The sequence below is a fragment of the Lacerta agilis genome, chromosome 12 (assembly GCF_009819535.1).
Source record: "Lacerta agilis isolate rLacAgi1 chromosome 12, rLacAgi1.pri, whole genome shotgun sequence".
Taxonomy (NCBI): Eukaryota; Metazoa; Chordata; class Lepidosauria; order Squamata; family Lacertidae; genus Lacerta; species Lacerta agilis.
The window spans coordinates 29,088,957-29,161,045 of NC_046323.1; the positions used below are offsets into that span (position 1 = coordinate 29,088,957).

General features: G+C 42.8%; 1 protein-coding gene across 2 annotated transcripts; it reads right to left on the bottom strand.

Annotated features, from left to right (window-relative positions):
• Window positions 1-848: 848 nt before the first annotated feature.
• On the bottom strand, window positions 849-23,235 carry TAC1 (tachykinin precursor 1). 2 transcript variants are annotated; one of them, XM_033165960.1, is made up of 6 exons: window positions 23,115-23,235; window positions 22,619-22,890; window positions 12,749-12,845; window positions 10,979-11,002; window positions 7,098-7,151; window positions 849-1,028 (listed from the first exon to the last, which is right to left on the bottom strand). In XM_033165960.1, the coding sequence occupies exons 2-6, from the start codon at window positions 22,739-22,741 to the stop codon at window positions 979-981; spliced, it is 348 nt and encodes a 115-aa protein (XP_033021851.1). In that variant the 5' UTR covers window positions 22,742-22,890; window positions 23,115-23,235; the 3' UTR covers window positions 849-978. The 2 variants fall into 2 exon arrangements, with proteins under 2 accessions (XP_033021851.1, XP_033021852.1); XM_033165961.1 differs by lacking the exon at window positions 7,098-7,151 and having other exon boundaries at window positions 23,115-23,226.
• Window positions 23,236-72,089: the final 48,854 nt, after the last annotated feature.

Below are 72,089 nucleotides of genomic sequence, written 5' to 3' on the forward strand. Positions count from 1 at the left end.
GGGATCCTACCTGTGTAGGATAGTGCTATTAGCTACTTGGATCAGGGATGTGGAACCTGCGGCCCTCCAGATATTTTTGGACTCCAACTCCTATGCCAGCAAGCAAAGTCAATGGTCAGGGATCATGGGAACTGGAGTCCAACAACCCCTGTAGGGTTCTAAGTTCCCCCACCCCAGACTTGGATTAGAGTCAAGAGAAGGTAGAAAACACACCTAATACCTAATTTGTCCATCTCCATCCTGCCTGCACACCCACTCTGCTTTGTGTGTTTGTGTTTTTACATCCATTGCCTTTCTGTTTGAAATAATTACATCATTGCCTGCAAGTTGCAAAATCTCCAGGGTAGATTTTTCTTTTATTTAAAGTGTTAGCTGCTGTAAAATCCAGGTAACGAAACGAAGACTTCTAGATTCACATTTAAAGCTCTCTCTTTTTAAAATATATGTGTGTGCATGAAACAAAAAAAACATGCTGCAATGATACAAATATATTTTAGCTACAGAAATTACAGTACATCCCCCCCCCCAACTTTGGCTATGAATACAAATTGAGGCACTAGACACCAGAACAAGTTGGCGTTGGTAGTGAAGCTGATACAATTGCTATAAATTAACAAAAGTTTATTATTATTATTTCTTTACTACTTTTTTTAAACATTTGGTGAACATCTCTTTCACAGAACATATTAAATAATGTGCTTTGTTGTGAAACACCATGGATTTCTTTATTCCGTACGGAGTTGCCATAGTCGAATCCATCTTTCGCATACCAGTTTACTTTATGTATCAATGCCACAATAGGAAGGGGTGGGGGGAAATAAACTGTGTTGTTGTTTTTTTTTAAATTAAATTTACAATGTTTAAAAAAAGAAAGAAAGACCAGTCTTAAATAAATAATTCCTTACAATGGTTCTTCTATATTACACTAACTTGGCCATTTAAACAAACAAATCTCAACATATAACGGACAGGGAAGTTTCATTTACGTCTCCTTTCGTACATCTGTGCTGCATTCCATTCAGAAGATCCTGGGAGGGAAACAAAACGACAACAAAGCATGGCATGTTAATTTGAATGCCGTTCGGCTATCGGACATTGTATGAATCATGGTAAATTGGTCTAGAAGCATAAGCTTATTCCACTATAGCCTGCATTTAGACTTCCAGGCCCAGTTCGGGTACCACATGTCAAGGAAGCCATTGACATCAAAGAAGGATGGAGAAGGACTGTGGGTCCATAGCAGAACATCTGATTTGCATGCAGAAGGTCCCCGGTTCAGTCCCTAGCATCTTCCAGGTAGGACTGGCAAAGCCACTGCTGCTCAGTGTGGACATTACTGATGGATCCATAGCCTGACTCTGTATGAGGCTGCTTCCTATGTCAAACTGGAGTATATCCAGAGTAGGGTGACCAGGATAGCCTTATGAGAAATGGTTGAAAGAGCTGCATATGTTTACCCTGGAGAAGAGAACAAAGGAACATAAGGAGAATCTGTTTGACAAGAGAAAGGGTGGGCTCTCCTTTGATGGAGGTATTGAAGCACAGGCTAGGCGGTCATTGGTCAGGAACACTGTAGTCGCAAGATCCTGCCTTGTCAATTCTGAGTATGGAGTTAAGTCTATAGGACCTTCTACCTCTGTGGTTCTTTGAGTGTATGGAACTTTGGGGAGGCCAACTCCTGTCGAAATCAGGATTGTCTTAGTAGCTTAGCACCCAGAGAGGCAAGTGCTGGGTGGGACCCATCCTTTGTAGATAGTGCCCAAAAGTACCAAAAAGTAAAATTAGAGAAAGCTTTTGCATTGCCTTTCTGCCTTTCCTTTCATCCCTTCCCTCCACAGTAGTGCTGATAGCATTTGCTACAATAACTTTTGGACTGGCACAGATCTTTACGGATGAGGGTTGCTCATGCTCAGCTGCTAAATAAAACACCCAGTAGGTAGCCTCGTCTCATTTACCTGTTGCTGGGCTAAGCCACTTCAGATTACAGGTGTGGGAGGATCAAATGAATGTTCCCACAAGTTAAATGTTCCTGCACATTCCCTAGCTTGTCAGGACAGAAAGCAGGAGTCTGTCACGTGTTTATTTTCTGTGCAGATTCTTGTTAACTTTTAATATGGTAGAGCATCCAAATTTATGACATCCTCCCGGGCCCTAAATCTCACTGGCAGTTGATTGAGACCAGGAAAAAGCTGTGCACATGGCTGTTGCGACCAGGTGTTTTGCAGCCAAGAGTGCCCTTCCTTCCAGTATAGTTTTGGTTTCTATGTGTGAAATGTACTGTGCTTTGCATTTCCCACATGTCTGATCTCTCCTCTGTAGGTCTCAAGTTGCGTTTGTGCATCCCAACTGAAGTGTGTGCCTTTGCCAGTGCATTAATTTCCCTACAAATCAGTCATGGTTACTATACCAACTGTGGCCCCCAGATGCTGTCGGCCTCCAACTCCCATGATCCCTAACTATTGGCCATGCTGACTAAGGCTGATGGAAATTGGAATCCAACAGCATCTCGAAGGTCCTACAGGGTCCTCACCCCCGTCTTCTGCTCCTAGTGGTTTTAGAGCACAAGCTGGGAAAGAAGAGGAGCTCGGAATGGTGAAGAAAGAAAGTGGAAGTCCTCCGAAGAGCTGTTGGTGCAGGATGTTGAGGAGGAAAGATAAGAGAGACTAGGGAAAGTAGCAGAAAGAAAGCAGTTAACTTGGGATGGGCAAATCTCTCAATTTCTCACCCCCCCCATCTTAACTTCAGTTCTCCAGATTTCCATATCTGTTTGTGATTTTTTAAGTAGTCCTCATAAAAATGTGAATTTCTCCCTTTCGTGAATTAGGTAGGTTTGTCTTTAAATGCAAATTTCTTCCCCATCCTTAGACACATAATAACTAACATCACTGACTCATTTATTTAAGAAATGCCCTGTGGCACAGTAACCAGCATTGGTTTGCGGCTGGGATGCCACGGGGTGTTTAATTGTTCATCTGTGGCTACAGTTGCTCATTTACTGGTTGACTTAGATGTCAAATGAGATGCCACTCAATTCTGATAGCAAAGAACGCTGAAACATTGCAATAAATACCCTACGGTCAGGGCCAGCCCAAGGTATTTTGGCACCTGAGGTGAACCACAAAATGGCACCTCTGCTGCTAGTTGAGATGAGAGGGAGGAGGGAAAACCAGCACTGGAATGAAAGGGGAAAGTGGAGAGAAGCATTGGGATGAGAGCAGGAGGTGGTGATGGTGGGGAAGGAGAGGGCAGCAGAGGTGGCAGCAGGTGGATCTGCTGCCCCACCCAGGTCTGTTGCCCAAGGCGGCTGCCTCACCCTGCTTCAGAGGCGAGGTGGTCTTGCCTATGGTGTTGGAAGGGCAGCTAAGACCCCTTCACGACGGCTTTTCATATCATCAGCTGCTGTGAAAATTCACATAAACCAATAAGGAGAATGAGGAAAAAACAGCAAGCAACAGGCTAAATGTGGAAGGTAACTGCTCTGCTCTCTCCGCCCCTTCTCTTTGTCTTTCACTGTTATGGAGTGGATTTTTAGAATGTCAGTCGAACCAAGGAAGCAGCGAAAGGTCCACAGTGGCACACTTTCCCTTAAACATGAATTTTCCAGCCTTCAACAATTGCTGCAAGATAAGAACCAGGGCTCCATCGGGGCCTGTACAGTCAAGGTTTAGTTGAATCGCCCATGTGCTCTTGCAGTTGGAGATAAAGTGGTTTTTCAAGTGGGACTGTTCTAATCCACACTTGTGGCGGATTAGAAATACAGAACTGGAAGTAGTTGTAGTAAAAGATGACTCTAGTTTAAACTCGCTCTTCATTATGTTAAGAGGTTGGAATTAGAGGGGGCGTAGCAAATGAAGTGCTTTCTATACTTTATGTGACCGCTCCGATTTGCAGAACTGGCACTGCTACAGGTGCTGCATAATACTCATTCCACATATGTAAGAAATTGATCTTTCAAGTGTGGCAGGTTGAGTCTTCATTTGCTTGTGACATCAGCTGATGATCTCCATGCAGTTGGGTCAGCTGGCAATATTCAGGGCAGGCCTGAAGCCTGGAGTGTGCCTCTGACTCACAAAGCCTAGGCGGTCTGGCTGGCTGAAAGACTTGGAGAACTGGTGGCATAAGAGGCAGTGTGACAGTGTGTACATTCCCCTGGTGCCTCAGAGGGGCTAGACTGAGGAGGCGAGAGAGGCTGAAAAATTATCTTAGCTGCCTGTGAAAAGGGAAGGGCACCACATATTAGTAGCAAAAATCACTTCCAGAACTTTGACCGTCCCAAAGACTTGTGAACAACCCCTTCCTGTACAAGAAATGTTCCTAACTCGGTATCAGCCTGGCTGCTTGATGGATTCTACCAGTCATCTACTCTAAAAAGAAGTCCCGAAATCCTAAATGCATAAGGAAGCAGCAGAATGTCACCAAGTTCGCTGAACAATAGGCCAAGACCTCAGTCCAGATTAATGCCTGCTCAGAGGTTCATGGGATCATAGCTTACTGACAGAGTAGTTGACTTGCATGCCTGGTTCAATCCTGTGCATCTCCATTTATAAAGGATCACATAGCAGGCAATAGGAATGACGTCTGTCTGAAAACCTGGATACTTACAGTCAGGGAAGACATTGCTGCATGAAATGGACCCACAGTAACTCAGTTTAAAGTAGCTCCACACAAGCATTCAGAGTTTCTATCTGCCCTTCCCCTTAGTTAGAACAGCATACCCTCCATTTTTTCTCTGATGAAAACGGGGACATCCCATTCCATAATAATAATTTTACTATATATACCCTGCCTATCTGATTTGGCTGCCCTAACTACTCTGGGCAGCTTCCAGCCTATATATAAAACATAATAAAATACTAAACATTTGAAAAACTTCCCTATACAGGGCTGCCTTCAGGTGGCTCATGGGTCAGATAACTCCCCTCCAACATTTCTTCGATGAAAATAGGGACATCCTACCACACCCTCCAACATTTCTCCAATGAAAATAGGGATGCTAAGGAAAAGTGAGACATCCCGGGATCAAATTAGAAACGGCTTCTCTAAATCAGGGACTGTCCCTGGAAAATAGGGACACTTGGTCTGGAACAGGCCTAGTCCCCATAGACTTGGTTCAGTTCTCCGAGAGGCAGAGCCTTTCAATGAGAGCTTATTTAACAAAGGAAGAGACACCTAAAGAAAATGATATTATGTGATGGCTAATGTTTGTACAGTGCTGTCATTCCCTATAACAGCAGACTCAGGTGGCTTAGTGTCAACAGGACTGGACGCTGGAGAAGTGAAAGCGAGGTATCAACATACTTGTGTGAACCCCAAGGAAGGCAGATGTACAAAACCTTTTTTTTAAAAAAGAGCAAAACAAAATGAGGCTACCTGTTCCTCACACAAAAAACCTAATAAGGATTGAGGATGCTCAGCAGTTTATACAAACCATATACCGGTATTCCCAGTTGGGAAACAGAGAGGCAATGGCTTGCTTGACTCTCTTACAGCTCAAAATATCTCAAAAGCTGTCCGTCTGCCTGAAACCCTGGTGCCACCTCTAATGTCTATACAATATCTTTCAGAAATGAAACTTTGAAAGCCTCTCTTAATTTCAGGTTACTGTTACATAATTTCCAGTAGGTGACTAATCCCAGAGCTCTGGTGTTGCACAGTGAATTTGGAGCTAGGTCACAATCTTGCTCGGACACTTTGAAGCAGCCTCACTGAATTTAAAAGGACCGCTTTGATGTGAATAAATTACAGGGTATGTCAGTACTACTTTAGCGTCAACATTTGATTAGTGAACTAAAGTGTGGGAAATGTCTCTTTAGAAAGAAACCACTTCCCATTTTTTGGTTTGTTTTTCTGCAGCACACCAAAATGCAATCAGAGGGTTTTTTGGGGGACATAAAATTCTGGTATATATCTCTAGGCAATGAAAGACATTGTCCTTCTTTCATTTCTGCAATCCGATCTATATATTTCATTGTCTTCAGCCACTCAGGCTCTGTGGGTGACACCGGAATAGAAGAGAAGAACAATGAATACTGAGATGATTGAAATCGGAACTTAATCTTCCAGGCTAGAATATTTCAGTTTCCAAGTGTGGTGATGTATATCTATTGTTCATGTTCACTTTAGGCAACTAGCTGTAAACTATTCTATACATTACAACAATTCTGAAATAATAAGATATTTTTAAAAAACATGGTTATTTGCACTTCTTGTATTTTCCGATCACAATAGGAACAGAATCTCAACTCAAGCTTGAATCTGTCAATTGGTGCTTGCAAGTGCCTTAGTATCTAATGGCTACTCTACCCAGAGATAAACCCTGCACTCAATTGCTCATGATTCATAGCAATTTGTAAAACTAAACAGAGTACCAACATAATATTGCAGTGATGAACTCTGCTGGGTTGGAAATAAAGCAACCGGCAATTGGAATTTCGGAAAAATAGTTTGCAACACAAGCTTAAATAATTGCTAAACACGTTAGGCAGTTTGGTTTCCTACTCCACTTAAGAAAATAGCAGAGGGTGTTCCTTTAAAATCTTTCAATAGTCTAGAACACATTTAAACCAACCACGGTCTCTTTTTTTCCTGTTATTCAGTACATGTAATTACATGTCTCGTGGACCCACTAGCAGACATCACATTTTCAGTGGGTAAATGAAGCCTTGATAAACTAGCAGCAACAGAATGACAGCTTAATGTGAAGATAGGTTTGACTGGAGAGATATGGCATGGTGCCTTTCCCCTCCACGAAGCAGTTTTGCCACCCAAAAATATGCAACTGGTTGTTACTTCAGCCAAGTGCTGCTTGACAAGGCACTGAAACTCAATGGCAGAGCTCAGGCTTGGCATGCACAAAGTCTCAGGTTCCATGTTCGATTTCCTTCAGCCTCTCTAGGCAGGGCTGGGAAAGGCTCATGTCAACAGCCTTGGAGACCTGTTGACCATCAGAGAGTGGACCAGTATGCAAGATGAGCCAATGGCGGGAGGCAACTTCCTATGTGAAGATGGATATGTTATGAACATACTTATTATTATTACTATTTAAATAGTAGGTAAGAGAGGTTGTGCTTGCAGGCTTCACTGTAGTTTATACATACCAGAATCTAAAGATCTTTTGCCCATGAGTCCAACAAATGAATCTGTTTTATGTCCTGAAAAATATATTTGGGGGTGTTTAAGCACATTTGAAATACATCCATCTCTCTCTCTCTCTCTCTCTCTCTCTCTCTCTCTCTCTCTCTCTCCCTCTCTCTGTCTGCAAATGATTAAATATGACACCTCACTAGGTCTTATTGTAAGAAAAGACAGACGTACCCCTCATCTATTATACTTCTGAGTCCTGCTCAAATAATTGCCAATGTTTATTCATTTAATATGGGTTTGGATTAGCAGTTAAACAGTGGTCACTGAGCTACCAACCTCGGTTGAAACCCACAGTTGTTCTTGAGCTGTCTTTAATGATGGAACATGTGCTGGGAAGCATCATGGCTTAATTCTTTCTTTTAAAATACCTTGAGGTTTCTTGGGGCTTAGCTTCAGTTACAGTTCCTTGGTTTTCGTAGCCAAGAGTCCCAGTCCAATGAGCTCAAATAGGGGGGGTGATGACACATTTTAGAGTGCATTTACTAAGTTCTGTTAGAAAATGTTGCCTTGCAAAAATACTTTTTAAAAGACGAGGCTAACATCCTTTGGTGTGTGTAGGGAAAGCGAATTTTAGAGAGTCACACTAATTGGTCGGAGCACTGAGTTTGACTTTGCACCAGGGCTTACTGCAAAACTTACTGCAGGGCCTTGGCCAAATTTTGACCCTCAGTGTAGCTGTTCTTATTGAATTGTTGCAAGGATAAATAATAGAATCTGTTGAGTTGGAATGGACCACAAGGGCCATCTAGTCCAACCTCCTGCAATGCAGGAATCTTTTTGCCTAACATTGGGCTCGAACCCATCACCCTAAGATCAAGAGTCTCATGCTCTACTGACTAAACTATCTTGACCTGCAAGACACTTTTGCAAGAATATTGAGAGTCGTAGTTAAGTAACTTCTGGAGGGCGGCAGGTACATTACACCGGCTGTGCACTGAGAAGTGCTATAGAAAGGACCGGTTACTAGAAATGTGCAATCAAGGTGCATCACAGACAACTTTCTCAGCCCAGAGTAGAAGATGCTGGCAGAATCCTTCACTCCCTGCTCCACACACTCTCCCTGGTGTCCCCTGTATCCTCTCCTGTCCCTTCTGCTTTCCAGCTATGGCTTTGTTTCTTTCAAGTTATCTGTTTTTCCTTTGCGTTTCTTTCATGCCACTGCCCCCTTCTTCCTTTCTAAGCTTTAGAAGAATGATGCTGGATTAGATCTAAGCTCTGGCATCTACTCACCAGAAGTCTCTATTTCTTTTTCCTCCCAAAGGAAACATACATTGCAAAGGCTCACCTGGGCTCCACTGCTTACAGAAGGGAGAGAGCTGCAATAGGCTAACTTGACCAAAGACTTCCCCATTCTTTAATTCCCCCAAACCGAGTCGCAGCTATAAATTCCCCTTTGGAGAGAGTTTTGTCTAGTTAAAACTACTGATCAAGACAAAACAAATGGAAAAGCTTTCAGAAGCCAGACATCTGCGTATATAAAAGATTTGTCTCCCAAGCTGAGACAGCGTTGTTCAGCACTCTATAATTTTGAAAGCAGCCACTAAGTACAGCTAGATGAGTTTTGGCTGGAAGAGTTTTAATTGTCATTCAAACGGGTAATCCTAGTGATTTAATATAGCCACCAGCCCAGATGGCTAGGAGTCTTATTAATCTGTGGCAAAATACAACCCCCCCCAAAAAAAAACCACAACTCTTAGCATTGGTCTTATTGAAATCAAAGCATCTGGATTTGTATGCCTTTGGGCAGTTTTGGGGAAAATATGTCTCTCTGTTGATACGCTTTTCCTCTAACAAAATGCAATCTGCAGTTTTTGTTGCCTTGGCTTATATATAATGTATCACATGGAACATCCTAAATCGAATGACGCGTTCAAGCTAGTGCTGCAATTAGATTTAGGCTGTAATACTATAAACCCTTACTTGGGAGTAAGTCCCATTGACCACAGTGGGGCTTACTTCTGAGTAGACAAATGCAAGGTTGTACTGTTTGACCCGAAATCACTATTGGTGCAGTTTGCATTAATGTGTTAACAATTGTTACAATCATTTATGGTTGCAAGCTGTTGAGAGAACAAGACATCCCCCACTCCAGAAGTAATAATGTACTATTTTGTGTACGTGTCTGCAAACTCTAAAAAAACCCTGAGACCTTGGGCTATGAAGTTCACATCACAATGCAATCCCATGCAAGCCTACTCAGGAGTTAGTCTCACTGCGTTCAATGGGACTTTTACTAGGTAAGTCTGTTTAGGATTGCACCTTAAACCAAATTGATTTAAGAAGAAGAAGAAAGCAACAGTAGGAACCTAGGTCAGGAGACCTGGTTTTACTCTCACCTCTGGGTAGATTTGCACATTTAAAGTTTTGCTACTGCTCCCAGAGTTAAAGCCACAACTTTCTGAGTGCTAGTGAAATAATGTCAGTAATGCTGTATGTCGGGTGGTCAGGTACATAAATGAGCAGGTCTCCTGAACCTTAAATAGTTGTGCGTAGAAGTCTGAACTTCAGCAGGTGTACCTTGTCATGCAAACCACATCTGGGAAAATCCCCTCTTCTACATAACTATTAAAGGTGCTAGAGCCCTGTCCCTTTCCTTTGCATCTGGTCACCCTAGCTCAAGCATAGGCAAACTCGGCCCTCCAGATGTTTTGGGACTACAATTCCCATCATCCCTGAGCACTGGTCCTGTTAGCTAGGGATGATGGGAGTTGTAGTCCCCAAACATCTGGAGGGCCGAGTTTGCCTATGCCTGCCCTAGCTGCACAGCTAAGCTGGGTGGGTGTGTAGCCCCCCAGATGTTGATGGACTCCAAGTCCCATCAGCCCCGGCCAGCATGGCCAGTGGCCAAGGATGCTGGGAATTGTAGTCCAACAGCCTCTGGGGGGGGGCTATGCATGACCTTTGTGCATAACTATAAGTTAGGGTTGCCAGATTTCACAAAGTGAATATCCGAACACTTGGGGGGGGGCAAGGATGCTGAGGGGTTTTTTTTTGTTTTAATTTTGCAAAATCTCCGAATGAAGTTTTTACCTTTTTACCCTTTTTTATTTTTACAGAAATCACAAAAAAATCAACACTTCCATTATGGGCTGCCTCCCCCCAGGTTTATTGGATATTTTAGCCGCTTTTCAAAAATTCCGCATGAAAGCCATTTTTGACAGATGAATCCTGGCTATGTCTGGGAAATTCTGGACTTATGGCAGCTCTACTATAAGCAGCCCTGACTATAAGTGATACTGTTATTACTTTCACAAAGTGGCCATGATCCAATGACACACCGGGGCACATTTGTGCCCCTATCCACAGTAGATAGTCATGGCTAAGACCCATTGAAATCAAAAGTTAGTATGAGTTCATGTTGCCTTCAGGGGAACCAAAGCTGGACTCTCAACCCTCTTACTTGGGAGTAAACACCACTGGGCTCATTTGGACTTACTTCTGTTGCCACAATGGAAATTCAGAGCAACCCTATGTGTGTTTACTTAGAAGTAAGTGCCACTGTGTTGAGAGGTGCTGACTCCCACTTAAGAGTAAGACTGGAGCCACACAGTGATCACCTGATTCCCTCCAGTTGGCAAAAATTATTCGTGAATTATATTGTTTGCAATTACACGAAGTCCCCAGTACAGACAACCACAGAGCAGCTTTTGTTCATGTGAAGCCCCAGAATGTACACCAGCATTTCCCTGTTTCTGGTTTGGAAGCAATAAGAAACAGGTGTAAACTTGCAGTCCTGGATATCAGTTGCATTGAAATCAGCCGGAAACGGCACACTGGGAAATTATTGTAGGGGAGGGAATCAGCATTATTTCCAGAAAAACCAGCATTAACTTACTTTTATGGGAGAGAGGGCTGTATCCTAGAAAACAATAAAAAAAGAAACAATTAGCTGAAGTAGTAGAGATGGCATTTTATTGTGTCGTTTTCATGAAAAGAACAAAAGCATTTAGCACCAGCTCAGTAGCGTTACATTGCAGTTAATGCACTGATTATTTTCCAAATAATTCATGGCCACGAAAAGATTTTCAGTACAGGCACAATACGCCAGGATTTCTTCCTGCACGAGCTTCCTTTAAAAAAAGAACATGCCTGTATACATTCCCCATCTTCCCCACGAAATCCCTCTGTGAGGGATGTTCCGGATGCAAAATATAGCAATAAAATGAAATGGATTTTGTTAACTACTGGTTTTATATGCAGTGTAATTTAGCAGATTCACTGGTATTGTTGCAATTACTCGTCTCTCTCTCTCTCTCTCTTTCTCTCTCTCTCTCTGTGTGTGTGTGTGTGTGCGCGCGCATTGGTAGGTGGGAAGAGATCTTTTTACCTGAGGGCCAACTTTCCTTCTGGGTAACTCCCCAGAGGCTGCATGCAAGTGGTGGAGGGGGACAGAGACATGGGTGGGTGGAAGAACAAATGTATATTGGTTAGTGATAGCTCAACAATGGAAGAACCAGACTGAAATACTCCTGAACATACTGGGAAATAATATCTGGGATACAGCAGTGTCTGAGTGTCTCACCAGAAACAGGAGGGCAATTAAAGTCATAACGAACAGAGACACCTTCCAAGAAACATGGGCCCCTTTCTTTAACCATGTTAATGATCAAAATCAAGACCTTGTTATATACCAGCAGCTCAATATTCTCAGTGGAGAGGTCACGTTAAGTAATATGTTTGAAGATTGAATGTGTAAGTTTCTGTCTAGAGTCAATGGATAGAACATACACCATTAGATGTACTGCTGGAAAAGTGTTTAACGGTTCTTGTATTTGTTTAGAAACCAATAACAATTTGTTTCTTAAAAAATGAAGGAGAAGAAATGCATATTTAACCTTTATACAGTTAGATACTTTGTATGTACCCCTCTCTGTCCATTCAGGCAAGCAAAAGGCATTCTCAGAGCTCAAAGACCTATTTTAGTCATGCAAAAACTCTCAAGAAGGATGGGAAGCAGGGCTGGTGAGGGGTGTGGCCTGGCAAGGGGGTGTGGTCTGGGGGAGGGGGTGTGGCCTGAGAGAGTTGGAGGGCTGCATTCAGCATCTGAGTCTGAGGTTCCTCACCATGACCTGCCCTGATATTATGCACAGTGAGGCTGCAGCCCTAACCCTCAACTTGTGTAGCAACCGTTAGGTTTCGGTGGTTAGGTTAGGTTTAGAGGCAGTTAGGTTTCATTGGACATCCCTGTCTATTTCACCAGCTTCTGCCAGTAGAGGAGGTGAGGTGGTCCTGCTACTGCAGAGACCCCAATGCTATTTGGAGTTTCCTCCCTCCTCCAAGATTAACCCCGTATTTCCAAATGATGAAGAATCACTGGGTGAAATTCTTCAGCCCAGCACTAGAAAATACTTTGATTGCATGCAGCAGGGGGGTTTAATTTCATGGGACTTTTCAGGGCGGGGATGTAAATGTTTTGGTGTTTTGCTAAACGCATTGTGTCCAACCGATAAATGTTAGTTGCGGTGGCTTTTAAATTTTAAACTGATTCCAAAGAAAGGGAAGTTTAAACAATTTTGATAAAACAGCCGACAGTTTTGGCTGAAATCGTCTTGCGTACAAATCAAGTGAGCTGCATGAAAGAGTGAGATCGGAAAAGGGTTCTCACCAGAATCTCGTTTGCCCATTAAGCCGTAGAATTGCTGAGGTCTGGGTCGCCTGGCAATTCTCTGGAGGAAGTTCTCAAAGGGTAAAGGCAACTCCTCCTGAAACAGAAATATTGTATCATTAGTGGAGCACTCAGTGTGCAAGACTGACAACGCAATGTTGGGTGAACAAAAAACACAGAAGCCCCTCGGTCTGGAGGTATTAAGTATCACTCAGCATATGGTGCCTTAGTTTCCTCACTTTTCCCAAAGTCTCCAGGGAGAGATGATCCTGTCGCAAAGGAAAATGTCTTTTCCTCTAAGGTCAGATTATGAACTAAGCAGAATCCAGACAGAACTCCAATCAAAATCCAATCTGGAATCAAGTTACCCCTATGTTCTGTCACAAGGGGGCCACTAGGGGGCAGTGGAAATACAAAGTCAGAAAATACCAAAAAATGAGGGGCAAACTACACCTGATGCTGAAGATCCATGATTAGCATTTTAAAACAGGCATGAAGAGGTAAACATAAGAACAAGGGTGGACAATTTAGATCAGAGGAATGTATGTGTTTGGAAGTGTAAGATGCAATTTCCTCCAATGCTCCAGTGCAGGCACCCCCAAACTTCGGCCCTCCAGATGTTTCGGACTACAATTCCCATCATCCCTGACCACTGGTCCTGTTAGCTAGGGATCATGGGAGTTGTAGGCCAAAACATCTGGAGGGCCGCAGTTTGGGGGTGCCTGTTCCAGTGTTTCAGTTAAATTTAGAATCTCATGAAAATATCCAACTATTAGCATCCTTATCCTTATCATCATCGTCACACGGCTGTTGCATTGTTTTAAATTTGCAGCACATTTTAAATTTGCTTTAGAACATCAGGTGAGTCAGATGCGGTTTGGCCCTATGGGGATGCATTCATTATGGGATGTGCTAGCAGTTCTCTTAAGGAGCTTTTACATGAGTGTGCTTTTTTTTTTTTTTTTAATAAGAATTTATTGACATTTTTACTTATAACAACATACAACCTTAACCACACCTACATTTATACACATACAAAACAAATACAATTACACATCTAATACAAAAATTGCCATGATTTTTCTTCTTAATTAGACATCTCAAAAAAAAAAAATTCTTTTTCCAATCTTGACAGTTGACTTCCCCTGCCTTTTCACCTTCGAGTTTATATCCACAATCTACTTTTTAACCTCTTCATTTAAAAAATTAATCTTAATTATATATATAAAGTAAAACATTCATCTTAATCTTCATCTTAATCTTAATCGTCTTAATCTATAAACTTTAACCACTTAAATTGACTTTATTTATACTACATCCTCATAAATCCTCACAAATCATCCTCATCAAATCTATCTCTTCTATCCTTTAAACTGCTGCTTATAACATAAAAACTTGAAATATCTCCTTTCATGTTCAAACAAATAATAAAACAAACTATTGTTGACAGTGTTCACCCTCCGATTTCAAAATACCATAACAGATTGCTTTAGATTTTACTTAATGCTTCACCCCACACCCCCTCTGTCCATTATTCTTCTCCTGATGGCATCAGCACTGAACTTCCTTGCAGCTTCCCTCTCCAAACGTCCACAGATCCGGGCACAGTCCAAAACTCTCCTTGCCACGAGCTCCGAGGTATCCATCTCTTCCTCTCTCAGCTTCTCCGGTTCTTTGTAACATTCCTTTTCTTCTTGTAAATACCTTAATTCTCTGTCCCTGGCCCCCGAGCTCACACCTCGGGGACTGGATATAACAAATCTTGACATCGCCTTGGGGCTGCCACCCCCAAAGAGCGAATTTCTTCTCCGAAGTAGCTCACTCATTTCTTTCCATCTTTCCATCCACCCTCTCAGCTCTTTGGCAAGACTTTCTTCCAAAGTGTCAAAAGTTTTGTAAGCCTCCTCTGTGGGCAGTTGGTTCCATTTCAGACCCCCACACAAGACTTTGACTTTTCTATAAAGTAATTCCACATTCAGGGCAGTGAGCCTTTGTTCATCTGTTAGTCCAGAGTTCAATACCAGTTCAAGGACGAAACCCAACATACTGGCAGAGGAGGAGGAAATGGGTATCATATTTCTTCCCCTGTCTCTTTGTTCGTCGCCATTTTCCTAAGCTGGAGCGCAAACACTGCAACTTTATATGGAGATATTTTCCGCTAGTTAGCTTCCCAAGAAAAAAGTTTGCCAGTCTCATGTATCGATTTTAAATACTTTGTAACCAGTTCTGTGGCAGCAATCCCTCAAATTGGTTAATTTCTTAGGCTCGAAGGGAGGGAGGCAGGCTGCCTTTCTCCTTCCCCCCGGATCGTTCCAAAAACACGATTTCTGCCAAGATTATTTACTCACGACCACCGGGTTCCTTTAGCTCCATTCTTCACAGGTAGAACTTAGACGCTCACCGCGGGCTTTGCGGCCGCATTTACATCCCGGTTGGGGCATGTCCCCGTAAGCCCGGCTCCGTTGTCCCTTCACCCCCACTCCCCCTTTACAGGGGGGGCAAGGGAAGGGTTCGGAGCCTCCGCGGGCGCAGCCGGGGAGCCCAGGGTGCGGGACGCTCTTCCCGCACCCCAACCGGAGCCGCGCGCTGCGGTAGCGCGACTCCTAACCCCCGGGATGGACCGGGCGCTTCGGACCCGAAGCAGCCCTCGACCACCCGGCGATTGCGTCGCCGCCGGAAGTCCACATGAGTGTGCTTTTGAACCTTTCTGGCACTGTTTGTGGCAGGTGCAAATGTGCTTATGTATGTGAGAGTTGACATGGAAGGGAAATTAAATGGGTGTGGTAAGCAATGGAGCTTTCATATTCCCATGTTGTGTGGATTTAAACTCAATCCATTGTCACACGGGACACATAAAAGCCATCACTGTTTTATATTTAGGGAGTTTTGTTATGCTGGGCCAAAAGCTGAGCCCAACATACAGGCGACATGTTTCCTGGACGGAAGCTGTTGGCAGTCGAGATTTGTGCACATTAAAGCACATTAAAAGTACGTTCTTTCCTTTGAAGAATTCTGGTCCTGTAGTTTGTGAAGGGTTGCTAGGAACTGTAACACCAGAAAGCTGCTGTCAATCATTGTAGACATTACTGTGACGATGATGATTACTATTTATTACAGGCCCTTCACCTCAGGGTCCCAGGGCAGTCAAAACACAATATTAAAAACAGCTTAAATTAACTTTAAAATGCAGGAATAAAGTGGTCCCAAAAATATACATCCCAAGTGTCAAAACCCAGAGGTAAAGAGGTGCATCTTCAGTGTTCACCAAAATCTGTATAAGGAAGGTTCCAGATGCAGGTCTGGGGGGAGCCTGTCTCACAATTTAGGAGCAGCTACAGAGAATGCCATAGAATCATAGAATCATAGAGTTGGAAGAGACCACAAGGGCCATCCAGTCCAACCCCCTGCCAAGCAGGAAACACCATCAAAGCATGCCTGACAGATGGCTGTCAAGCCTCTGCTTAAAGACCTCCAAAGAAGGAGACTCCACCACACTCCTTGGCAGCAAATTCCTCTCTGGGGCCACCACCAAGAGGGCTCCCTCTGCTGATTTTAGGACCCGAGAGGGTCTGCAGGGAAGGACGCCATTTTACAGGTATTTGAGGCCTGAGTTGTCTCTGTTAATGTGGACCCCTTGAACTGGGCCTGAAAACGAACTGGCAACTGGTGCAACTGTTTTTAAAATAGGGTTATGTGGAATCTGAAGGGTATTCCAGCCAGTAATCCAGCTGCTGAATTTTGGACCCATTGAAGTTTCCGAGTCATCTTTCAAGAGCAGCCCCATGTAAAGCACATTACAATAATCCAGTCTGGAAGTTACCAGACCATGGAGTCCAGCGGTCTAGTCATTTCTATCCAAAGGGGGCTCTAGCTGGCGAACCAACCAGAGCTGGAAAAAGGCGCCGAGGCTACCTGAGCCTTCAGTGACAGTGTTGAATCCAGAAGAACCCCCAAACTGCAAACTTGCCCCTTCCAGGGCAGGCCACCTCCCAAATGAAAGGACTCAGAACTCATAACACGTAACACCTCTGTCTTTTCAGGATTCAGCTTCAGTTTATTGGCCCATATCTGACCCATCACTGCCTGCAAGCATTGGTCTAACACCTCAACTGCCTCTCTCTCTCTTCAGTTGGAGCAGAGAGATAATGCTGGGTGCCACCTGTATATTGATGACAATGCACTCCAGATCTCCTGATGGCAGCTCCCAGAGGCTTCATGTAGATGTTAAACAGCATGGGGGAGACTACAGAACAACTCCCATGGCATTGAACCAAAGTCTGCCATGACTACTTTCTGGAAATGGCTCTGGAGATAGGAGCAGAAACACTGAAGCACATCCCTTTGAGATGCTCTAGTCTAAACCAGGCAGCTTCCTATGTTCTTCACATGCAGCAAGGCTTGCCACTGCACACCAAATATGCACAAAACCATCCCTGCTGGGTCTTTCATTTTTAAAAGGCAGGAGCGTGATGGACGTAGCGTGTTTTCTAGTCTGAAACCAAAATATATTGCTGCTCAGGGTTTTGGGAGAGGCACTCTAGACATGTACAGAGGAGCTTTCTTTTCATAATTAATCCAGATGTTCCCCAAATCAATCAATTCAAAGCAAGTGCTGGAACTAAGTTGTGACTCACATGCAGCACTCAACCCGCAATTTATATTTGCGTTACTTCTCATAAGCAGTGGTTAGCCCTATATTAAACACTTACTTTTTTAAAAAAAGAAACAAATAAAATCAACATCAACACAGCATCCTGTGTCACCATGCTCCGAATGTTGCTATTTTTTTTAAATTTATTTAAAACAATTTGGTTATTTTAGCACGACTCCCTCTATTCCCAAAGTTCAGAGGAGAGTGCTGTTGTTCATGTGGCCAACATAGTACCACCCGTGCACAAGAGGGAGGCAACAGCAGGCTCTGGGGAACCCCAAGATTTTCAGATGATGGGAAACTCCAAAAGTAGTCCCGTGTGGGTTGAGTATTAGCATCTCAGTACGCTGACTGAGTTGGGAGAGAAACAAACAGAAAAACAAACAAATGTTGGAGAGGGGAGGGAATGGAATGGAATAGTGGGGGGGGGGGGAGAGGCATGGCTGGCTGACCAGAACTGTGAGCGCAGGGCTCATCCACATGGTGTTTTGCTACCCGAGGCAAATGAGACAATAGCATCCCCTCCATTTCCATCTACCAAAGGCAAACGTATTGGCGACTGAAGCTTTTTCAGCACTGACAATGGGACAGCACCGTCTACCGCACCTGAGAGCAGCAGGACAGGTGAGGGGCAACTGGGCAAGCTGTGTGGGATGCGCAGCTCTGTTTTCCAACATCTTGCCACTGCTTCCCGCTTTTCAGGCAGCCACGTCACTCTGCCTGGTGATGGGGGCCAGCCCTGACACACAGCACACTGCAGCACTTCGTGGCAAGTCACACTTGTTAATTCTTTTATGGAGAAGGGAAAGAGAATCTGCACAGCAACAAAGGCTTTCTTCTTCCAGCCACTGGAAATGTGTCCAACCCTTGGGCACCCACTAACTGCTGTGGTTATAAAAGATATTGAAAACCTGCCTGTCTGTCAGTGTGGGCTGTGGTCCTTTGGGAGAAATGGGATATAAGCAAACAAACAAACCAGACTAGACAGAGAATTTCTTAAAATTCAAGATTCTCAGAAAGTTGAATGCTGCGGCTAGTATCAAATTCCATGTGTGACTCAGTTTTGATCATCCACCAAATTGTAAAATCGGATGTTGAGAGAGAGAGAACCGAAGGAATAGGTAGAATGTCTCTTGCTTACTGAACTACCTCAAATTAACTTAAAGCATTTTCTTTAAGCCTTCAGACACCACAAGGTGTTGTTAGTGGTTCAGAGCAAGACCTAACAACAATCCATTTCTGCTCAGTTGTGCTGCCCAACCATTTCTAATCAACCCAGGTGGCTTTTGGTCAGGATGAAGCCGGATCCATACATGCACATTGCTTGTTTTCTCATCCCTCAGTCAACTGTCACTTGATGTCTATCAGCTGATTCTATTGAGCTCCATACTTAAGGTTTTGTGAAACCATATGAAAGCTGTTGTGTCTGGTCTGTGGTTGTTGTTTCAGCAATCACTTGGTGTGTAAGCTCACTTTAAATATGATAACATTTGCATGTGTGTTGGCTAGTTTAGGAAAAAAGATCATTGAGGATTAAGGATCCTGTGAAAATGGACAAGATGCTATGTTTCTCTAGAAGCTCCATCTCTCCAAATCTTTGGGAGACGACCTTTTACTCCCCCCCTGCAACTTTTTATCTTTATCTTTAGTCATCTTTATTTTTGATGACTATGTAATAATGATGTGCTTTTGCTGCCCTGAAACTAGTAGGAATTTACTCAAGGTGTAGCAGAATCCCTAGCATTTCCTCATCAGCACTGGAAAAAAAACCATCACCAAGAGGACAGATTCTAATGAAAATGAAAGACTAGCATGTATGACACTAAACTGAAGTATGATTCTGAGTCTTAACTTCTGTGTTGGTGCCATCTTCCCTGTCAAGCCCAAGCAACCTAACCAACTGGCAGAAGATGGTCTTATGCCATGGGTGAGGAATCTCTGGCTCTCCAGATGTTGCTGCACTCCAACTCCAGCCAGCATGGCCAATGCTCTGAGATGATGAGAGTTGTAGTACAACAATGCCTGGAAAGTCACAAAGAATCATAAAATTGTAGAGTTATAAGGAAGGGACCAAGAGAGTCATCTAGTCCAACCTCCTGCAACAAAGGAATATTTTGCCCAGCATGGGGCTTGAACCCACAACCCATGCTCTACCAACTGAGCTAGGTTTCTAAACCCCCCCCCCCATTGTAGGGAGGTAAAAGATATTCAATTTCCCTGTTCTAAACCATTGGGGAACAAATATCAATCAAACCCTGGCATTCAGTCCCACCTCATTGCATTTTGCAGGGGTGAGGAACCCTGGGAGCTACGGATGCACCCAATTTCACATTCTAAAACTGTATTATTTGAGCAAACTGCAGAGGAAGTCTTGAGACCAGCAAACTCTCACACGATCTCACATTATTTGCTTAAGAAACATGCCTTTGGAGAGCAGCGCTGCAGAGCAAACTTAAGACCCCATTGCAATTCACCTATTGTCTATATCCATTGTTACTGTGGACAGAGACCAAATAGAATCAGTTGTGCATGTTCTTTTGCACTGCCCCTGCTATCAGACCATTGGATCTAAGTTTATTAATTAGTTGGTTGTTAGTAGGGAGTGGCATAAGCCTTCCTTATGTTTAATCAGAACATAGAGTTAGTAGCCAGGTTTCTGCAACACACAATGAGAATTTGTGGATGTTATCCAACATTAACTTAAGTGTTAGATGCAGGTTTTATGGTATTGGACTCTACTGGAATCCTGTATATACACGCCAATAAAGATTTGAAAATCTGATATCCATTGCGACGGAAGTTTTCAAAGAACCCCAGTATGACAAGGTAGAACAACATAGTTCAGAGAAACTGATAGCTGCAGCTCAGCCTACATATTGTATTTATTAAGAAATATATAGCTTGCCCTTGAGATTTTCCTCTTTTATCCTGTGCCCAGTACACTTCCCAGTTGCAATCACTCCCTATTTCTCATCCCATTATGATTTGCATTACAGTTCAGGAGCACTTTGCTGTTGTTTGTGTTAATGTTTCAGTTACAGGTAGGTAGCTGTGTTGGTCTGCCATAGTCAAAACAAAATAAAATAAAAAAATTCCTTCCAGTAGCACCTTAGAGACCAACTAAGTTTGTTCTTGGTATGAGCTTTCGTGTGCAGTAGCACCTTGGTCTCTAAGGTGCTACTGGAAGGAATTTTTTATTTTATTTTGTTTGTGTTAATGTGTTAGTGAATAGCTACCCATCAGTATGCAGATAGAGGAGCATCCTTGCCATTGTCTCCCATCACCCTTAAAGATGCCGCAAAGGCTGATGTTGTATCCAGTACTGGAAAAAAAGAAGGGGGAAATTGACAGCAAGAGAAAACCACCACTCCACCCTGAAACAGAGCAGGGCATGGATGGAATTGACCTGACAGGATGGAAAGGACCTTGGAGTCTTTAAATAATTTGATGGATGCATGTCTGCCCAGAAGCCTCCTGCTTCAAATTTTCTGGTGCAAAGTTGGAAGCAAGACCAGGAACTGTTGCAGCAGGACACATGTTTCATGGGCTCCGAAGCATCTTTCCATTTTATGGGCACTGTGCTACCGGCATACAGATCCTGTTGGGACTCCAACCCCCATCAGCCCCAGCCAGAAAACAAATGATTGGGGATGGTGGGATTTGGAGTACAGCAACCTCTCTCTACCCTGGTCTAGATATTGCGTTTTCCCACATCCTGCTGTTGCAGGCAACCCTGAATGCGGGGAATGCACTCTAAAACCTTGGCATGCAGGTGGCTTGCAGATAAGGAAACTGAATAACACCTGGGAGACCCACAGATTCTTATCCCTATATTCAGACACTACCTGGCAGAGCTGTTGTTATTATTCTCAATAATAATTTATTCTTTGCCTTCCAAGCAATCTCCCCAAGGTGATGCACAATAAAAGCAGCAAAAAAACAGCGAAACACAAACGCACAACCAACCAACCAACCAATACATTTAGTACAAAAGTAATGCAATACAAAATAGACACCAAAGGCAAAGACCCACCTATCTGGCTGGGAAAGGCTGTTGGAGCAAATGCGTCTTTCTAGAAGGTAAAGATAGTGGGCACCTGTGGAGCTTGGCAGAAATGTTATTCCACAGGACAGGAGCACTTTAGAGCTGATTTTTCTCTATTTCTATCCCTCTATACCTGGAACCTGTGTGACACTTTTGCCCCATGAGTTTTTGCCCTAATGTAACCAGTCTTGGGAGGCGTGGGGAAGGAAGTTCAAATCTCAAAGAAGTAACCTCTCAACTTTGTTATCTCTGGTGGGGTCTGGCCGGGGAAGAAATGGGAATTTTTAAGGATCAAACTCCAAATGACCCCTGCGCCCCGCTTCCCAGTGCAATCCGCTCAGAAGTTAAGTTCCAAAAGGATGGCATAGGACGGAGTTCTTATAAGACATACTGCATCTTCGGTGTCCGAAACGAATAAAAGTTTCCCATTTTCTCAGCTCTGGCTGCGCAGCCAGCCGGATCTAAAACACGCTTAACTCCGAAGTAAACTCTCATCCGAAGTAAACTCCCACCCTCTTGGCTCGGATTTACTCTCAGATTAAGCGTGCCTCGGATTGCAGTTTTGCGGCGCTATCCGATGCATAAACGCCACCTGCGTTCGTCGGGGCTTGGCCGTTTGCAAGGAAAGGACGGCAGCCTTAATACGAAAGAAGAAATAAGAAGCAAGTGCACTGGGTGGCGTCCAACGAAGCCCTACTCAGAGTAGATCCGTTGAAATTAATGTACATACGGGAGCCATGCCCGTTACTTTTAAGGGATCTACTCTGTGTATAGCTAGCGATGGAAAAAAAATCTTTCTCTCTCAGTCTCCTTTGCTTCTAATCTTTAACCGGGCATCCACAGAACCGCCCGCAGTTTCTCCGACGACGCTGTGAATTCCTTTGCTGGGGAGAAATGTGTTGGCAAGTTGCATGGACAGACGAGGGTTTTTTTTGGGGGGGGGAAACAACCCTCTGGATTTGCCTTCCTCTCACTGTCTAATAAACACACACACACACACACACACACACACACACCCCGCTGTGCACCCGTGAAGTCCAGGACTTTCCCCAGACTGGTTTTAGAACCAGTTCAAACTCCACAGCAAAAACCAGGGCGATCCCTGTAACGCCCCACCGCCCGTGCGCCACCATCGGACTTAGCCGTCGGGGCTTGAAAAGCATCTTTCGCTCACCTTGTTTTGGTCGCCATCGGACCAGTCCGACCAGTAATTCAGCTCCTCGTTGTCTCCCAGCTCTTCCGCAAAGGCTTGAGCCGAGACTAGGAACAGCACGGTCAAAACCGCCAGGAATTTCATCGCCGCAGCCGCCCGCTTTCCTCCACGTCGAGAAGCAGCCCGAGGAACCCTTGGTGGGGACGGCAGGAGGTGGAGAGGATGCCGTCGAGGAAAAGCCCGGACCGTCGTCCCCTCCTCTCGCCCTACGGCTGCTGAAAAGTTCTGAGAAGCTGTAGCAAAGAGACAGAGACACACACAGAGAGAAAAGTGAGGGGTGGGCGTGTATTGAATGCAGGCTTTCCCGTCCTTGCCAGCGCATCTCAGCCTAGACGAGATGAAAAGAAGGCAAAGGCGGCTGGTCCTCCCGCTGGATGCTGCGGAGAGATGCAGGAACCTGAATGCAAGGGATGCCTAAGGCAAGGAGCCAACGCTGAAGCAAGGAGAGGGCACTTACTGTGAGAGGGCTCTGCTGCTTTCCTGGGTGCGGAGCTCAATGAATGCACACCAAGCCAACCCTCTCCACTTTATATTCCTGGCGGTGGGGAGGGCCAGAGAGCGTCCTCTGCCTCAGCCTAATTGCTCCCTGGTATTTATCATGTGAGTCACATGAGAAGACCCCACCCGCACAGGCCGCCCCAAGGCGTGATGAAGATGGAGCAGCATCCAGTCACCTCAGGGCTCGCTCACTTCCTTCCTTCGTTTTTTTTCGGGGGTGGCTCCCTACTTGAGAGTCCGCGTGCAGAGAGCTGTCTTCCGTGTGGTTTTTCCAGATGATGCAATCTGGGATTTGTATCTACGTAGGAAGGAGCCCTCTCCTTCCAGGCCTCTCCGAGATGCCTCTTGTGCCATTGTCCCAGGAGGCCCCCAATGAATCATCAAAGCAGATCTTAGTGACTCATCCAGGGTGACTTTGTGAAGATGTTTTTGGATGCCAGGCCCAGCTTGGTTTGAAGAAGAGGGACCTCAAGGCCTCGCTTCAAGGAGTGGAAGGATGACTTCTTCTTTACAAAGCCGTAAATAAACTGCTAGATCAGGAGATGATAGATATAGGTAGATAGATAGATAGATAGATGATAGATAGAGACATCAAATTTGCAAATGACTGCACAAGCTGTTTGACTTGGCTGCACGAAAGGCTTATGCCCTTGATAATGCAGATGCGGAGAAATCAATCTTGGGTTGCTGGTCTGCAAACTTTTCCCTTGCTTTCTCCATCATGTACTATTTCCAGGCTCAGTTGCTAAATGCCACAGCGATGGGCAAGGACATTCATTTGCTAGGCAGTAAGATTGCTAATGCCCCTGTTTCAAACCCCCCCCCCCCTGCTTCAGAACTTGAACTGCGATGAGAAGGAAGTCTGCTCTGTCTCCTGCCCAGTTACATCAAGGTTCAACCCAATTTCATTGTGGTACTTAGATTTCATATATTTTGGCGCTTTGAACTTCGAAGGATATGAACGGCTCTCACTCATGTTATATGGGTTATGAGGAATGTAGAAAACTTTGACCTACTTGGTTAGAAGCCAGGGGAGTGGAGCTGCAGAATGAATCCATCTAGTATCATTTCAAGATCTCAAGTTAGGATCTTGGTGCTAGGGCAGGATCCAAGATTAGGTTCCTCTACTGTAATAAATAACGGCTACCTCGGGTTCAAAGAGACAATATTGGCTGAAGGAGAGAGGCTTTCCTCTGTTTCTGGTGACCCAGAAATGTGAATTCAGTGGGCAATATCTTTTAAATTCTGCTTCTGCAACAGTGCAATCCGAGACCTAAGATTGCAGCCCTATATTTGAGGGTGGCTCACACAAAACAGCCATTGCAATTCCCAGATACTGCTAATGAAATCTAGGGGCGGGGGTGGGTGGGTGGGTTATTGTTTCTGTTTGTGACTATGTTATGTATCCCGCCCCCCTTTTATATTGTAACCTCCCGGGGATCCTCAGGTGAAGGAATTTAATAAATGAAATGAAACAAATGAAAATAAAGTACAGCTGGTTAGATTAACTCCCATCAGCCCCAGTCAGCTTGATCAATAGTTAGGGATAATGGGAATCCAACAATATCTGGAAGATTACAGGTGAGCCACCCCTGCTATACACACGTCTCTAAAAGTAACCTTATTTTCAAGGGGAACCATATGCTTCCAGACTGATAGGCACTCAGCCACTGGAGTTTGTTATTAGAGGAAATCATAGAATCATAGAATCATAGAGTTGGAAGAGACCACAAGGGCCATCCAGTCCAACCCCCTGCCAATCAATCCATGATCAATCCATCTCAGTTTGATGAACTTTCTTGGCCAGTTTACATAACTCATCATAATTTAGCTTTGTGTACTTTGTTGTTGTTGTTTAAAAAAATAACCCCTGTATTTTATTCTTTTGTGTTTTTAGCCTGCTGATTGATGATGGACAGAAAATAACCCTCATTTGATTCAAAGTATGAGTCAGATATGATATCAGGTACTCATCCAAAGGGTTTTCTGGCAGGTGGTAGCAGCGTGATGGAAACTGGTCTACTTGCCTTTACCTGTAGATTTCCCCCATTCCTTTTTATTCCCTTTGCAGCTAGAAAGAATGTTGTCTGGACAGTAATTTCCACTTAATGGCTCAGGGTGTGATTAGTGGCAAGAGAGGATTATTTGAACAAAACAGTCCAATAAAGAGAAATCTTTACTCTCATGTGGGAAGAAAAAAAATATTCTGGACAGAAAGTTCCTGCTCACTCTCTATTCAGGAGCACCTATTCTGATCCTTGAATAGTTTTGCACATGCTTTAGAGACGTTTGCTGGTTCGCTGCGTGGGAGAAAGATATATTAGAGCCCTTCTCTAATTTTAATGCTCAGGGAGCTTTAAAATATAGTTATGAGTTCGGGGTCTTAATCTGGGTGCCAGACCCCTCTAATCTCTGGATCCAGCAGGTGTTAGAATTTAATCAAAATTCCTAACTCTTGGAATAGCCAGGCTAGCCTCCTGGTGAGCTCACAGAATCATAGAGTCGGAAGGAACCCCAAGAGTCATCTAGTCCAACACCCTGCAATGCAAAAATCTCAGCTAAAGCATTGATGACAGATGGCCATCCCACCCCTGCTTAAAACCTCAAAGGAAAGAGAGTCCCCAACTTCTGCTGTCAAACAGCTCTCACTGTCAGGTGATAGCCTGGGTGGGCGATGAGACATTAAGGGCATTTAAGGGGTTCGGTGTGAGACAGCAAATATGTGGGGGCCCCTCCCTCAACAGATAAAACCAGAGTTTAGAGTTAACAGGAGCAGTGATATGACCTAGCAAGGAAAGCAGCAAGCTGGAGAAAGAGAGGGAGAGCAATATTTGAGAGCAATGTTTGCTTTCTGTTTGAATCCAAGCTTGCAGCTATGGGAGAAACAACAAGGCCCTTTTGGGGTGTTTATGCTGTGAGCCCATCCATTGTAGGCTCAGGTTGTATATAGGTGAAAATAAGCCATATATTATAAAGACACCACAGTCTCCACTATGCCTCATTTCCCAGAGGAATCATGAACCCTCAGCAGGCGCCTGGAACCCCACTCAGAGATTGGAGTGGCGTGCAACAATAGATATGCATTCAGTCATGCAGCCCCCAACCCCAGCTAAAGCGGTTCAGTCTGGAACAGTTTTGCCCTGTTTGTCTATAAAACCTCTCATATTATATTGCTGTGGTTTACATCTCAAAAGGCACTCCTGTGCCATGTTCCCTGTTGCTGGATTTATCATAGAAAATTACATTCAGTCTGCTAATGAACATTTATTTGTGCATAACAATCTGCCTGAATCATCTCCAGCCTCCTTCCATGAAGGTCCTTTTTTCCCACCAGCGTCTTCTCTAAGGGACAGAAGAACATAAAAAGAGCCCTGTTATCATCAAAGCCCAGCATACTCTTCTCACAGTGGCCAACCAGGTGCCTATAGGAAACTCATAAGACATGAGTGCAATGGCACTTTCCCCAGTTGGATTCCCAGCAGCTGATAGTCAGAAGCATCATAACTTTGAAAGTTCACGCAGAGCATACAGTGGTACCTTGGTTTGCATACGTCTTGGTTTATACGTTTTGGATTACAAACACGTCAAACCCGGAAGTGTGTTTCCTGGTTTTGTTTTGTTTTTTGGATTACAACCTATTTTGGGGGCGATTATGAACAAATTTTTTTTGGAGGCCCCATTGGCGAAAGCGTGCCTTGAGTTACAACCTGTTTTGGTTTACAAACGAACCTCCGGAACGGATTATGGTTGTAAACCAAGGTACAACTGTAATCTGACACACAACCCCTATATATCACTGACCTTTCACAAGCAAATGTCTGGTGTATCCTATGTTGGAAGCCGCCTAGAGTGGCTAGGGCAACTCAGTCAGATGGGTGGGGTACAAGCAGTGCTTTTTTTTTTTTAAAGAAAGAAAGGTGCTGCTACTCACCATGAAGTTGTTCTAGTAAATGCCACACTTTTAACATTTGTGGGGGAAAGGTGCCGGAACCCCCCAGAAGAAAAGCACTGTGTGCAAGTAATAAATTATTAGTATTATTATTACAAGGAGAGAGAGCACTCGCACACTGTTGATGTTAAATAAATGTGAAATAAGAAGAGCATATAAAGTAAAATGTAGCTCAAGGCTGATGTACACATTCACATACATTACCCATTGATTTGCAGCTGAATACATGAATTGCCTCCAATGGAAAGTATAGTCCAAAGTGGTGTCAGGGCACCTGAACTTTCCCTCTGCCTTGTTTAATCAGTGGTTGCCATCTCACACAGTGATGAATGTGTCCACGTGTGAATTCACTCTCAGCGACAACAGCTTTTTTGGCGAGGTGGATCTCACTTTGTGTGTGAATGTAAAGCGAGCATTCGTTCTGACAGAGAAGGTTGCTTGTGATCGACGTTCCCAGTATGACAGTCCCGCGTGAGTTATGGCATTCCATTTGAACAACAACTTAAGTTCCCTTAACAGATCCTGCAGCTGTTCTGATTTATTAGATTCAAGGTTACTTAGGCGTGATTGTGCTCATTTAACCTTGGCTCTTTCCCAGTAGCCACATTCTCAGGATGTTGAATATTCTTCTCTAGAAAAGCCATTTCATCCAACGTTTGGCACTAGCTGCTAACCATTTTTAAAAAGAAAAGGCACATAAGAGAAAATAGTATTCACATTAACCAAGTCTTTGCCAACCTGGTGCCTAAGGCAAGCCCACAAGCAAGACCCAAGCAGAAAACCACTCTCCATTTCTGTGGTTTCCAGCCATGAGTATTCAGGAAAATATATCATGGAATGTGTGGGGTGTTAGGGGAGGGGTAGTACCACGGGTGGGGACATGTCATGCTCCTCCTGGGGTAGTTTGTCCATCTTTGGTCCCCACCCTGAACTCAGTGCTCACCTGTGGCTCATAGAAGTTGTCAGCATGCGACAGCAGCCGCACCCCAGTAATGGCTTTGACGGACCAGTTAAAGCATTCAGACATGCATTCAAAACAATCCAAGGATTCTCAGATTTGATCATTGCCACACACACACACACACACACACACACACTCAGGAAGTAAAAGCACCAGTTTAGAGCTCTAATCCTATGTACCTGGAAGTAATCCTCACTGAACATCAATGAACTCACTTCTGAGCAAAAATGCATTGGATTCATACGCAGCACACTGTTAACTTAAGCAACGCTATGATCCTTGGAAGGGAAGCCCCACTAAACACAGTGGATCTTACTTCTTATTAAGCATGAGTAGTGATGTGGACATATCTGAAACCGGCAAGAAACAATAGCAATCGGATCAAAAAGAATTGCATTGATATGCTTATTAAAATGATTGGTTCTCTGCTGCTGATGACAACAGAGCAGCTTTTGAAAAACGACAGATGCCAGCTGCTTGCTCTGCACTAGTTTCAAGCAGACTGGGAAATGTACATCAGAGGAGGGCAATGCATTAGGAACTGACTTGGTATTCTTTGGACCACTGAAATGAATGATGAAATATTTGGCACCAATTCTCCCCTTCCCACATGCCTATATATGATATTCATCAGAGAATATTGGGAAATATTCCCCATTTACAGCTTCTAGAATTCATTTTGATGTTACGGATGAAAGGCTTGATGGTGCTTTTGAAGGATTCAGGAGGAAGCAATTAGGTCTCCCTGTTGCAAAAAAAAAGTTTGCTCTGAGCCCATGGTTGTGTTCTGGCTGCAGTGATGAAACTGTGACTTGCAGTGATATAGCTAAAATCTCATCCTAGAAGTGTTTTGTGGTTTTTTTTAAAGGTGACTTGCTCTGTGCTATAAGCAATAAAAAATGAACAGGGTGGTGATACAATGACTTCTGCAATGGACACAAGATAGGCAACTATCTGCAAACAAACAATAAATGTCCAGAAAAATGGCAAAAGTAGTTAGAGAGGTTTCTGGAGATATGTAACTTCATGAGCTAATAACTTCAAGCTAGTAGCAAACAATGTGGTGGGCTGGAGGTGCTTACCTGCTCTCCTGGCAGGTGAGTCCCTCCTGCTTCTGGGATGGGGAGGGACAAGGTGGTAGAGTGGCTGGTGCAGTGCAAATACACCAGTGAAGCTAATCTGCTGCCTCTGCTGGTGTGTTTGCACCGCACTTCCCTCCTCACCATCTCAACCCTGCCCTTCTCCCTCCAAGTAAGCAGCAATGACTCACCTGCTGGGAGGTCAGACATACCGTGTTGTCTTCTACTGCTTTAGGTACAAGTGTGGTTTTTGAAATATACTCTCCACTTGGGGGTGTACATTGTCAATGCTAATACAAATGAACCAAATATATGGATCAGAGATGAGGAGCCTGTGTCCCCCCCCCAGTTGTTGCTGCACTACAACTCATATCACCCCCAGACCATTGGCCATGCTATCTGGGACTGATGGGAGTTGGAGTTCAACAACATCTAGAAAGCCGCACCTTCACCAGCCCTGCTATGGATGGCCTTCTTTCATCGCCAGTCAAAGGCCTTGACTGTTTAATGAAGGAATTAGATCTTCCTTTATCAATGTCCTCATATATAATTTAGATGCTAAAGGGAAGGAGATATTCCTTTCATGAGCAGAGAAATTTATCACCAAACAAGCATACTAAATGATCTATACACTTCATGTCGAACCACATCAAAGGAGAAAAATGGTATTCCTAGAATGTAGGTCTACATACCAAGGTTATATAATGCAGTCTGTTTTTCTCTTGTTCTACTTCATTAAAACTAGAACATTTTTATCATTCACCTTTCTTAGGAGAGAATAATCCTTCCTGCATCTCAGATAATAAACAATTGTGCATGCTTATAGGTTTTTATAGTGGCAGATGGTCTTCTTTCATCATCTGTGCCACAAAAAATGAGCAATTTTAGAATGTATGATTATGGTGTGATTACTTTCAGTATAGCCATTTGGTCATAATAACCCAACAATTGTATTGGTAGGTCAGATCAAAGTCCATGCAATTCAGCAGGTAGCAAGAAGATTGCAATTCTTTGTTCCCAGGATCTCTTCTTCAGAGGTATACTGTACCTGAACATGGATGATTCGTTTACAGAAACACACACACACACACACACACACACACACACACACACACACTTTCCTTGCTTAAGAATCCTAAATGCTTAACATTAGACATATTAGAATGACACAGACTGTAAGGATAAAATAGCACAGCCCAATTAAAAAGCCATATCTATATATCTTAGACTATATATAATCAGGAAAGCTGAGCAAAAACACCACATGTTGGCTGGTTTTTGGGTGCTTAGTAAGAAAAAAGATCATCTTAGAATTTTATGAGAAGCAGGTTCCATATTGAGGGAGCAACTACTGAAGTGGTGCCCCTAATGTTCTCTTATTTTGATGTAGTGTTTCCCCCAATACTAGAGTACTTGCAAAAACATTCCCTGTTCCCCTATCCTGTTTGCTCCCATTGTTTCCATCTCCACAATTTTTATTTTTTCTTTGGCCTCATATTCCATCTTCCCCTCACTGCATTTTCTTCTTCCTTGATTAGCCACATGAGTAATCCCGACCAACTAGGGTTCACACAGTGAAGGGAATAACATCCGATGCTGCGTCGCCAGTTTACTATACTATCACATTACCGAGGGCAAAAGGCCAGTAGAGAGATAGGGCCATGCTTCCGGGGTCCACTAGATAGATGATGCTAGCCAATCAGGGATCATGGAATGCTGTGACAAAGCTATCGTGCAACCAATCATATTTCAGTATGGGCTGGTGTCGCTGAAGGCAAACAAAGCCTTCACTCTCGATAGGTGAACACATTCTTTTCACACAATAATAATAAAAATGCTTAAAAAGAGGCCCCTTTTGATGCTTTTGGAAATGTTTGAAAAGCGCCCCCCTTTGGCTCATCCCCCCGATTCCTTGGAGCTGCCTAACTTAACTTCAGAAGACAGGGGTGCAATGGACTTCCCTTAGATGGAATCTAGGAGTGTGGCATCTTCAACAAATAACACACAACCACAAATGGCAACTGCTAATTCTTTTGGAGAACTGATGTCCATTTCCCTCCTTGTTTAAATATCACAGTGTGGTTTCTCTATATCCACAGCAACACCAAATTTATTATAGCACCCCCTATAGTTCCCCTGGTCCCAATTTATGGCATAGCCCCTACAGATGGTGCTTTTACCACGAGGAACCAGGATAAGAAAGCTGTTTCCTCTACCAGACTTTGCTGAGGGAAGCAAGACAAACATGCAGATGCCTTTCTTCACCACCTGTGGTGGCATGCATATGGGAGACAGCATCCCTTAAATAGACCACTAATAGATGTAGCTTCCTTCTTTATAGTCCGAGGAAGAATGGACTCTGGAGGATACAGCTATTACTACAGCTTTTACTTTGGCGTTCTCTCAAGGTGCCTGGTTAAATGCTAAGCTGCTGTGCCGTCATCCAGGATACAAGGAAATCATCACCTGCAAATTCAAGCCTGGTTCACGCACCATCTTTTTGCCCCCAGGGTGTCAACACCTGCCCAGTATAGGTGCTAATTTGCCTTAAATGAATATGCTGCCTAGAGGTAGGTTTGAGGCTGTGGAGAGGAGGATACAGCCCACAACAAGCGATGTTATACACAATGTGTACAGAGAAGCTTTCAACCAAATGCAGGAAAGTCAGGGGCAAAAGTTTCATTGACTGTAATGAATGAGAATGGTGTTCATAAGATGCAATTTCCTTCGGAGCTTCCTGTCTATCATTCTGTGCAGGCTGGAATTTAAAAAGGCTCTTCTCCACAGCTTGACCTGCCAGGCTTCTACCAGGGCATTTTCTTTTCTTTCTTTCTTTTTTTGAAAAAGAAAAGAGTAATGTCAACATGAATAACTTCACAGCTTGACACTATTGAGTATGGGAAAAAATAATTCACTGTTTTGCCAACTTGCCATAAGAGCATGTGGGTGAACTAATTAATTCTTCAAGCTTGAGAAATGCAAAAGGTTGGTAATGACCACAAACTCTTCCTGGGCTTTCAAAGAGAGGAATGATTGAGAGTTTTAGCTTGTATTCCTTTGGCTATGGCTTTTGTGCAAATATTCTATCTGATCTTCTTTGTGATTCAACGTGAAATGACAATGTGTGCCCTTGTGCTTCCGAGCTACTCTGATATATATATATATATATATATATATATATATATATATATATATATATATATAGGCATTTGATGGAAATATTTCTGGCAAGTTTGTTTTGCATCACCTAGAATCATTCCATACACAGTCAACAGGGATCTGAATCAAGTATCACTTGTTTAAACAATGCAATGTTGGGCAAATCATGGTTTCAACAGACGCTTTCCATTGCCTATATCTTGAACCATTAGGCAGAAAATCACACACCGCCTAGAAGTCTTATGCTTTTAGTGGCAAATATCATATTCAGTATCAGGCATTCAGTTTATAATGAAAACAACCTCCTCCTTTGCACAGCTCCAGTGTGATTTTAAGGAATTTCACAGTAGAAGTTTCTAGCAGACCGTGCAAAGTTTAAGTGCAAAGTGGATGGCACTGTTTTCTTCATTTTCAATCACGCCATGTATTGCATTTATTGTAGAAAATGTTCATATTTACATAAAATGGCTTGGATTTTTTATTATTCCTTTGCAATGTACACTGTTTCCACTTCAAAGTGCTCATCTTTGCCACATACAGAGTGACTCCAGTCCGACTAATGCTAGCTGCACTTAAACCCAAACAAGGTTTCCGAGAAGTATATGACTTCTAGGAGAGCCAGAGTGGGACTAGAACCTGGAACACTAGGATTCAAATCCCCCCTCAATCATTAAGCTCACCAAGTGATTTGAGGCCAGTCACTGTCTCTCAGCCTACCCTACCCTACAAGTTTGTTGTAAAACAGGAATGGGAAGAAGCATGTGTGTCACCTTGACCTCCTTAGAGGAAAAGAGATATATAAATGTAAAAAATAAAGAAATGGCTGACCACTGTTGGGAACTGAATACTGGGCTAGATGGGCTTTCTCCGTGATCCAGCAGGAATCTTACATTATTATGTTCTTATGTCTCTCTCCTATGTGACAGCAACAGACTTCAACTCAGTTCACTTTAAAAAGCAATAAATTAAAGCAGCAGATTGTGTTATTTCTAGAGAGGTAGTAAGAAGGAGGAACCCACAGCTCCTCTCTCCATGTGTTCCTTTTTACTTTACAATCCCCACACCTTGAAATGCACTTGACTAGAAGAAAGATGTCTTGAGGGTGGGGGAATTACAGGTAAAAAATGGTTACTCAAAAAAAATTCTGTACCTGCCTGCTGCTTTTGCACTGGAAACGATGATACCAGACTAGCATATCAAAAGAACCCAGGACTATTCAAAAGTATTTATTCAGAGTATAACCTGCTTCTATAGTCCACTGCTTTGGGGAAATGGGGAAATAATATTCCAAAAGAGTGATTTTCAGTTTTTGGAGCTGTTTACACTGCTTTTTCCATCGTGTCGCCATACATCCGGGTTTTCCCTTACATTTTCCCTTGCATTTTGGCTCAATTCCCCCTGATGACATTTTTACACTCGAAAACCAGGACATGTCAGGAATTTTCCTGAAATAGGGCAACCCTAACCTTAGGATGTGGGTGGCTCTGTGGGTTAAACCACAGGGCCTAGGGCTTGCTGATCAGAGGGTCGGTGGTTCGAATCCCCGCTATGGGGTGAGCTCCCATTGCTCGGTCCCAGCTCACGCCCACCTAGCAGTTTGAAAGCATGTCAAAGTGCAAGTAGATAAATAGGTACCACTCTGGAGGGAAGGTAAACAACATTTCCGTGCGCTGCTCTGGTTCGCCAGAAGCGGCTTTGTCATGCTGGCCACATGACCTGGAAGCTGTACGCCGGCTCCCTCGGCTAATAAAGTGAGATGAGCACCGCAACCCCAGAGTTGGACACGACTGGACCTAATGGCCAGGGGTCCCTATACCTTTAACCTTAGGAAACCATTTAACACTCAATTTATTAGAAATATAAAGTGGGTATATTAAATACTAAGTTCTTTGTGAAATATTAATCTTTTGACATTTGAAAATATCTTGAATGTGTGTTTGAAACAAGGCGATGGTTAGCTAAAAAGATGAAGTCTCCCCCCTCCCCCCCTCCAGCGGCTCTTGGATCATTTTGAATCAAACTACACTGAGTTCCGATTTCTGAATCATCCTGCATTCCGTTATGCTGTTAAGATACCATCATTCATTCATACATACATACATACATACATACATACATACATACATACATACAGGAACTGCTCCAGGCAGTGAATATTCTCATTGAAGAAGGTTGTGTTTGAACGGAGAATGAGCCACAGATCTAAAAATAATAAGGGTTCTTTACGATTTTGACTGCCATGCCATATAGTTACTCTGATGGTGAGTTGTCTTATGTAACACAGAGCAGGGAATGTAACATTTCCTTCTTGGATCAGTAGCTTTGCAAAGTTTACTTTTCAGACATTGCTGAAGAGACAAATTGAAATCCTCACCAGAGGCTGTTTCAAAGCTGGAAGAGAGACAGAGCTTTGATTTTTTAGTTCTGGGTGTAAGATATCGACAATCTAAGATATTTTACCTGTGCTGGGATCAGCGTAAGATATTATGCATCTATCTAAAATTAACTTTATTTGTTTCAAGTTGTTTTGGAGTAAAGTTTTGTAGTAAAGCTTTTGAACCATGCTAAACCTTCAAAGAAGAGTCAGCTTTTATTCATCCAATTTGCTTCCATATGTGCAGTATTCATAACCTCAGTAGAGTTGTCAAAGCAAAGCACCTAAAATTGCTTAGTGCTGGACAGCAACAGCAAAATAACTTTCCCTCTGCACCATCAGTGCAATCTTACACTATAAAGTTAAAGACAACAAAACATATTCAGTAAAGTAAAAGGGAAGGAGGGCAAGATGGGTTGGAAGAAAGGAAATAATTGTAACGTACAAAACTTCCAGTGAATTAATATTAATGACTTTAGCTGGGTAACGCCTCTTTAAATATAACAGTTGAATAATGATTTCACTGGATCAGATAGGCAGCAAAATGTTTAAGGAAGAAAGATGGAAATGTCAAAAAGGGGGGATATGAAGCAATCATGATACAGAGCTTTCTGTTTTTTATTATTTCCTTTTTCTGTTTTCATTGATAGCTGTATGTTATTTGAGTGGGGGTTTTTTTGTACACTATCCCCAATAAATACGTGTTTAAAACAAATATTACCTCTGAAGAAGAGGAAATGATTCAATGGATGTGTGCAGAAGAAGAGAAATATTGCTAATTTCATTTTTATCTCCTTGTTGCTGAATCACTCTGGGAAGTATACATGGTTTGAACATATGAAATTACCCCACACTGTCAAATTTTTTGTCCACCTGGCTCAACATTGTCTACTCCAGAGATGGGGAACCTGTGACACACACACACACAGCTGTTGAAAGACCACAATTCCCATCTTCCCCAACTGTTGGTTGATAGGAGATGGGGCTGATGGGAGATCAAACCAAGGGATGCTCATTTATTTAGTCCTACTCCAAGCAATCCTATTGAAATTAATGGAGTTAAGTTCATTGATTTTGATGGGTCTGATGTTAGCATAACTTGCTTTGAGACAACCCCTTATTTATTACTCTGGTTTCTCTTCAGATCATATAAATCTTTCTTATTTATTTTCGAAAACCCACAACCTGCTTTTCTCCCATCATGGAAACCAAAGGCAGCAACCCTATGGTCTCCAAGCACTGATCAGACCGAGACCTGTTTAGCATTAGCAAGGCTGTGGCCTCATCTGTGCCATCAGACCATATCCTGAGACCTCATGTATCCCTACCTGAATCTATCTTAAATTTTGTTAGGCTATATAAAAATTTAATTTCACTGCTATCTACAGTATATTAGTCAGCCAACTATATGGTAATTTTCCCTATAAATGACCAGCTGTTTCTTTTACTTAGGCTATAATCTTATTTTCACTCCATTGGGAATAAATACCATTGAATTCAGTTAGATTTCCATCTGAGTAGATATGCATGGGTTTGTTTTGTTAACGGTAGCATTATTTCTTCCTTATTTCAGAAAGCATTTACTGATTTCATGACTGACTTCTGCATGGTGCTGTCCATTTTCTTATAGCATTATGAACTATCCAAAGGACTGACCTACAAGAAAACAAATTTGAATACTGTTAAAATCTGATTTTCTGATGAAAATCAGAACCTCAGCCAACTCGTTATATCGTACTCCACAAGTGCCCCATTTTAAGTAGGGCATACCGGAACACAGAAGCCAAGCCCAGCTTCTGCTTGGATCCTGGAATGTCCTGTTTTTGGGTCACCCAGTGTGGTGTAGTGGTTAAGAATTGTGGACTCGTAATCTGGTGAACTGGGTTCGCATCCCCACTCCTCCACATGCAGCTGCTGGGTGACCTTGGGATAGTCTCTCAGCCCCACTCACCTCACAGAGTGTTTGTTGTGGGGGAGGAAGGGAAAAGGAGATTGTTAGCCGCTTTGAGACTCCTTAGGGTAGTGATAAAGGAGGATATCAAATCCAAATTCTTCTTCTTCTTCTTCTTCTTCTTCTTCTTCTTCTTCTTCTTCTTCTTCTTCTTCTTCTTCTTCTTCTTCTTCCCTACTTATTCCATGCTACTGTCAACTGAGAGCCACTGTGGTGTCAAAGTTAGAATGCTGGACTAGGACCTGGGAGACCAGGGTTCATTATCCCCATTCAGCCACCAGGCTCACTGTGTGACTTTGGGCCAGACACTGCCTCTCAGGATAATCTACCTCACAGGGTTGTTGGAATTAAACAAGGAGGGCAAGAACCAGGGCTTTGGGGTTTTTTTTGTTTTTTTTAGCTGAAATTCTCCAGAACTCTGTTCCGGTACCTCTCAGGTGGGCGCCATTGCCATTCTAAGAGAAGGCATTCGTGGTGAGTTCCGGCACCTCTTTTTTCTAGGAAAAATAGCACTAGCACCAATAACTTATTATGCCACCTTGTGTTCCTTGAAAAAGAACGTGAGGGAAGTAAATGCAATAAATAAATAATTTGTGGAGGGTTTGGTCAGGGCTCAGCCTGACTCCCCTTCCCTTTTTGTATAAGAACTAGTATGAAAGAGGCCTCCCAGCATCCTCGCAGGCCCATACAAGATCAGTTGGGCCTGATGAGCATTTACTGTTCCCAACCCAAATCCTGCCGAAAGCCATCTAATTCAGATTTTAATTTTATCCTGACTTGTTTTTAAGAGGTGATTTAATTATTGTTTGATTTTATATCAATGTTTATATTTGATGTTAGCCGCCCTGAGCCCGGTCTTGGCCAGGGAGGGCGGGATACAAATAAAAATTGATGATGATGATGATGATGATGATGATGATTCAGTCACAAATACTTATGAGGAATGTAATGAAACTAGAGATCTGCTTTATGCATTACTCTCTGTCCCCCTCCCTCTTATTCCCTATTTGTTTTCTTATGATGCCTTAATTGCTCTTCTCCCAATGCTTCGTTTTTTCATGCCCTTACCTTTCATCAGTCAGTTTAATTTCCTGTATTAATTTTTAAAGTAATGATGACGTTGCTACGTTCTCACCCTGTCAGCTTAGTTCCACCTCCACATTTCCCTGTTCATGATTAATCCCCCTCCCCCTGGGGGAGAAAGCCAAAGAATGTAACTTTTTTGCTTTCTCTCCATTATTCAAATGAAGTTGGGACAAATTTGATTGTCAACTACTTATATTGATTTCCTGTGCCTTCAAACAGGGTTGCCTCCTGTCATTCTTCAGAGCTCAAGGGCAAGGAGATTTAATAAGCTTGATGGTGTCTACAGTCACATGGCGATCCCAGTATGTGACGAGCCCAAATGCTTATGGAATTGGTCATGCATTATCAAAGAATGATGATAGGGAGATGCTACAGGGTTCACCTGACACGGGCTCTCAATGTATTTCCTATGTGAGGAGTAGATGGGGCTTGGGGATGGAGCTTTGTATGCAGGTGGCATGAGAATAAATTGAGGGATACGTGCATGGGTGTAATTGGCAACATGATATAACGATGTATGTTAGCTTTTACTCTGCCTCCATGGTCAAAGGCCAGAAGACTTCTGAATAGCAGTTGTTAGAAGTCCCGAGAGAGGAGATGTCTGGCTTCTTCCCCCCATTTGGCCATAGATAAGCAGAACATCTTATCTACAAATCCCCACGATGGGGTGAGTTCCCGTTGCTCGATCCCTACTCCTGCCCACCTAGCAGTTCAAAAGCACGAAGTGCAAGTAGATAATAGGTACTGCTCCGGCGGGAAGGTAAACGGCAGTCCCTTTACCTTTACCTAATTTATTCCATAGATTTATTCCAGAGAGAGACAAAGGAATTCAACCTCCCTAAACTAATGGTGTTGCTCCGCAAAAGTCCAACCCCCTCCATCCCTCCTATTCTACATCACCCTCACTATGGCTAATCTGAGCTTTCTGTGTCTGAGCCTTCTATTGTCCTACCCTTAATGCTCACCTGGTCTTAGGAGGGGGGGGGGGTCAGGAATGTTCTCCAAAGACACTGTCTGTTAGTTCTCTCTCCCTTGGTGTTTCTTCTTCCTGCTGCTCCTCTCCTAATATTTCTCAGCTTCTCCCCTCTTCAGCCTCTGAACTATGACCTTCTGCAAACCACTGTTCTAAATCTGTATTGTCCTTATGTTCTCGGGAAGGTTCAGGAGAAGGGGGTCGGCCCCCACCATTCCTCCTCCGTCCAGCCCCTGACATTTAGAAATAATGACCAGGATTTGCATTTCACAGAAGGTAAGTCAACTTTCCTCCCCAATCCCCCCTCCCAAATAAACATTTCAATTCATTTTCACTCCAGTACAGATTAGCCAAATCAGTTCGATTCATTTACCTACCCAGAAACATTTCATCTTCAGTAACCCCATCCATCCATCATCGCATCATCACCCACCCTAAATTTAATTAAAGTTGATTGGAAAATAACAAGGGTGCACATTGCGCTTGACTTTAACTAGTTTGAGTCCTCATCTCCCCCATTCAGACATTCGCATCAAGATGCAGAGTGTTAGCCTTGGCATCCTTTTAATAGGTGCTAATTGCCATCATCGGAGTTGCTGAAAAGCACTTGTACAAAAAGAAAGCAGAATGTTGTCAGTTTGGAGAGATTAATGGAGATATATTTTCCATTCACTGCAGCCATTACTATGGCAGCAATGCAGGCAAAACACTCAAGAGATGCTTAGAGGTTTTCATGTAACAGCACATATTTCTTTGCTTCTAGCAGCTTGAAGACTTATTTTTTTGTGGCAGTTGTTCTGTAAGCAAAGCTTTCAGAGCCTTTTACCGCCTGACCTCCACGGAAGCTCCCAACAAGACAAAACAAAAACAGAATCATAGAATCATAGAGTTGGAAGAGACCACAAGGGCCATCCAGTCCAACCCCCTGCCAAGCAGGAAACACCATCAAAGCATTCCTGACAGATGGCTGTCAAGCCTCCGCTTAAAGACCTCCAAAGAAGGAGACTCCACCACACTCCTTGGTAGCAAATTCCACTGCCGAACAGCTCTCACTGTCAGGAAGTTCTTCCTAATGTTTAGGTGGAATCTTCTTTCTTGTAGTTTGAATCCATTGCTCCGTGTCCGCTTCTCTGGAGCAGCAGAAAACAACCTTTCACCCTCCTCTATATGACATCCTTTTATATATTTGAACATGGCTATCATATCACCCCTTAACCTTCTCTTCTCCAGGCTAAACATACCCAGCTCCCTAAGCCGTTCCTCATAAGGCATTGTTTCCAGGCCTTTGACCATTTTAGTTGCCCTCCTCTGGACACGTTCCAGCTTGTCAGTATCCTTCTTGAACTGTGGTGCCCAGAACTGGACACAGTATTCCAGGTGAGGTCTGACCAGAGCAGAATATACCGGTAGTGGTACTATTACTTCCCTTGATCTAGACGCTATACTCCTATATATACTGTAGAGATATTGAGATACTGTAGGTGTCCTAACACTACCTGTATGGAATCTTCCCACTGCAGGGGTGAGGAACATTTTTCAGCCTGATGGACCACCTGCCAGTGGAGGACGGGGCCAGAGGCAAAAGTCAATGGCATCAGTAATGTTACCTTTCTACAATAGGCTGGTTTCTACACAAATTGACACACACTTCTCAATCCAACATTCAATTTAGCAAAAGGCATGATCAGAGTTCAAGGCAAATTTCAGCCAGGCGAAAACACTCAAGGAAGGTGCGAAGCAGAACTGATGAAGGATTTGGTCTGGGGAGTGTGTGACGAGCCAGGCAGAGAGACTTGGAAGGCGTTTCATCCATTTCTTAAAGGCAGCGAGCATAGTAAACAAAACAAAAAAAGAGTCTGATGGTTAACATTGAGATTGGTTTATTTGTTGCTTCATTGGTCTGCAACTCCATGAATGAGGAGCAAAACTAATACAAAAGTCAAGAACCCTTGGCTCACAGCTTCCTGCATCCCTACATAAAAAATATAAAGGTTATGGACCCCTGGACGGTTAAGTCCAGCCAAAGGCGACTATGGGGTTGCGGCGCTCATCTCGCTTTCAGGCCAAGGGAGCCAGCTTTTGTCCACAGACAGTTTTCTGGGCCGTGTGGCCAGCATGACTAAACCGCTTCTGGAGCAACGGAACACCATGATGGAAACCAGAGTGCACGGAAACGCTGTTTACCTTCCCGCTACAGCCGTATTTATCTACTTGCACTGGCATGCTTTCAAACTGCTAGGTTGGCAGGAGCTGGGACAGAGCAACGGGAGCTCACCCCATCGCAGGGATTTGAACTGCCAACCTTCCAATTGGCAAGCCCAAGAGGCTCAGTGTTTTAGACCACAGCACCACCTGCGTCCCTACATGCATCTCAGTAATGGAGGCGCAGCCATTGGGTCTCAGCATTCCACACCTGAAAGGCATTTCATCTGAGATTATAGACTTGATTGTACTATCAGCCCCCAAAAGGTGAGTTCTTCATTCACAGGCAGTATTGCCAACTCCTAATGAGAGACACTCAGGGGAAATGTAAGAGTCTGCTGGATCAGGCCAATGGCCCACCTAGTTTAGCATCCTGTTCTCACAGAGGCTAACCAGATGCCTGTGGGAAACCTGCAAGAACACTCTGTCCACCTGAGGTTACCAGAAACTGGTATTCAGAGATCAGAGCACATGGGAACACCGTTTACCTTCCCACCACAGCAGTACCTATTTATTTACTTGCACGTATGCATTCGAACTGCTAGGTTGCCACACCCCATGTTGCCTCTAACTGGAATTAACTGTCTAGGGGTCCTTTTCCTTTTCCTTTATTCAGAGACATGATGCCTCTGACGGTGGAAGCAGAACATAGCCATCATGGCTAGTAGCCATTGACAGGTTTGTCCTCCATAGATTTGTCTACAAGTTGCTAGCCATCACTTTCCCCTGGGAGACCAAGTTTCATAGCTTAACTGTGCTCTCTGAAGAGAAAGAAATGCTTTATCAGAAGCACTTCTTCCTTTTAGGACATGGGTAGGTAAACTAAGGCCCGGGGGCCAGATCCAGCCGAATCGGCTTCTCAATCCGGCCCACGGACGATCCAGAATCAGCGTGTTTTTACATGAGTAGAATGTGTGCTTTTATTTAAAATGCATCTCTGGGTTATTTGTGGGGCCTGCCTGGTGTTTTGACATGAATAGAATGTGTTCTTTTATTTAAAATGCATCTCTGGGTTTTTGTGGGGCATAGGAATTTGTTAATTCCACCCCCCCAAAAAAAATATAGTCTGGCCCCCCACAAGGTCTGAGGGACAGTGGTCCAGCCCCCTGCTGGAAAAGTTTGCTGACCCCTGTTTTAGGAGGTGATTGTTTTCATCCATCCATCCCAGGTGGAAAAGAACCAAACCTAACTAATGCAGTTGTGCATTTTATCCTATTTTCATCCTGTATGCTCTGAGAATATATATATATATTCATGTTTTATTCAATGGTAGCAGTACCGAGTTTACACCTATCGCTGTGTGCTCTTCTCACAGGAAGCAAAGTGCATTCAAGAATGCTTCTGAGTTTCAGTTCAGAGCTATATGGAATCTTGAATTCCAGTGTTATCAACAATTGCAGCATTACACCAGTGGGGGGAAACTAGGTGTAATGAGGAGAACTGGCAGGTCAGGAGCAGGAACAAAAACATATTGCCTCATCTTTATAATAGTGTCACTCATAACAGCAAGCAGCCACATCCACAAAACAAGCTGAGGGCACTCTTTTCTGACCTGTCATACTTAGTGAAACAGGCAGCTTTTCATATTCCTTAAAAGCATGCAGGATTTACGTTGCAGTGATTCTGTAAATGGCTTCTGGAGCCTTTGTCTCCTTTTGCTGGGGGAATAAGAATCAAAAACAAACTTTGAGAATGGCAATGTCTTTGTTTACTGAGTATACAAAGTGTTCTTTGGCTAATGTGCCTCTAAAAATGATGATGATGATGATGATTTTATTATTTATACCCCACCCAGCTGGGTTTCCTCAGCCACTCTGAGTGGCTTACAGCATATCTAAAAACATAAAGGTGTGCCACAATTACGAGGCAAGGGTTCCGGGGGATAGGGGGAAGCGCTTATTTTGGAAAGTGAACCCCGAAGCAGTAAAACGGAGGAGGAGAAAGTAGATACAAAGAAGTGACTGAAAGCAATAGCAAGCATGTACACAAGCAACCATATTTCCAGACTGGCCCCAAGCTCCTCGCATTGCGTGGCTCGGAGTGTAGGCATTGTGTGGTCAACGAAAGGCACACACCATATTTTTCCATGTATAAGACGATATATTTTCCTTAGAAATAATTGGCAGAAATCGTGGGTCGTCTTATACACAGATAGCTGTGGGGGAATGGGCAATTGGTGGCAGCAGCCAGCAGGAGATTTGCAGCGGCGATTTGGCATGTGATTGGTTGCTACGGCAAGGCCTGCTGATGATTGGCTGTGGCTGCGGCAATTGAGTGGGCTATTTACGGCAGCGGCGATGTGTCCATGCAATTGGCTGTGGTTGCGTTGAGTGTTTCGTTTGGGCTTCTGGCAGCGAGCGTGCATGCGATTCTCTCCCCAAAAAAGCTCAACAACTCTGGGCACTCTCCCCCCATGTACTTCATTTTCCAATGAATTGCAGTGTTTACTGCATTGTAATGTGGGCTTGAACCAACCAGTCTACAGGACCATGTTCCTATCGCTGGCTATTTTTCTGAGTCCTGCAGAGTGATGCAGCAGTTTCACCTCCAAGGCCCTAGTGATGAAGTAGACTCCACACACAAAATGATGGGAGTTGTTGCAACTAGCTTTACAGCAACTACAGTTATGTTTTTCCACTTACCTGTGTTAGTATGACTTATTTGTGAGACAATAAAAGACAGGAACATAGCTACTCCCAGGGGTGCCAACTTGAAGAAAATATTGAGGGGAGGGCAGGTAAATCCCGCCCCACATAATTGATCACATGACACGGTGCATGCACACCATTTGAATGGCAATGCCCATCAACTTTGTGGGGGCCTGGCCCCCTCAAATATTTTATTTGGGGGCTGAAGGAATCTCGGCCCATAGGAGTTGTCCTATGGGCCGAGATCCCTTCAGCCCCCTAATAAAATATTTATTTATTTATGGCTACTCGTAGGATCCACCACTGACTTTCCTTAATGTGGAAGAGGCACTTTTGGAACCTGGGCACAAGGCAAAAACAATGGCCCATTCTCACAGTGGTCTAACAGATGCCTGCAGAAAACTGGCACAAAGGACCCAAGCACAAGATCTCCCCTGTCAGGGACTGTGCTGAGGAGGAATGGTGGGAGCCTCCCCCTCCCCCTGTTCCTGATCAGGATCCTGAATCTTCCCAGGAGCAGTGGGACAGAATAGATTTGGAACAGTTGTTTGCAGAGGGACAGAAGCTGGGAAGTACTGGATGGGGAACAGCTAGGAGAAGAATAACTGGGAGAGAGTGAGTTAACAGACTCCCTTTCGCTGGAAAGTGTCCATCCGCTCAGCCCAAGGTCAAGGAGAGCAGATAAGGTGGCTGCACAGAAAGCACAGCGGTTGTGAGATCAGGTTGCAAGATGTGGAAGTGACGTGGGTGACTAGGGGGAAGTGGGTGGAAACCTTAATTGGGAGCACCTTCATTCCTAGAAATTGATTATTTGTTCTCTCACTGTGACCATTAAAGTTCTTTTTTTTAAAAAGAAATTTTTATTAATTTTCCACAATAAACAACAAAAACACAACAAATACATAATACAAATACAATTACATTAAAGAGAAAAAAAACACTAAAAAAAAAGAAAAAAGAAAACTTATACATACCTATCACCTGACACACCGACATTAAATCATAATATGCTTATTGAAATTCTAATTTTGAATCTTATGCGGGGGCTTCCCCCATTCTCTTGACTGCGTTCAGTACCAATTTACTTTAGTAACTTCATCTCTATATCAAACTTAAACAAAAACACAATTTATATCTTTTAATATCTAAATGTCAAAATATAACATCTTATTACCAATCTTAACGTCTTATATCATAAAGCTATTGCTTACTTCATACCATTCTAAAATATTACTCCACACTAGATTTAAAAAAAAAGAAAAAAGAAAGGAATCAGGAAACTTCTTCTAATCCAAATCGATTCTTGCTCTCTGACGTCACACTGTGACCATTAAAGTTCTAACTGGTAAGAGACTCCTTTCAATTTGTTCTGCTTAAAGGTAAAGGTAAAGGGACCCCTGACCATTAGGTCCAGTCGCGGACGACTCTAGGGTTGTGGCACTCACCTCGCTTTACTGGCTGAGGGAGCCAGCGTACAGCTTCTGGGTCATGTGGCCAGCATGACTAAGCCGCTTCTGGCGAACCAGAGCAGTGCACAGAAACGCCGTTTACCTTCCCGCCTGGAGCGGCACCTATTTAGCTACTTGCACTTTGACATGCTTTCGAACTGCTAGGTGGGCGGGAGCAGGGACCGAGCAACGGGAGCTCACCCTGTTGCGGGGATTCGAACTGCCAACCTTCTGATCGGCAAGCCCTAGGCTCTGTGGTTTAACCCGCAGCGCCACCCACGTTCCTATGGAATAAATTACTTGGTAAGAACTCCTCTTGTTTGTCTGCTTACTGGCTGCCACCGGCGGAGGGATCTGGTTCCCTGAAGCCTGACACTAAATTTGCATGTGTGCATACAAGTTAGCACATAAAAATCTGTGTCTCTGCATCTACACCTTGGATCTTTCAAGTACATAGTAATGCCTCTGCTCAGAGGAGCCAAGTTCCTCACACTCTGAAACACCCACCTTATGGGAAAGTGAGGAAACATCATAACCCTCGAGTTCAGCAGTGACCAGAACACAGAAGCTACAGAGCCATTGGCTGAGGAGCTGGGCCATGTTCCTGACTTTGAGCCTTGATCATGGGCCCCTGAGACTGGTAGGCATGAGGCTACTGAACCAGATCCCCCAGTACCAGACCAATAAAAGCAGAGGTGGGATCCACACAGGTTCCTTCGCCTGGGCTTGAGGCAGTCAGCCCACCAGGTGGGAAGCCCTGGAGGAGAAATAAACACAGGACAAAGGCAGGCCAGCTCCCGCTGTGGGGAAAAGTAGGTGTGTATTTGTGCTTCTTCAGGCAGTGCCATCAGCTCCAGGGACTAGATCCCTGGAATATCCGTATTTGGAAAATGCATTTGTTTTGTAAATCACTCATCTCTCCTGGCACAGAAATTCTAGCTAAGTTGGCCATCACAGTCCCCTTGTTTCTTGGCTACTAGAGAACACGGGTACCGGAGGCTCATTGTGACTGTAACCCTGAAGCAGACATCTATACTCATGTAATTCCAGTTGTGTGGGGAGGGGAAAGAAGAGTTACACAAGGGATGGCCAAATCTGTCCATTTTGGTTTCTCTCAGTCTTTACACTCTTTGTTACAGTTCTCCAAATTTCTACGTCAGTTTGTGATTTCCCCCCAGAAAAAAACCCTCTTGAAAATCCACCAGCAAATCTCTGCCTATTATACACATTTTCACAAAGCCGTTTCCCCTAAACAATGCATTTTTGTATGTTATTTTCACTAGTATATTTATGCAGTGTTTTTTTTTTCTTAAAAAATGTTTAGGGGTACTCTCGTTTTGACTCCAGAAAATCACCATTTTATAGTTCAAATCAGGAAAAATAAATACAATAAATGGAGAAAAGTACAAAGATTCACAAAATGTTTAGGGGTATGCATACCCCTGCGCCCCCCCCAAGAAAAAGCACTGTTTTATGCATATTTTGCCCCAGTATATCCATCTTTGTACACATTACTTGGCTGGAGATCTGCACTGCACAATTTGGAGAAGTGAAAATTGTGAAGCATGGTTGTGTTTTGGCTTGTGTATGCTTTTGAATAACATGAATTGCATAGGTTCCTCTTTCAATGCAGTCTGAATCTAATTTCTCTCCATTGCCTAGGCTGCCCTCACTGGCCCATCCCCATCAGCTGGATCTCTGCCACAGCATCTGACAGGTGTTTAGCAGGGAGTCTGAAGTGGGTGAGTCTGCCGTATATGCATAGGCTGTCCTCTAAATTGCACAGAGAGGCCGCAGATGTAAGAAATGCGTTTAAACATACGAACGGAGCAAATGATGCCAGTTGATCATTTCATCACTCTCTGTTTTACAATACGAGGAAATGGAAGTAAGTTCCTAAGGTGCATTGGCTATGCCGAGTGAGAATCGCAAGAAGCTGTAGGGCTGCAAATGGCCTTCATCTAGCTTGAATCAGAGTAAATCCAGAGGAGGTATGTTGAAGCCAGTGATGTCCCACTAATGTAACAAGTAGAAAGGAAGTGAACAAGACAAGGACTAGACCTAGGGATTCAAGAGATGCAGTGATATTTCACTCTGGCACTGATAAAAAATTCATAATCCACCCACGAACCTAAGTGGGAAAGTGGGTTATTTGAGGTCAAGAAACTTCTGCGAGATAAATCTCTGAGAAAGTTTTTGAGAGCCTTGATTTCATTCTCTGAGATGCTGGGATTCTTTTCTTTCCCTCCTTAAGAGGTGGCCACAAATGCAAATAGACTAACAGAAGAGGTAAGTTGGGGGTAATGTGATCTCAGCATTTACTCGCTTCGCTGGATGAACTTTGCTTTCCTGATCAGGCCATCATTGATTGCCAGATGTGAAACAGGAAAGGAATTTCCTCCAAATCAAATAGTGGCATTTATTCACCGTCCTTTTCCTTTGCTTTTGCTGGTCATAAAGCTTCTGCCTTCCAAGGCATTGCTTCTAAAAATATGAAGTAGGAGAAGTAGTTCACTGCATGGAAATTTCGCTTCCATGCTTAATTTGCAAGTAGTTGCAAATTAAACATGGAAGCGAAATTTCCATGCAGTGATCAACTATTGGGGTATAGTTGATGTTTCTTCTGCAACCTGTCTGCCTGATGCTCCTGTGTGTGTTTGTTAATTCTCACCCCCATCTCAAACAGAAGATGGGTGCTGTGAAATCCTTCTGAACAGAACCAGTTTACAATTCTGTGGGACGTGTCTAATGAACTAAAGGTAAAGGTAAAGGTAACCTTGGCCGTTAGGTCCAGTCGCGGACAACTCTGGGGTTGCTGCGCTCATCTCACTCTCAAACAGCTTGTACTGCCAAGAAGTTCTTATTAATGTTTAGTTTATATCCCCTTTCTTATAATTTCAACCCAATGGTTTGGGTGCTCCCTCTGGAGCAACACAAGGCACATTTGCTCCATCAACTATGTGTGCTCCAGATGACTTGTTTATCGAGCATTTACGGTATCCCAATTTGCTTGTGCGAAGCTTATGTGGAGTTTAGACAATGTCTGTCTTCACTGAGCATTCATTCTGTTTGTGGGGAGGTTATTCAGCAATAGACAGTCATCTTGACTTGTTTGTGGGGTGTTTGTATGTCTTCTCATTAATCCCATGCTTATCAGTGCATTTTACTGTCACTTTCCTAACAGCAAACAGTCCATTAAAATAAGTGGGTTTGTCGCACTAGGGCAGCAGAGCACTTTAATCCACTTGAATAGTTCAAGGAAGGTTAAGTTTCCAATATGTGCTTGAATTCCTCCCAAATATAGTGACAGTCTTGAGGCAACCTGTCACAGCCCATCGGATAATTGAATATGGATATCATATTGACTCTTAATCAGCCTCTTCAAACTATTAGAATTTGGTCTCCAGATCCTTTACCATCATTTCAATAGCCTGGTTTTGATGTGGTCTCATTTAACGCTATCTAGCTTGTTCTTAACATTTCCCCCTTCCTTTCATTCCCTCTCTCTCCCTTAAAGCCATATAACTATGTTTATTTACTTTACACTAGTGCATAGGAATCATTGCTTGGAATAGCATCCTCCCTTCCTTCCAATGTAACTAAAGAACAAAGCCTTCTCTATGTTGTTAGGTCACATATTTAACAAACCTCAACATATTTCACAAGCTCCGAACTATAAATAAGTGCCTGGTTCGGGGCTTCTTATGTGTCTGAAAGCAAGAAGCAGATGTTCAAAAGCACTCTGTTTCTGCCATCTCTGCTAGAGATAGACTTTCAGAACGTACAGGGATGTCAGGGAACAGAACCCTTTAGAAAATCATCTGATAACAAGGATTCTTTGTTGTTCAAAATTGGTCACTACAGCCCACGGACAAGAAATGGATGATCTAGTTTACCAAGTTATTATTTTCTATTAGGTCTAGCAGCACTCTGGCCAAATGTTAGTTGCTGTTTCCCTGACAAAAACACACACATTTTCTCTTTCCCTCCCTACCTTACCATTTAGCCACTGGCTAAAATGGGGCTTGAAGTTTGGGGAGAAGATGCCCAGTCATTTCACTAAAAGCTTCCAGACTGCCTTGTGAGTACCTTTTGTGCTTGGTCTCATAAACAGAGGAGAGAAAATTCCCTGGAGGATTAATAAAATGATTCACTTTACAACTTATTTACTGTTTTATTTCCCTTGCTTTTCTGGAACAACAGTGGAGTCGTGAAGTTTATGCCATCATACTTTATCCTAGATGTAGGAAAGAATGTTGTAGGGGGCAGAATGTTCTTAAGGGTAACACTATAGGTTTTGCCATACCAAAAGCTGTGTTGTTATATGTTATTGTCTCTGCCATTGCCCATTAATGAATGGCATTTAAAGGCTGAGCAGTGGAAGCTATAAAATAGTGAATTACATTTAATGGAGGAGACTGTCCAAATGCATTCTAGGAGAAGACACCTTGTGCGGGACATTAATGACCAAAGAAATGAAAATATCAAATGACACTGATTCCTGCCCCCGCCCCCATTAAAAACATTGCTCTTAGGTAACTTAGTTACGTTAATTTCCACTTAGGGATAGTTTTCACATTTTAAAACGCTGCAGTTCCATGGAGATACACATAGGCTATTTACAAGCCGACAAAAGGCTGTGGATCTCTTTAAAATGCTGTGCATTGCAAATTTCTGTACATATAGGCAGGTTTCTTCCCCCTAACTACAGACTTTTGTCCACTTATGCAGCAGCTTTTCTGAAATCAGAGTGGTTATCATCTCCATCTAAAATTTTGAAGACCCATGTTGCAATCTCCATTAGGTTAATGGGTTGACCTTGCACCACCCACCATCTCGCAAGCCCACTTGAGGTGTTCAAGAATCACACAATGAGAAAGGGAGGGGAAGCAATCTCATTGGTCCACTCCCTTTCCCATATCCCTTTCCTGGCTTCACCAACTTCTCTGTGTTGATGGGAAATTAAAGATGGCGGCCAGCAGTGGTAAGGTTCTAGGATAGGCATAGGCAAACTCAGCCCTCCAGATGTTTTGGGACTACAACTCCCATCATCCCTGACCACTGGTCCTGTTAGCTAGGGATGGTGGGAGTTGTAGCCCCAAAACATCTGGAGGGCCGAGTTTGCCTATGCCTGTTCTAGGAGGAGCACTGGTGTGTTTTATATCCCTCCCCTCAAAATGTGTTCCTCCCCCTGGAAATAAGTAAAATCCCACCCCCTGTCTTGCCCCATGCAAATGAGTCAGTGAAATAAGCTATGTTAACTCTACATGGAAGGAAGGAATTTTCATTATGTTCAATGGGGCTTATTCCTTTGTGACAGTGTTCAGGACTACATCCTGTGTATATATAGAATTACATTGTACAAGACTAATTTATTTCTTGCTAGAAAACAAGATATTAAACTGTGTCCCCCAGCAGACTGATTAAAGTTATTGCTTTATTATTAGCTGGCAGATCGCTGGGAGCTCTTATGTTATTCCCTGCAACAAGAAAAGACTGAAAATAAAACAATCCCCAAGGCAGAAGACACTGAGGAAGTGTTATCTGACAAAGGAAACTGTACATAAAAAGTAAGCAGACAGCACATTCCATTTTTATAATTCATTTGTTTTGTAGTACCAACAAATAGGCATTATTTTCTTATTTAGGCCAATCTTATTCAGAAATAGACAGCAACGGAGCACCAGCTATTCCTGAGAAGCTACATTCACATAGCAGTTTATTCTGCTCTCATATGTTCCCCTGACTGTTAATTTCTGCATTATTTTTTAGCCTTTAACACAACATAAAAGCCACTTCCAGAAATAGAGCAAGTTTAGAAGAAGAGTTTGGATTTGATATCCCGCTTTATCACTACCCGAAGGAGTCTCAAAGCGGCTAACATTCTCCTTTCCCCTCCTCCCCCACAACAAACACTCTGTGAGGTGAGTGGGGCTGAGAGACTTCAAAGAAATGTGATGGAAAGAGACTAGGCCTGGGCGATATATCAATATATTGCCCAGGACCGGTTTGAGGAGCAGACCGCGATGTTGGCTTCACTCAGCAATATATCGCTGGTGAAACTGCCAACGCTCCTGAGTCCCTCAGCTAGTGACTTCCTCCAGCGGGTGTTGCTAGCAGAGGGATTCAGGAGCAGTGGCAGTTTCACCAGCGATATATCGCTAAGTGAAACCTCCTTCCCACTCTGCCCTCATACTGCGCAGAGGGAGAGAAAAGCTGCATGGACGAGGTGCCGATACAGCTTGTTCCTCCCTTTGCATCTTTAAACTGCTCGGCTGGGGAGTGTGTGGTTGCCGCTCCCCTCAGCCAAGCAGTTAAAGGACCCCCCCCCCAGCCTGGCGCTGGCTCCCACCCAAGCAGGGAGAGCACTGGGGATGGCTCTGCCTGGGATGGGGAGCTCTCCCGCGCCCCAGCTGAGCTGTACAAACATGCTGCATTGTCCCAGCCTGCTAGGCCAGTGTGGTGTAGTGGTTAAGAGTGGCAGACTTGTAATCTGGGGAACCGGGTTCGCGTCTCCGCTCCTCCACATGCAACTGCTGGGTGACCTTGGGCTAGTCACACTTCTTTGAAGTCTCTCAGCCCCACTCACCTCACAGAGTGTTTGTTGTGGGGGAGGAAGGGAAAGGAGAATGTTAGCCGCTTTGAGACCCCTTTGGGTAGTGATAAAGCGGGTTATCAAATCCAAACTCTTCTTCTTCTTCTTCTTCTTCTTCTTCTTCTTCTTCTTCTTCTTCTTCTTCTTCTTCTTCTTCTTCTTCTTCTTCTTCTTCTCCTCCTCCTCCTCCTCCTCCTCCTCCTCCTCCTATGGTGTGAGCTGCTGCAATTTCACCCGGCAATGCAGGCTGATGCCAATGTAGCTTGTTTTTTTCAACATCACGGTATATCGCTAGACCGTGATGTTTAGCTGGTGATATACCACAATATTGAAAAGCTGATATCGCCCTGTCCTAAAGGAGATCCAAATTGATGGCTCACTTAGGACCACTTCTCCTACATTATTTTGTACAGGAGACATATTTTGTGGGTCACACTTGTAACTCCAACAGTTAAGGCCCCAGGTAACACTAGCAGGGAAGGCAGCTCCCTCTCTCTCTCTCTCTCTCTCTCTCTGTGTGTGTGTGTGTGTGTGTGTGTGTGTGTATGTGCACAATCCCACCTACCTTCTGTTTTTACAGAGGGACCTATGAGTTCTGGGTTCAAACAGTAGTGGGATGGATGGGAGTGGAATATTAGGGCCACAAAATAGTGCCTGGTGCTGACAGTCCTATGTCCTCTGTCAGGAGGCAAAGCAAAAAACTGGTGGATAATTTAACAGAACTGTCAAACCAGGAGTTAATATTTAATAAACAGGGAGGCAGAAAGAGAGGAGGAAGCAAACAGGACATTTCAAGCAGGTATACAATTGAAAGTCAGCCTCTAAACTGCTCAACAATACAGGACTGATTCCGAGAACTGAGTTTCACACAAGTGAATATTCAAAGTCTCTCAGACTCAAGATTCGGCTGCAGGCTTATGGCCACCATCTTTAATGGCCCTAAAAGAGGATTGGAAACACATTTCTATAACCCAGTAATATATTCTGAAATGCATGTGCTAGGGGGAAGTGCATATAAAAATACATATATTATGGAAAATAACATACAAAAATGCATTACATTAGGAGAAGTTGCTTTGCAATCACCTATATACGTATACTATACAAAACTGCACACAAAATGTGTATATTGGGAGAAATTCACACTATAATGCTGATGAATTTTTACAATGACTTTCTCTTTTTTTTAAATTGCAAACCAGTGTGGAAATGTGAATTTAAGATTTTTTTAAAAAACTGAGATAAATGGGAAGAAATTGCACATCCACCTGGTGTGCAGGGGACAGGAGCAGGAAAGACAATGCGGATGTGCAGGTGTGTGAGAGGAAACATGCATGTGTGTGAGGACTCCTCCTGATGACCCATTTAGTGAACATTTACCCTGAGTCACTTGCACAAAGCTTATACAGAAGTCAAATGATGTGCTGTCTTTGCTGAGCATTCATTCAGGTTTCCAGGAAGGTTATACCACAATGAGCACTGATCCAGATTTAATCTTGACTTGTTTGCATGGTTATTCCGTCCTGAGACTTAACAACGGTGGTTGTATGTCTTTCCATTAATCATTTGTTCACCCCACACTTTTCACTAGATTTCCCTACCACTTTCCTAACAGCAAAAAGTCCATTTCTTTTTAAAGGGAAGTGGGTTTGTTGTGCTAGGCCAGCAGAGCACTTTAATCCATTGTAATTGCACAAACCTAAATTTCCAGTACGTGCTTGAATTCCCTCCTGCAAAATATCGACTGGAGGCAACCTGAGAGACAGAGAAGAGTACAAGGGAAGGAGACAAAAGGGGGTTGGGATGCCTCTTTATCCTGCTTCCCCCTCGCCACCCACACATTCTTCTTGGTTCCCACTTCTAATTTTTAAATTTTTTAATGACACCTTTATTGAGGTTTCTGTCAACTCCCGCTGGAAGCTGCGCTGCCACCTAACATTTTGCTTGTTCTTCACCAATACAGTCTTTTGTCAACGGCACATTTTCCCTTGTTTAAGTTTCAGTTCATTACACCTAGGAGCTTTTCACACGAAAATGGCTGGCAATTTTCCGTGAGAAAATTACAAGCCGCCGCATAGGGGAAATGCCCCTTTTATTTTCTGTAAAGAATCCCATGTTGTTAGGCAGTTCCAAATGAGGCTTCCGGAGGAACAAACTTCCGCATTTTGCTATGATAGACCACGCACTGCATCTCGTGACAAATTTAATGCCCTGTGGGACAAATAAAACAAGAAAATTACACGATTCACAGTCTTACTCCTGTGCTTAAGAACTCCTTTGGATGCCATGATATGTGAACTGCTTTCATATTGCAAAACTGCCAGAAGCTGCAGTAATTGCAGATGAATGCAAATTCCCTCTCCTTCCCTTTCTCTGATTGTGTCCCTTAATGCAATGAACAGTGCCGGTGGGAATACTAGCACAGCAGCTTCTGTTTTGCTCCTGAATCTCCTGCCAATGAATCAGCACAGAGATGACACCAAAATACCATGGCTTAGATCCAATGGAAGCTCATGGTGTTAAAATCCCATCAAAATTAATGAACTTCATAACAAACTTGTCTTGCTGATTTCAGCAGGACTTTAAAACAACTAAGTTTCTCGGGATCTGGGCCACAGTTTCTCATAATCTCACCTTGTGGATTTGTATACTCAGTGGACTGAAGAGGAAAAGGGAGAAGGCAAAATGTTACTTGCATTCCCCCCCCCACCTGCTTCTGCCACATGCCATTTCGGTCCTACCTCACAGCACACACTGTGCTGGGACAAGATGCACCAGTGACATAATTCAGCACAATGCAGGTTCATTTCTACATGCACAGATTACAGTGATCCTTGCCCATGCCATCACATTATCTTAGAGAATGGGCCAACCGACTCACTTGCCATAAGTAAAACCTGCTATTTTTATAGACCATTGCAAACTTCTTCTGTGGTCCTCAGCCAGACAGACAGACTGCCAGTTCCTAAGCCCTATGCGGCTTAGCACCCTCGTACCTAAGGGACCGCCTCTCCTGGTATATCCCGTGTAGGACCTTAAGGTCCTCAAATAATAATCTTTTGGAGGTCCCGAGCAACAAAGATGCTAGGTTGGCCTCAACTAGAGCCAGGGCCTTTTCAGTATTGGCCCCGACTTGGTGGAACAGTCTATCACAAGAGACCAGGGCCCTGCGGGATTTGGCATCTTTCCGCAGGGCCTGCAAGACGGAGCTGTTCCACCTGGCCTTTGGGTTAGCTTCTACTTGATATTTATGCTTCATTTTTTATTGGTGGGTTATTTAAAAATGAGACTGCAGTTTTAATTATTGAATTTTTAAATTTGTATTTTAATCTGTTATTTTAAATTGATTGTGTTTATGTTTATGCTGTGATTTTAATGAGTGTTAGCCGCCCTGAGCCCGGTTTTTGGCTGGGAAGGGTGGGGTATAAATAAAAATTTATTATTATTATTATTATTATTATTATTATTATATTATTATTATTGTTATTATTATTATTTATGTCAAGAGTACTTGTGTCCATCTTCTGGATCACAATATAAGATACATCCTATGTATATATGCATGTTGTTAAACTATTTGTGGGTTCCCTTGCAAAGTACAAAGAAAAAGAAGAGCTATCTTATGTGGATTTTGTTTTTTTGGGGGGAAAACACCCAGAAAACTGCCCAATACTAGAATAGTTTCAACTGATGAAGGAATACAGTTCCAGTGGTTGAAACACAGTGACCTTAATCCGTGGAAGAGAAACACAACAGAGCAGAATTCAGTTAATGAAAAGTAAATGTATGTGTGGTTAAGTAGCTCACATTCCTTCAAGGGGTGAATTTGGAAGAACTAGATTGTGGGAGCCAAGGGGTGGGAAAGGTTATTATTAGTGGAGTGTGGATTTAATGAGTGAAAGTTTGGGGAGCAGAGAAGGTGAGGAACCTTCTGCTAGACCAATGACTATATCCTCTAGTTAAAAGAAGGAAATTCCATCAGAATTATGGGATGTTGATGTCCCACATGCTTGTTGAGTTTCCGTCTATGGGTTTGTTTGTTTTTTTAAAAAAATAATTTTTATTAAGTTTTGTAAGAAATTAAAAAGAATAATATCATTACATATTAAAAATGCACGAACATAAAAAAGAAAAAAGAACAATAAGTCCTTCTTACATACATAGCTTATTCTTCACATTATTGGGTGACTTCCCTTAGTCCCCCCTACCCCATCTGAATTTCATTTCCTTAACATTCTCCGGCAGCTTCCTTAAACTATAACCTTAACCATTATACTTCTTAAACTTATAATTAACCTATTTCAAAAAGAAATATAGCAAAAACCTATAACTACTTCCTAAAGCAACACTAAATATTACAATATTTTTGTAAATAAACTTTAAATTTCTTCCAATCTTCCTCAACTGACTCTTCTCCCTGGTTGCGGAGTCTTCCAGACAGTTCGGCGAGCTCCATAAAGTCCATCATCTTCATTTGCCATTCATCTATTGTTGGTAATTCCTGGGTCTTCCAATTCTTAGCTAGCAATAATCTTGCAGCAGTTGTGGCATACAAAAAGAATGTTAAGTCTTTGGGGGGCATTTCTTCTGCTACTATTCCCAGCAAAAAGGCTTCTGGTTTCTTAATGAAAGTATCTTTCAACACTTTTTTCATCTCATTATAAATCTTTCCCCAGAAGTCTTTTACCCTGGGGCACGTCCACCACATATGGTAAAAGGCCCCTTCTTTCTCTTTACATTTCCAACATTTATTATCAGATGTACGATACATTTTTGCAAGTTTTACAGGTGTTAAGTACCATCTATACATCATCTTCAGAGTTTCTGTCTATGGTTTGGCTGGCCCTGAACATGGTAGTTCAGCATCATCACCGATGCAGTCATTGTCCTGGAGTACACATGATTTAAGACTGGTGCCAACCCTTCCTTATAGGGAGCTACAAAAGGCATGTTGAAAGTTCCTTGGGGGGCAGATGCTGAGATGGAAATTCTCAGAATAATTCTGGCTGCATCCACAATAAGCATGAGTGTACTGCTTTGGATCATAGCCTAATAGAGTGATTGATAGAAAGCTGATTAAGAAATCCTAGCCAAATAGGCATCTGATTTATTTGATGGGCTGCCCCAGCGTACTGAGCTGGATGTTCTGCCAAGTTCACAGACATCCTGGAAAGTTATTACACACAAATGCCAGTGCAGACAGTTGAGGGACAAGTCAAGGGGATGGAAGTGGAGAAGCAGAGGAGATGGGGCAGGGTGGTCCTAGGCATGACCTCTGGCGGGCCAACCAGATGCAAGGGGGGAAGGGGCTCCTGTATCTCCATATTGGTGTAGACTAAGGGATATCTGCAGGTGGAGCATTTTCAGCCCCTCATGATGAGCTAAGCTTACACAAGTTCTCTCTTCTTCATGCATATTAGGCATGTATTTTGCTACATTAATATCTGCCTTTCCTTCAGAGATCTCAAGGTGGTATACCTGCATCTTTCCTACATTTTATCCTCACAAGAACCATGTGGGTGGGTTGGCCCAAGAGACACAGAGAGAACCTCAAGTTCATTCAGTGAGGCTGAATGGGGATTTGAAATGGAGTCCGTCCTCAGTCCTCCTCTAACCCAGAGGTGGGGAGCCTTCTTCAGCTTGAGGGTGTCATGGGCCAGGGGTCAACTTTGCCTGCAGAACAGCACCCTGAATGCGGAGAAGGCGGAGTGACTCCAACTGCAGCTGGGTAGCCTCCAGGGACTCAGAGGAGAAGGCGCTGATGAGAACCAACTGGCTTCAGGCTTCTTAAGCAGAGCTTCCAGCAGCAGTCAGATGCTGATAATAACGCTTGTAGTTCCTGGTCCTACCTTGCTGCTTCCTGCTCATCTTGACCCCATGATCATCGGATTCCCAGACCCCTGGACCATCTGACCATGCAGATTGCTGTTTCCCCAACCCTAGGACTGGACCTGACTTCGGATGCTGACTCTGCCTCCAGGCAAGTACACCTGAGAGACTCTTCCGGTTGGCTTGCCTCCCACGCCACTGAGCTCTGCCTGTTGTTGCTCAGCAGTAAGACTATGACAGGCCCCCCATCCCCTTATAATAATAATAATAATTTATTATTTATACCCCACCCATCTGGCTGGGTTCCCCCAGCCACTCTGGGCAACTCCCAACAGAATATTAAAAACACGATAAAACATCAAACATTAAAAATTTCCCCAAACAGGGCTGCCTTCAGATGCCTTCTAAACGTCAGGTAGTTGTTTATTTCCTTGACATCTGAAGAGAGCGTGTTCCACAGGGCGGGCATCACTACCGAGAAGGGCCTCTGCCTGTTCCCTGCAACCTCACTTCTCACAGTGAGGGAACCGCCAGAAGGCCCTCAGCACTGGACCTCAGTGTCCGGGCTGAACTATGGGGGTGGGGACACTCCTTCAGGTATACAGGACCGAGGCCGTTTAGGGCTTTAAAGGTCAGCACCAACACTTTGAATTGTGCTTGGAAACATGCTTCTGGGAAACCTTCCAGGGATCACCTAACAAGGCCAGAGGCAAAAGGGGGCAAGGCCAGAGGCAAAAGGGGATAGAGCAAGGAATGTAAATGTTACACTTGTGCAACAGGCGTTTCTACACAAACTCACATACCTTTCTCTGTCTTCTATCCATGACAAGCAAGAGGCATTATCAGAGTTTGAGGGCAAAAACACTTTGGGTTGTGAAGCAGGACCAGTAAGAGGAGAACTCTGAGGGCCAAATGGAGAGGCTCGGAGGTTGCCTACCCCTGATCTAAAAACTGCAGCACACTGATTCAGCTAAAGATTCAGAAGTCCTGTCTTCTTTGCATCTGATCATCCTATTCCTCCAAGCAATGGACTGTCACCACGGCAGGGCATTTCTCTAATCACCTCTGCCCTCATGTTAGGGTTCTTTGCCCTTGCAATATGCCCATATTCGCTGCCTCCTTGCTTTTGTGCATTGGCCGCACTTTGGAGAACATTTTCCACTAATTATCAGCCCGCTTATCAGGTACACAAGATATGAAAACAAAATGATAATATTCTGAAGACAACATTAATTGTCAAGGAAACTGAGACTATTAATAGCACGACTTGCTGTTTACAAAGGAAGACTGATGGCTAGGAATGCAATATAAGGATCCCGGTTAATTCATTTAGCAGAAAAAGTGTTGAAAGAGCAACCACCCCATGCATGTATTAGAAATTTACTATGGTATAGTGTGCTGTTTATACTTGTCCTGTTTGCAGAGGGAACATAACTAATAGAGGACAGAAACAAAAGTAGATGACCAGGAATAAGTAATTGCAGCCAATTTATTACTTTCCTAATTGTTTTCATTAGTTTTGTCAATATTACTCCCACACGTATATGGGAGACTGGCTGCAAATATTTGTCAGAGGCTCTGTTGTTATTATGCCTTTATTCACGATGGTGATGATGACTGGGGAAACTCTGAATCAATGGTTTTATAGCATCATTAATCCTTTTCTGATTTCATTACATTTGCTGATCTGTCATGAATAAGATGTCACATTGATCCTGAAGCAAACACTTTACTAGACCATACTGTACATGAAAGCAGGGCTGAACATGCAAAGAAGTGTGCACACAAATGAAACGAGCACCGTATGTGATTCTAGCTGCTGAACTGTGGATGTAACATAACATGGATGTAACATGCTGGCTCCTGAAAGCTGAAATGCCACAGTGAATCGTAAAGGATGTCAGCTGTTCATTCGCTAGTGGAATGCATTTGTGAGCATGAAATATTTAGAATATACCTTGAAGCAAGTAGTGCTTTCCTTCTCCAGCCTCCCTCCTTCTCCTGGATCTGGGGAGATGCTAAAAACCAATGTGAGTGAAACAGTTTTGCAGCACGAATGAACTCCCGTATGTTGTGCGAGAGTCAGTGTGGTATATGTGTGTTATATAGTTGTATTTTAATATTTTGTTGGAAGCCACCCAGAGTGGCTGGGGAAACCCAGCCAGATGGACAGGGTCTAAATAAATTATTATTATTATTATTATTATTATTATTATTATTATGCCACAATAGGACCAAGAAGGCCAATGTTCAAATCCTCCCTCAACTATGTAGTATCATATTGGGCTACTTCATACCAATCGCTCTCTCTTGACCCAACCAACCTCACAGAATTGTAAATAAATGATGAATAAAATGGAGGGAAGGACCATATACACCATCTTAAACTTCTGGGGTTGGTGGTGGTGGGAAGGTGTGAATAGTGTAAAAAGTAACTAACCCCACAATCCAACAGAGCAGGGAAGTGAAAAGTCCCGGTGATTTCAGTTGGAGTTAAGTGTGCATCAAAATGTGGTTGCTATCTTCACGATCGTAAGTTGGGTGCTAAAAATCGCACACTTGTTTTCTGCTGCTCCAGAAGATATGACTCAAACCGACGGATTAAAATTACAAGAAAGAAAATTTCCAACTAAACATTAGGAATAACTTTATGATGGCAAGAGCTGTTTGGCAGTGGAATGGACTCAGAAGGCTCTCCTTCATTGGAGGTTGGATCTGATGGGGATTCTTTAATTGTGATTTCTGCATTGCAGGGGGTTGGACTAGGACTAGGTGATCCATGCACCCCCCCCCCAATTCTAGAAATCTATGATCCTATGAAACCTTGAGCTATATTCAAAGATCCTCCTTTTTCTATTGGGCTGGTCCGAACGCTTCTGGTGTAGTTTTCCGAACTTAAAAATAGATTATATTCTTTTTTAAAAAAAAACAAAACCTGGTGGGTGGGCCAAATGTAATAGCTTTCATGAAAGTTGGTGCATTTCTGAACTTGACACTCCACACTCACAAGTTAGGGTTTTGGTGCTTAGCTATATATATTTCCAAACTGCAGTTCTTCTTTCAAGAGGCTGCTGAGAAGAACTCATGGATGAAACTAGGCGGGGTGATTAAATGTGCATTAAAACACAATTGAAGCTATCCAGAAGCAAACTACAAACTAAGTGCACTAATATGGAAACCATTAAGTAGTTTATTAGAGACTGCCAGCTTTGTGCTTAGCTCATCTAAGAATCACATCTAGTGTTTGCTTATCTCATTGTAGCCTAAATCTACTTTATTTCACCTAGGCTCAGAGCAGCTGTTCTTAATTTAGTCTACTCTAGTCATCCATCAATATCCGTTTAAAGAACGGTATCAAACTCATTATCTTTTACTCCTTCAGTAAATTGTTAGAGCTATATTTTCAGAGAATATTTTCTGCTGGAGATGAGCGTGGGGACATATAAGGAGATGAGTAGTGTCCCTGTTGTGAATGTTTTTGTTTTACTCCAACTTCCAGATTTATTATTTTTGTTTAGTTTTCTTCCTATTTGTGTCCTGAGGAATCCATACAGATGATTAACCACTAACTGGACTGTTTCTGTCTGACAACTGCGAATAGGTTTAGCACTATCACTGTCTTCTAAAGCGTTACCCAATTAGAGTCTGCAATTTGCTGAAATGGTCTCCTGAATGGGAAATTCACTTGCATGGGTAGGATTTGTGATGAGCGCTCGGGAAGCTGTGTGTGAGAAGCAGCTTTATATAATATATATGGAAACTGTTGTGTTCTGGTTAGATGTTGGAAGCCATGGATAAAGAGGCCATGATGGAAGCAAGGCTGGAGTGGAGGCAAAGCTAGTAGAAGGTTGCTGGAAACTAGAAGGTGCTAGAAGAAGGAGTCCCAGCAAAAGAAGAATGTATGCAAAAACTTATGGAATATGCAGAAATGGCAAAACTTACAGGAAAAATAAGAAATCAAGGTAACAAACTTTTTATAAAAGAATGGAAATGGTTTATTGAATATTTACAAACAAACTGTAAACAGATAAGAACATTGGCAGGATTACCGTAATAACCTGCAGTTGTATTAGAGTATATATTTAAAGTAGATGAATAAATGAACAAATTAAGTTAATTTGGATATGCAGAAAATATTAAAAAATAAATTTAAGGAACCGCAGGAAGAGGGGGAAGGAAGTCAAGTTTTGAAATGTTAAAATTATGGAAATGTATAAAACTGAAAATCATTAAAAAATAAAAATAAAAAAGGAAATTAACAGCTAGGGAAACGTCAGGAAAATAGACTATGGCTGCATTCACACAGCAGTTTATTTCAACTTCCATGGAAGCTTTGTGCAAGCAAATTGGATTGAATGCTCAATAAATAAATCATCTGGAGGGTTCCTTAAACTCTCTTCCACCCCTTGACTGTGTGCTGATTTCCCTAGAGCCCTCCACAGGCATTAGGCTTTCCTGCGATTACCATTGTTGGTGGGAAGAGGGTGTGAGAATGTGCTCCCCAAAACTACACCCTTCCCATTGCTTGGTCTTTCTCCATGCTCTGGAGGAGAACTGCACTAGGGAGCCTGATGTACTCAAATAAATTCACCTCCTGGTTTAGCACCCTGCACGATCAGGGTTCTAGATTGCCTAAGGAAGCCTATGCATGTAGAGAAGTCTTCCCCCCGCATATCTTTGGGGTAGGTAATGGCATTGAGCTCTGGGAATGCAACAGAAGGGATGGACCAAGCAGCCATGGCTCCCGTTCTCCCTCAAATGCATTCAGCACTGAACATTTGAATAGGGGTTAGGTAATTCGACCATTAACCCTAGCCGGTGAGGTAGTGTTCAACAGGCCTCTAGGGGACTGTGAAAGATGAACACCAGCTATTCCAGCTCATTTTCTTGGCCACTCAATAACACACAGGCATCCGTCCTGAAAGTCAGTGTGACACTGAGAAAGCACAGCACTTACAATCACTTAACTCTGGGTGTGAATTTAAAGAACAAGACCCTTGTCAGGCAGCATAAATTATTTCATTCACCACAACAAGCTATTATGGAAGGGTTTGTTGTTGTTTTTTGGCCTGGATCAACACGTAAAAAATAAATATGCCAGGGCTTTTAGTAGGAAGATGGAGCTGTGAGTGTGTGAGACAACCACACTGATGCTTTTATGTGACCTCAGCTAGAAATGACTGACTTCCAGACTGGAAAATGGAGAAGTCCAAATAATGTAGTTTCTGTTATATAAGACTTGAACCTCAATTCAGTATAAGCAAACTGCTGTCAGCTGACTTTCCTTCATCGTGTCCAAGGGGTGAATATTCTAGAGCTGAACCATAATTTCTCAGAAAAGAATGTTCTGATAACATTTTCTGACCATTTCCTTCCTTCCTTGTGTTTTTGGAGGATTTCAGTTCCCCTATCCTAGAGAATATTTAGCAAAATAAGCCTACCTAACTTCCCTGCCCAAAAATATGTTGGAGAAATATGAGCACAACTGTGGATCTATTCTTGTTATTAAAATTGTAATTAATTTTTTTCCCCAAACCAGAACATAAATAAAATCATATTTATCCCTCCCCAATGCACATCCATGTAGATTTATTCTAGGATCAACCCACCAAAATGATCAAGCCAACAAATATAATCATGAGCCCACTTTTAACAACTAATAATCAAGGTGTGCTGATCCACGGGTGATCCAAGAGGTGAGGTCTGGATCCGGTCTGAAGTCTGAGGAGTCAACGAGAGGTCAGTCCGATGAAGCTGAAGCAGGGTGCAGGACAGGAAACTAGGCGAGGGCGGGCACAGGAACGCAGGCAGGATCTGGCAAGCAGCAATGATGCTCCCGCAACCTGGGGTGGGATCTCACTGCCCTTTTATCTCTGCCAAGGTAATGGCTGGTCCCGATCCCCCGATGACTCACTGCCCTGTCTCGCCTGAAGGCAGGGGCGTAGCAAGGGGGGCAGGGGGCGGGCCACCCCGTGTTCCATAATGGAGGGGGTGACAAATTATCAAGGAACATTTTTTTTTTTGGAAAAATAATAATTTTGAATTGTTTTTTTGAAAATGCCTGCTCCAAAGGTCTTATTTTACTATACTAGGGATTATATAGCTATATATGAAATTTCATGCATATCGGTTAATATCTTGACCCTCCTCCACCAAAATAGCCGTTCACTTGGGTGTTTTCCTATGTCTTGAAGGCTGAAATTTCAGTTCAGAGAACACTTACTGTTCCCAACCCTAACCCTGTGGAAAGCCATCTAATTAGACTTTGATTTGATTTTGAGATGTTTTTAGGAGTTAATTTAATTATTGTTTGATCTTATACCAATGTTATGTATCTGATGTTAGCCACCCTGAGCCCGACTTTGGCCGGGGAGGGTGGGATATAAATAAAAGTTTTTTTTATTATTACTTGTTATTATTCCTTTGTAAGAAAATATGAAATAACATAAAACCATTTTTGCAGGGGGGAATCAATGGGGGGGGGGGTTTGACAATAAATATTCCGCACTGGGTACCACCTGACCTTCCCATGCCTGGGGGGGGGGGTTGACAATTTTTTTTTTTGCCTCCGGGTACCAATTTACCTTGCTATGCCCCTGCCTGAAGGCGATCACTCCTCCTGCGAGTACTCAGGTCCCTCCTCTCAGCCCTGGGTCTCTGCAGCACAGGAGACGCCGGAGGGTTACTAGACCCAGGGGCCGCCTCCTCCTCCGATGGCCCAACTGACTGCAAAGAGGTATCCTCAGCACCTGAAGCCAGGACAGGCTCAGGCCCCTGACTTGGCCCAGCTGGTGCTTTTTTCAGGGGAATCTGAGCAGACTGAGGCTCTTCAGGATCAGGCCCCAGACTAGGTTCAGCTGATGCCTGCGACAGAGGATCCGAAGTGGACTGAGCCTCCTCTGGTTCTGAGTCCGAGCCAGAGTCCCAGGCAATCACACAAGGAAGGGGGAAGATGGTGAGGAGAAGAGAAAGGATGGAAAGGAAAATACATTATGTTATTATTTTAATATAGTTTTATTTTATTTTATTTTATCAGTAAACAAAATATACCAAAGTTAAAGAACATAAAGAAATACTGTTACAGAAAGTTGAAAGCAGTACAGTGGTACCTCGCAAGATGAATGCCTCGCACAACGAAAAACTCGCTAGACGAAAGGGTTTTGCGTTTTTTTTTTGGTGACTCGCAAGACGATTTTTTCTATGGCCATGCTTCGCAAGACGAAAATTTCAATGCATTCCTATGGGAATTAAATTTCAATGCATTCCTATGGGAATCCGTGCTTCGCAAGACGAATTTTTCGCAATACGAAACGACTCACGGAACGAATTAATTTCGTCTTGCGAGGCACCACTGTATAAGATTGGACATTATCATTGAACACTACCAAAAATACCCTTTTTCCATAAAATTGATGGGCTGGTATGTATGTAATAATATAATAATTTAATATTTGTGAATGAAACAATGAGTTTGGCTCCTCCTTCTAGTTCCCCTCTCTTGGACATTTCTTTCTTCCTCCACAGTGAATTAACAGCAGAGTTCCACCGTTCTAGGACAAAACTTTTGTGTGAGTTCCCAAACAGCTATTTAGATCCATCAAGTAAAAGAACTTAAACAAAGTAATACTGATATATTTCCTTAAGGCCACAAAAACAACATCTATTGGCATTCTTGGCAAATATGTCATTGATTTTAAGGCCTCTAATCATGCGGTACTTGTGCCTCTGGCCTTTAAAACATCCACCACTTTTATTACTGCTGAAACAAAGGATGATTTAGAGTTTTGGTGCCTGTGTTTACTCTATAATATGGAGGGGAGGAAATTCCTGCCTGTAATTTTGACAACTGAGCCCTGCCTCCTCTCTGTGTTGGGAATATTAGAAAGCCAATATGAATCAAGTCAAACTCACTTTTCTATTGCAACTCGAAAGCATCATGTCTTAGATAGCAGTTCTTGATATGTAGACACGGCAAAGAGGTATTGGATTTAGAGACCTGAAGGAAGCTCTGTTAGAATAATAATGACTTCTTTTCTGGCGCAATCAATAACATTTTTTTTGAAGATTATGGTTCTGTAGTGAGAAAATACGAAAGAATGTTCCAATAAAGAACGAACCCAGTAGTTCCCCATAACTGATCTCTTCACCTCTGCATGGGAATTCATCTAAATGATTGCAAATGTATGCCATTTTAAGTAATGCCTTTACGAGAATTGTTCAAGGTTAATGCCACAAAGCAAGCAAACGGCTGAAATAAAATAAGATAACCGAGGTACATCGATAAATAAATTAATAGATGGTTTGTACTGTGCAATTTTATGCATTTTTCTTGTAAACCACTTTGATATTTTTAATGAAACAGCGGTATATAAGTATCATTTAATAAATAAATAAGTAAATAAAAATACAATGACTTTCGCAAGCTCAACTGGTCCTGCGTCAGGGCCCCTGTTCTTCAGATGGCAAAGATAGCAAGATTTCCCCCACCCCCCTTGTCTGATGTGTATGCTTCAGCACATTAATTTAATATTTTAAAGAATGAAAGGAAATGCATGTAGGAATGCTCAGAAGCTGTTGCTTTGATTAGTTTTTTTGTTTCTGTTTTGTTTTGACAGCTGATAAGCAGAAGATTATTTGTTAGCTCTAATATTGCTACTGTAAGAACACGCTGGGAATAGTAGTAGCTCTGCAGCAGCAGGAACATTTTTGCTTGCTGGGGATTTTATTTGCTTTCTTCTCGTTGTTTTTAATCTTCCTTTTATATTATTCTACCCGGCCCTGTGGCATTTCTCTCCCACCCTCAATATTCCTTGGGATGCCAGAGAGAGTTTGAAGCTGTAATAAGAACCTAAGAAACTCCTGCTGGATTAAGCCAATGGCCCATCTAGTCCAACCTCCTCTTCTCTCAGGGGCCAGACAGATCCGTGTAGGGATTCCATGCATTTAGACAGATTTCAACTGTTGATACCGTGTGTATGTGTGTGTTTATGTATGAAAGTATAAAATCATCAGTGCACAAGGTAAAATAAGGCATGAAAAGAGAGAAGAAGAAATAATGGCCATGTAATATATATGTTGTGTCTTGGGTTCATGGAGCAATAAGTCCAGAGACACTTCTTCGTGAACAGCTCTTTATTGTAAGGATAGGACAAGACTGGGGAATAGGGGGTAGGGGAAGCTCTATTTATAGACACACTGGTACAGAGAGGAAAGATACATTTAAGCGGGAACCAATAATATTCAAACTTTCCGGCGGGACCCAATCAGGCTGTGGATTGTGCTTGTACTCTTTAAATTGACCAATGACATTACTCCACCCGGCTGACAGAATATCTTTCTTAATACACAACAATATATATTCCTGCCCACCTAGCAGTTTGAAAGCATGTCAAAAGTGCAAGTAGATAAATAGGTACCACTCTGGTGGGAAGGTAAACGCTGCTCTAGTTCACCAGAAGCAGCTTTGTCATGCTGGCCACATGACCCAGAAGCTGTATGCCGGCTCCCACAGCCAGTAACGTGAGATGAGCGCCACAACCCCAGAGTTGGACACGACTGGACCTAATGGTCAGGGGTCCCTTTACCTTTTTTAATATATATATATCTATACACGTACATATACATGTCAGTAATTCTACTCAATATTGATCCAGAGCAGAACTCCGACTTATAGTTAGCAGAGTGAAAACTTAAACATGTTACAGGATTCCCCCCAAAATAGACCAGAGGCAATTATATTTCAACCAGCAGAGCTTTACATTCAGGATTGGCACAGTCCATAAGAAATCCAGTTGCAGCAGACTTAACTTAAACTTACAGTAACTTATAATAAGACTAAACCTTAATACTATGTACAGAACACCACACCAGATGGAAGGAAGGAAGGAAGGAAGGAAGGAAGGAAGGAAGGAAGGAAGGAAGGAAGGAAAGAAAGAGAAAGTGAAACCAAGGCTCCTTCTGGCCTCTTATTATAATCAGCATGCCCTTGACAGAAGAGTACTCAGCTTCTCTGAAGGAATAACCTAAGCATCATGAACCTTCTGCTTGCTTCTTTCACACAGAAAAGCTCCCAGAACCCTCTTGAATTAATTAGAATAGGAAAGATTTCTACACAGCAGATCAATACTTTCTGCACTAAGAAATGCAAACAGACAACACACACACACATTATGTGATTGTTATTGTAGATAACCTAAACTTAACCCAATACAGTGTTTATAAAAAATGAATTCCAAATATCATTCATTTGTCTACATTTGTATGTGACTTGTTCATGTGCTGTGAGTTTATACCTACCTTCTGTGCATTCATTGAGGGAGCTGCATTTGATACCATGTTTTGAGCTTGCATTGTCAGCTTCTGAATCTCAACTTCCACATCTGGGATGTAACGATGGTGTGATCTTTTTGTTTCAACTATTATTACTCATCTCCCTTCTATTCAGAAAGGAAATACCTATAATTTTGTCCTGGGTGTGGATTGCTTGTTGAGTTGAATGTGAAGAACGCACAGTAATGTATAAAATGTTATTAGAGGAAAAAAATAACAAACTGAGATTAAAGGATTTTGAGGATGTTTGTATATATCTGACAGATTGGCTCCAATATGTCCAACTTAATGAAAGATTAAGTATAGACAAACAAAAAGGGTCCGCCAGAGAAATATCAAAACTAGAGGAAAATTTAATCCAGCCGAAGGGGAAATATCTATCTAAGATGTATTATCTCCTCCTTAACTGGGAAGTCTAGGAAGAAGAGGTAAAATCGGTTATGGTCCGTTGGGCCCAGGATTTTGGACATATCGTAATATCTATATGAATGAATGGGAAAGGCTCTGGAGAGAAGATATAAAGTTCACTGCATGTTATAACTTGAAAGAAAACATGATGAAAATGTTTTACCGATTGTATCTGACCCTGGCCAAACTGGCCAAGATGTACAAAAAAAAACAACCACCCCTCAAACGTTTGCTGGAGATGCAAAAAAAGGGGTAGGTACCTTTATGCACATGTGGTGGGACTATGTGAAGATATGAGAATTCTGGGACATAATATATAACGAACTCAAAAAGATCTTTAAATTCTCCTTTTAAAAAAACAACAAGAAGCCTTTCTGTTAGGCATTATGTCCATCAAAATACAAAAAAACTTTAGAACCTTTGTGTACGCAACCACAGTGTTTAGAATTTTAATAGCAAAAAACTAGAAAGGTGACTCGATCCCCACAAAAAATGACTGGCAAGCAAAGATGATAGAATATTTAGAACTTGTGAAAATGACTGGGAAAATAAGAGGAAACTCAAATCAGAAAGTGAGTAAAGATTGGACAATATTTAAAGGATATCTAAAAAAATACTGAGACAATGCAAATCTCCTGACAGATCTAGATTGAATCTTGAATATCAAGGAAATTATAAAAGCAAAAATCTCTCTTGATATGTAACAGAAAAACAACAACAAAGAAGTGCGTACAGTGGTACCTCGGGTTACATACGCTTCAGGTTACAAACTCCGCTAACCCAGAAATAACGCTTCATGTTAAGAACTTTGCTTCAGGATAAGAACAGAAATCGTGCTCTGGCGGCACAGCGGCAGTTGGAGGCCCCATTAGCTAAAGTTGTGCTTCAGGTTAAGAACAGTTTCAGGTTAAGAACAGACCTCCAGAACGAATTAAGTACGTAACCAGAGGTACCACTGTATAGACCACTAATGTGTAAAAAGTACAGTGAGGTGAATCTGAAGTAAAAAATGTGTGTGATGTTAAATGATATGTTAGTTAGTGTCTAGTTGTTATGAGGGTATGGTAATGGTCTGTTTGTGTTGTTTTTTATGTTTTATGTAAATTGTTTTGCAATAAAGGTACAGTGGACCCTCTGGATACAACGTTAATTCTTTTGGGGATCCGTACGTACTGCGAAAAGTCCGCAGAATGAGGTGCTGCTTCTGTGCACGTGTACGGCGCGATAGAGTGTTTCTGAGCATGCGCGAAGTGTGCAGAGCGCTTCTGTGCATGAGTGCGCAGCGAAACCCGGAAGTATACACTTCCAGGTTTGCCGTGTTTGCAACCTGAAAGTTACATTACCTGAAGGTAATGTAACCCGAGGGTCCACTGTGTGTGTGTGTGTGTGTGTGTGTGTGTGTGAATGCACAGTAGGGTGCCCATTTAACACATCACCAAAATAAGACCAAATAGGCTGTTGTTGTTGTTGTTGTTCAGTTGTTCAGTCGTGTCCGACTCTTCATGACCCCATGGACCAGAGCACGCCAGGCACGCCTATCCTTCACTGCCTCTCGCAGTTTGGCCAAACTCATGTTAGTAGCTTCGAGAACACTGTCCATCCATCTCATCCTCTGTCGTCCCCTTCTCCTTGTGCCCTCCATCTTTTCCTCCATCAGGGTCTTTTCCAGGGAGTCTTCCCTTCTCATGAGGTGGCCAAAGTACTGGAGCCTCAACTTCAGGATCTGTCCTTCTAGTGAGCACTCAGGGCTGATTTCTTTAAGAATGGATAGGTTTGATCTTCTTGCAGTCCATGGGACTCTCAAGAGTCTCCTCCAGCACCATAATTCAAAAGCATCAATTCTTCGGCTGTACAAGTGCACAAAATTCGGCTGTACAAGTGCACAAAATTTGCACGTGCTAATTTATACATATACATGCAAATTAAGAAATAATTGCAGTAGCGTAAATAAAAGTGCAACAGGTCTCACCTTAGTGGGGAAGACTATGATCAGGTCACCTGTGTGTTGATGGACAGCTTCAAGTCCCCAAGTGCTTCTACTTGTTCGTTAAACTTAAACTGTCTTCAGGCTGGAGAGTCCTTCAGATAGAGGATGTCTTCACACAAAGGGCTGTCCTTTGTAGAGTGTACATAGCCACCTAAATATTCAGTTATATAATAAGACTAATATGTGCAGCACTAACAGAGTTTGTCTTCTGATTAGTGATAAGCAGAAACATTAGTGTACTCTGTTTTCTGGCTGGTGACAAGCAAATTTGCCCTTGTAGATAAGTTTGTTGGCAGACCACATCTGGTACGGAAATGAACGCCCTTAATGCTGCATTCATTTGTGCGCTCAATTGAATTATCTGAGTTTGTATTATCAACCATTTTAACCTTTATTTACTAGTGGACAACCGAAACGTATTTCCTTTCCATAGAAAGACGCTCTCCGTAGAAAGGCAGGAAATTAGTAAAAAAAAGAGGGGGGGGACAGTTACCGTAATCAGTCCCATTGAAATGGCATCGTAATGCATCTGAAAGCAAAACGTTTGGACTTTGAGCAATGTTTTCCGGGAGAATGAATGAAACTGAAAGTTGGCAATAAGGAGAGTGGCTTTAAAAAGAAAGAAAGAAACAGTAACAGTTAGTTGATTATGTAGGACCTGCATGCATACTTGTCATAGTTGCATGCATAGCTGTATAAACAATGAACATGAATATTTATATATACCGTATTGGCCTGAATATAAGCCTCACTTTCCCCCCCCAAATTCCGACTGTGAGAAGTTAAAGTGCAACTTAAAGTCATGACCTTACAAAAATTGGCTTTTACGATATCGCTACTGAAACAGTCATATGGTAAAATGGAACAGGTGTGAGTACCTGCAGAATTTTAAGGGACCGGCTTATATTCACGTATAGCCTTTTTTCTCTCCCCCCCCCCCGCCCTGAATTTTAAAGGTGTGGCTTATATTCAGGGCAATACAGTGGTACCTCGGGTTAAGAACTTAATTCGTTCTGGAGGTCTGTTCTTAACCTGAAACTGTTCTTAACCTGAGGTACCACTTTAGCTAATGGGGCCTCCCGCTGCCACCGCACGATTTCTGTTCTCATCCTGAAGCAAAGTTGTTAACCTGAGGTACTATTTCTGGGTTAGTGGAGTCTGTAACCTGAAGCATCTGTAACCTGAAGCATCTGTAACCCGAGATACCACTGTACAGTAAAAAATAAGATAATATATAAAAAATAAAGGAAGCCATAAAAATACAATTTAGTAATAACTACAGCATCTAGCACAGTGCAGTTGCTACAGCAGGTAGAGAAATCAAGTAATTGACCAGGAATTTCCAGTGGTTCTTGGGCGGGGGCGAGGAGTTTGGAAACAAATGATCTAGAACTAGCGCTCCTAAATAGCCAATACATAATTGGAATATTTTCTGGTATGTCCTAACAAAAATGAAATTTTAGAGCTGGTATAATGTGCTGTTGTGGCTAACATTGTGAACTGGAAGTTTCTGATTTAGCTTGCTGGGTGATGTGGAAGTATCTAATTTTGAAAGGATGCTGTGGATCCCAATGAGCCAGTCATCCAGCCTATCTTGCCTTGAAATTTATGGCTTGCCTGAACATCCACTCCATGGCACACAAATATAAAACAGAAAGATGTTGAATCCTTCTCAAAAGAAGGGGAGTCATTTGTGCAGTTCTTGGAAAATATATGGCCAGCACAATACCACCTGATGCTTCTCCTGAAAGCTGACTATTCTTGATATGGTTTGCTTTCAATGTCTTTTTAATGAGCCTTATACAGGAAGAACCAGCCATGTGCCTGCTCTGAACAAATATATTTCACATTTCATATGACCCAAAGTTTTAACCAAATCGTTATTTCATTAAAACTGTAAACCATACAAGGTAACTGTCAATTTGAACTTGGTAGCCGTATTTGTGTAATTGAATA

Excerpts from the sequence above, each read along its gene's own strand:
- TAC1 (XM_033165960.1), bottom strand. The coding sequence starts at position 22,741 with ATGAAATTCCTGGCGGTTTTGACCGTGCTGTTCCTAGTCTCGGCTCAA. Across the intron at positions 11,003-12,748 it reads AATGGGCAAACGAGATTCTG|GATACAGCCCTCTCTCCCAT; the intron begins GTGAGAACCCTT and ends ATTGTTTTCTAG. Across the intron at positions 7,152-10,978 it reads CAGCCCTCTCTCCCATAAAA|GACATAAAACAGATTCATTT; the intron begins GTAAGTTAATGC and ends TATATTTTTCAG.